Source organism: Pyrgilauda ruficollis, unplaced genomic scaffold (assembly GCF_017590135.1).
Source record: "Pyrgilauda ruficollis isolate IOZ18807 unplaced genomic scaffold, ASM1759013v1 scaffold16, whole genome shotgun sequence".
Taxonomy (NCBI): domain Eukaryota; kingdom Metazoa; phylum Chordata; class Aves; order Passeriformes; family Passeridae; genus Pyrgilauda; species Pyrgilauda ruficollis.
The window spans coordinates 4376262-4447374 of NW_024514764.1; the positions used below are offsets into that span (position 1 = coordinate 4376262).

At 45.1% G+C, this 71113-nt stretch overlaps 1 protein-coding gene and 1 long non-coding RNA gene across 8 annotated transcripts; one reads left to right on the forward strand and one right to left on the reverse strand.

Annotated features, from left to right (window-relative positions):
- Positions 1-16365: 16365 nt before the first annotated feature.
- Positions 16366-52986, forward strand: PDGFA (platelet derived growth factor subunit A). Of its 7 annotated transcripts, XR_005954708.1 has the most exons (8): positions 16366-17277; positions 18203-18299; positions 25747-25851; positions 27895-28082; positions 35009-35135; positions 36765-36847; positions 37844-37957; positions 38067-41295. XR_005954708.1 is itself a non-coding variant. In XM_041462341.1 (7 exons), exons 1-6 carry the CDS (start codon positions 17215-17217, stop codon positions 43087-43089), a joined length of 714 nt encoding a protein of 237 aa, XP_041318275.1. In that variant the 5' UTR covers positions 16366-17214; the 3' UTR covers positions 43090-43129; positions 51728-52986. The 7 variants fall into 7 exon arrangements, 5 of the variants coding, with proteins under 5 accessions (XP_041318275.1, XP_041318277.1, XP_041318276.1 ...); XR_005954709.1 differs by lacking the exon at positions 36765-36847; XM_041462341.1 differs by lacking the exons at positions 36765-36847; positions 37844-37957; positions 38067-41295 and adding exons at positions 42956-43129; positions 51728-52986.
- A 9343-nt stretch (positions 52987-62329) lies between these two features.
- LOC121350925 lies at positions 62330-65165 on the reverse strand. Its single transcript, XR_005954734.1, has 2 exons — positions 65077-65165; positions 62330-62676 (listed from the first exon to the last, which is right to left on the reverse strand). It is a non-coding gene; the product is annotated as an uncharacterized LOC121350925 (long non-coding RNA).
- Positions 65166-71113: the final 5948 nt, after the last annotated feature.

Below are 71113 nucleotides of genomic sequence, written 5' to 3' on the forward strand. Positions count from 1 at the left end.
TTTGTATAATTAGGGCAGCTTCATGCTCCTGTAGAGAGATGATCTGTTTAATATAAGAGGTTTCCAAAGTCTTAGCAAATGAGTATCTCAAAACTGGCTTCTGATGTGGTTTATGTTCTTTTTGATAGATTTAGGTTATGGGAATGTTGGTTACAGAGGCAGTGAGTGATTCATGCTGAAACCATCCGTGTGCTGTCTGATCCATGCTGTCCACCCGAAGGTAAAGGGAGGCTGCAGCCTGTGCTGTGTTAATGCCTGCAGTTTGAGCTGTTCAGTGTAAGTTATAATTGCAGAAAAATTACTGCAGCAAAGAAGAAAGATTTGTGTTTTGCAGAGAGAGGTAATGCTTCCCAGAGCAACATTTCCATAGTGAGCTGGGGTCTGACAGCGATGCCTCAGGACCTCAAAGTGCTGTGCTCCGTGTAAGGAGTTGTACTGGCACCTTAGGAAAAGCAGGTCTCCCTGGAGACTCTCTGGCTGCTGCTTGTCAAGCACAAAGCAACACAGACCCGAGCTGATTGCTCTGTGCTACTGCCCACCTTGGAGTGGTCTTGGAAAACATAATTTCCCCCCTGGCTTTGGGTTTGTCCCAGCAGTACTTGCAGGGTAAAGCCCTTGAGCAGATGGAGGAAAGAAGCAGGGGGAGAAATACCACTCTCCTTTACATTTATTTCCTACAGTCGAGCATTTGTAAATCCTATCTCCATCTGAAGAACATCAAGCAAGTAAAGGGGCAGAGTGTGGGCTCTCAAAAACCTCAAAGGGCAGCTGCTCTACAGCCCAAATGTGCTCCCTGGAGCCCATGTCCCATCATTGACCCCCTTTGCCTAGCTGGGGCTGGGCCTTGCTGCTGCCCAGGCTGCCAAGTGAAAAACCACTTCCAGAAGAATCTCAGTGCCACAACAGGAGACCAGGCACTGAGCGTGGAAATTCGGATGGACAAAGTCAGGGGCTGCCCTGTTGGTCAGTAATGAAGTGGTCAATGCCATGCAGCTGCCCTGCAGCACATCTCTGTGCTGCCTCCTGGCATAAAGGCATGAACAGTGAGCAGCAGAGATACTCCTCATCAAAATTCATGGATTCCTGTTGCACTTGCGTAACTTCTCCAGGACTTGTGTGAGAGCAGGGCGAGGCCATAAGCCAAGAGCTTTGCAGCATCACATACCTTTGTTGCCACGTAATAAGCAGAAGACTTGAGGATACTAATTTTGTTTGCAGGCTTTCCCCCTCTATTGCTCATGTTTCAGCTGTACATAAATCCAGAAGAAAAGTTTGCATCATTGTTATATCTGATTTGTAGGTGAATTATGGGGGTTCCTTGCCCACTTACTCTCTGTAATGTTAGGATAAATTCAGAGTCCCTGGAACAATGACTTGTGGAGGCATCAGGAAAGCCCTAGGAGGCTGTGAGCACCAGAGCAGCAGCTCCAGCTCACTGAGCCCTTTGGGGCATGCTGGACACCCACCAGGGCTGTGCTGGACAGCCTGGAGTGGCTCCATAAGGGGCTGTGTGTCCCTCCCAGCCCCACCTCTGTTTTCATAGAATCGTGGGCACACAAGGATCGCCGAGCCCAGCTCCTGACTCCACACAAAGCAGCACAAAACTTCCATCCTGTGCCCAGGAGCATCCTCCAAACACTTGAACTGTGTCAGGCTTGGTGCTGTGACCACTTCCCAGGTGTGCCTGCCCCAGTGTTCAACCTGTGGGTGAAGAACCTTTTCCTCATGTCCACCCCAAACCTCCCTGACACAGCTTTGCACCGCTTTGCACTCGAGGTTAGTTCACACACCCCAACCCACTGCAGATCCTTCCCCCTGTGCCTGGGAGGGAGAACAGCTGCAGCAGGAGGAGGGACAGGCATCTGTCCCGATTCAGCATCCCTGTTTTATGGCAGGCTGGTGGCCTTGGCCGAAGGCCGGCCCTCAGGATAACCGGGCCCGGACGAGGCCTCCCCGGCCTGGCGGATCCCGGCCAAGGAGCAGCGCCGGCAGCTCCTGCCCGAGATAAGGCAGTGTGCTTTCAGGATTTATTGCCTTTATCCCCATGTACTGCCAGCCTGAATGTTTCAATTATCTTCTTCTGCGGTGGCATTTCCCTAACAAGCGGCGTTATTTTGTTGCTGCTGTTTCGGCCTGGACAGATGGGGCCTTGTTTTCCAAACATGACACACAAGCATTGAAAAGCAAGCGGGCCATGGCAAAGCATATTTGGTCTGCCTTGGTGGTTTGAAAGGTTATTATCTGACCCCGGGCTCATCACCTCAGCCCCATAAATCTAGCAAAGGGGCCATTCTTAGCCCTTAGAAATGCATCCCGTTTCCTCTGCAGTAGACTCATAATTTCATTGCTGACCCTACCCAGTAATTCTGCTAATTCATTCACTCAGAGTTTCTAAGAAGTTAATCCACTCCCTAGCTTGACTCTCTTGAGGCAAATTCAGCCTTGGGGAACTTTACCCATAGCTGGGATTAACATCAGCACCAACTTTAGCCCATGGATCCTCCTTTTTGGTTGAGGCAGCATCTCAAATTGCATATTGGCATCAGATCATTGTTTCTGAGATCTCACACAGCTCTAAGTTCTCCTCTCTGATGCTGCATGTGCTGATAACAAGCTGTGTTAGCTAATCCCCCATCAGGATTCATAATGTCAGGAGAAAAACCTGGTAGAAAAAATGTTCATCACAGTTTGTTCTGCAGCACAAAAGGTCATTCTGGCTGAATAGTTTGTCAGAAAATTTCCATTTGGCGTGAAAGTTTTTCAGGGAAAATTGTGAGTTTCTCCTCTGTGACAATTAGAATATTTCAGTTTTCAATAGCTACCAGCTGTCCCCTGCACCAAAGTGTAAGGTGAGATGCAAACACAAAAGACCACTTTCTCCAAAAATACTCATGAAAAGTGTTTCCAGCAGATCTTCTTGTGACCCTGAGCTATCTATTACCTGCTGAAACCCCTCCAGACAGTCTCTAGACCAGCACAGCACTCCCATGTCTCCAGCTCCCACAGGCAGTACACAGATTTCCACAGGGCACAGCCAGAGTGGTGTTAACTGGGGGAGGATTATCTGTATCTGGATTCCACACAGAGATGTACAAAATTAGATTGTTAAAGGGAAGAAAAACAGAAATATAAACTGACGAGAGCTTGCCTTATGTTGCTGCCAAATATGATCCTTTTGCATTAGGAGATTAACTTGAAAAAGTTCTGGCCTCTGCTTTTTAATCCGTTTTACATCCCACCCATCACTAGAGGCGAGGCTGTTGGCAGACCTGGAGGTGTGTCTGAAGTGATGGGACCAGTGAATGTCCTCAGAAGGGGATGTGTGTCATGTGGGGTCCTGGAAAAACTCCATCACCTTTCCACTGAGCAGGGTGTGATGGAGACAGGGTGCTGGGAATAGAGGGGATGGATCTGAGCTCTGATTTCAGCCCAGGCAGCAGGTGGGGAAGGAAAAATAGTTGGTACAAGTCAGGAGGCTGCTGCACCACTGTGCCCAGAAAGGAATGTTAGATGTGCTTCAGCCTGAGCAAAGCCACAGACTGCCCAACAGCCAGGATGTGTGGGAGCATCCCAGTGGAGCCCCAGGAGAGACCTGTCTGTCCACTGTGCACCACACCCCCTGAACACAGCTTTGAAACAGCCTCTGGCAGCCAATGCGCTTCATTTTACTAACAGAAAAACATTCACAACCTCAGTTCCCAGGAGGGCATGATTAAAGGAATGCCTTTTGGCCAAAGGGTGGAAATGGATCAAATCTGCACATTTGCCAGGTCTGCTGGGTGCTGGGCAGGTGAGGGGAGGGAACCTCTGCAGAAAAGGGTTCACCTGGAGCTGCTGCTAAACTCATTTTTTAACACAGCATTTTCGATTATTTCCTATCCACTTGATACACCACCAAAATAGATCCAGTTCTCCCCTGTTTTAGCCTCTGCTAAAACCCTCAGACCACATCTTCTCCTATAACAAAAAGTATGTGGAATTGGCTAAAAGAGAAACATTCCTGTTCTCACAAAACTTAAAAAAAAAAAAAAATCCACTCCTTTCCTAAAGAAAAAAATAGCACTTATAAGACTTTATAAAACTGCTTCTGTCCAGAAGGCTCCTGCGTCAGCTCAGCTTTGTCCCTTTAACCATTGCTGCGCCAAGCCTCACTGTGAATTATTAATCATCCCAAAATAGCTGCTGAGAAAAGAGGCAAAAAGGGAAGGCTTGATAACAGCACTGCGTATGGCAAAATTTATTTTGATCTTACTGAAAGTCTTTAAGGAAATCTTTAAGAGGCTGGGGCAGGATGAGGCAACGATGAAGCTGGAGGGATGCTGGCAGGCAGGAGCCCAGGGCCTGGCGGGGGAATGTGGGATGCTTTTGCAGACTTGGGGAGTAACCCTGAACGGGAGAAGGGGAGAGAGAGGGGAAACCGAGCGGCGAGCTGAACTTGCAAATGTTTCTGGCATGAAATCATGAGGGCAAATGCAGAGCTACCCGCCCACCAGCACATGTGTGGAGCTGCCACTATACGGGGACAGTCCTATATATGTATGTTTATATGGAAGGGAGAGAATGGAGAGGGGCTGTCATGGGCTCCTCACCAAGGGGAGAAGGCTCCTGGGTCTGCTGCACAATCCCAGGGCTGTGCAATGGCAGAGGCTAAAGGGCATCAAGGCTCTTGGGATGAAAGCTGGGTAAAAGCACTATTTTACAGCAATGCAGTGACCCAGGAAGGTGTCCTGGATGGGGACTGTGTGTGGGTGCTTTGTGCCCAGCCTGGGGTGTCCCTGTCCCTGCTGTGGGTGTTTGTGCCCAGCCTGGGGTGACCCTGTCCCTGCAGTGGGTGTTTGTGCCCAGCCTGGGGTGTCCCTGTCCCTGCTGTGGGTGTTTGTGCCCAGCCTGGGGTATCCCTGTCCCTGCAATGTGAGTGTTTGTGCCCAGCCTGGAGTGTCCCTGTCCCTGCTGTGGGTGTTTGTGCCCAGCCTGGGGTGACCCTGTCCCTGCAGTGCAGGCGGGAGCAGAGCTGAACAGACTCCGTGCCTCAGTTGCGGGGGAGTGTTGGGAAAACCGCACCCAAGCGGAGCTGCCGGAGAGAGAAGGACATTTTGTTGTGAAGGGGTTTTTCTTCTCAGATTTTTTTTTCCAAGCTGCATTTCTTTGAGAGGCTTTGTGGACAGTGTGGGCAGAGCCATGTGGAAGGAATTTAAAGGGAGAAGCCAGTTCAGGGTCACGGCCCGATATGCGAATATAAACCAAACAGTTGTGGATGGTACGAAGCAGCTCCCCAGGGCTGACACAGGGCTGTGGATGTGTGGGATGGCACCAGCTCTCAGGGGGGCAGAGAGCAGCACTGGCAGGCCATGGACATCCCACAGCCAGGAGCATTGGAGGGTGCCTGGGTAGCCAAAACAAGGACCACAGAATGAGAATGACCTGCACAGGGTGTCAAGGCAGGGCAGGAACCCACATAACAAGGAGTCCCTTTGGAACACAGGTCTGAGGACAAGCATCTGGGGAGCTGGAGAAAGTGGAGACCTTCTCACTCTATACAACTTCTTGAAAGCAGGTTGTAGCCGGGAGGGTCAGTCTTTTCTCCAGCAAGCAATAGGACAAGAGGAAATGGCCTCAAGCTCTGCCAGGGGAGGTTTAGATTGGATATTAGGATACATTTCTTCACCAAAAGGGTTGTTAAGCATTAGAACAGGCTGCCCAGGGCAGCGGTGGAGTCACTGTCCCTGGGGGGATTTAAAAGACTGTAGGTGTGGCCCCTGGGGACACCATTTAACTGAGACCTCTGCAGTGCTGGGTTAGTAGTTAGACTTGATGATCTTAGAGGTATTGTCCAACCTTAATGACTATGATTCTAACAAGCCTGACTGAGCTGATTTTGTCTTGGCCCTTAAGCTGTGGAGGGAGTTCCTGGGCAGCTTTCCAGTGGGGACAAGGGGAATCTTGGGAGAGAGCAGCTGAGTGAACATGGGCTGAGGACAGACAACATCCACACCAAGAAGCCTTGCAAGGAAAAGCAGTTGTTTGCTCTGTTGCCTTCACATATAGTTGAAGACTACCACTAAGGGGTCTGATGCCCTATCAGACTATTATGGCTTTAGTAAAGGAAACCTGGGAGGCTGGATTGCTCTTCTGCTCTGTGTGTAATGACCTTTGTGCCATTTCAGTCACCTCTTCTGTGGCACCTGCTTCTTTCCAATTCCTGCACAGCAAGGTTAGAAAATAACCATCAGCAGGAAGGAAGGCTGTGCTGCAAGAGACTGTAGCTTAGTTTAGTCAGGCTTTTGGCTCCTGTGTGCATGGCCAGATTTTGTTCTCACACTGTTTTAATCTTAGGGATGCTCCAGACACAAATTCTTACTTTCTTCTCATTCTTTTATTGACACTTTGATAACGTTCTTTCACCTCTGAGGAGCCTTTCACCAGGTACACATGGGATCAGACCACTGGGACTGCAGAGTTACAGTTTTCATGAGACTTAGGCACGAGCCATTTTAAAACTGGCTTGAAAGGTAATTTGGAAGAGAAGGAAAGGTCTTCCCTGTGGAAGGCGGCCAGGTGGGCAATGCTGCAATATGAATTTCCCTTGCTGCAGAAGGTGCACAAGCACTGCTAGGGACTGCATCATCCATATGCAGCAGGTGACATTTCCTCTGTTTTGAGGGACCCTCACATACCTCCTCAGGCCTTCTAGCTAAAGCAGGGGGTGTTTATAAGGGAAGTTTTTCTGGCATGACCATACATACACTAGAAACTGGACTGAGCCCACAAAGTTCACTGTGGATCAGAGCTGCATTTTGGAGCAGTGATGTCGAGGTTACAGACTCCATTGCTAGTTCCCAAGCTCTTGAGCCATCTGGCTCCTTATCAGTATTTTATTTTTTTCAACTGCTTCAAATGCAGAGGCCCTGCTCTGGTGTGATGGCATTTTGAATTAAATCGACAGCCAATTTGGATTACGAAACCATGAAACAAAGAAATAAAAGTCCCTCCCAGCAAAAGGTGTCTGATGACACTTATGGAGTAGGTGGCTCAGAGCCTTCAGGGGAAATTCCAGATGGAAAGGAAAGTAGCAGTGATACAGCAACCTTTACAAAGGGCGGGATTGGGGCATGTGGTGAACCACCAGAGGAGCTGTGGTTATGAGATCAGATGGATGGCCTGGGGAAAGTCAGAGGAGATGTGTGGAAAACCAGTGGGCAGCTCAAAGTGTGATACAGAGATAAGCATGAGATGGGAAGGGTGTGGTAAGACAAGCTCCAAAGGACTAAATGCTTGCTTAAGGTCAGGAAAAGAAGCAGGTCCAGCCTAATGATGTCGAGAGAATACTCCATGCCCTGGGTTAGTCATGTTCCTAAGTGCTGGGTTAGGGAATCTGGGCTGTGTTTGACCCTCCTGCTCCATCCCTGAGGAAGCCAGGATTGAGCAAGACCACACATCACTCTGCACACCTCCGGAGGGAAGTGATTAAGCCATGAATAAGAGATCCACCAGCTGCTGTGCTTTGTGTGTGTGCACACACCATAGAACTACTGCGAAAAGCTAAACCTAGGGCCAAGAGAGCCTGGGACCAAAGGTGAGACCTCCATGAAGGACCATGACAACAACTGCACTACTAAAAGCATGAGCAATGGAAACAGACACCACGCTGGCATAGATGTTTGAATTTGGCATCTTAATTTTAAACAAAGGAGGATAGAAGAGTATTTTTCAAATCCTTCTCATTAAGTAATGCCCCAAACTCCCATTTCAGTGGAAGTTAAACATACACACACATCTTTGGTGCCCTTGAAAATTTCAATCTAACTTTAGTGTCAGCTCTACAAAGGCGGGTGGGGGTTTTTGTAGAAGTCTATGATAGCTGGCTTCAGCCCTGCCATATTTCTGAGCAGCTTTTATGCCTGGCCACAATGCATTTTAAAATCATTGATAATTACAACAGAAGACTAATCCCCGAAGACTCCTACCACTGGCTTCTGTAAAAACAGGCTTTTGCACTACGGGCATGTATTTTCCCCAATGGCTTTGGACTTGGACTTGCTGTCTGCACTGAGAGTAGAAGTTGAGCAGGCCTGAGCTGGCCTTTTCCACTCCCACAGCAGCCACTACAAGCACCCAGAATTGAAATGGTGGCATCCCCACCCAGCACCCCCATGGCACTGCCCCAGACTCCAGACATGCACTGGCTGGAGGAGTATCTGACCACTCTGGGGCTGTTGGAGTGTGTTGGAGTAGTTGGGGTTGGCTGGCTGCAGCTTTTATTCTCTCTGGCATCTGCAGAAACTGAAATCAGACAAGAAAGACACAGCAAAAGATGGAGAAAATAAAGACATGGAGGGAATCTGGAAATCACAAACTGGGGAAAGGATGGGAAGGAAGAAGGGAAAAACACAGTGAGAAGAAGAAAGAAAGAAAAAGTCACAGCAAAAGAAGCACAGCAGTAACCCCTGTGATAGAAACAGAAGCAGTTTGAGGTTTGTATGCATTGTGGCTGGGCTCTTGCCCATGGTATTTAACTTCACAAACTAACCCAGCCATTATGCACCGAGGGATCGTTAATGCAGCAGATGCAGCCAGACATACGTAGGAGTGTGTTAATATAAGGCCTGATGTAAAAAACACCTGCTAGTTTGGCAGGGTGTCTCAGGAAAGATACTTGTGGCTCGTGTGAGGGTGCAGTATTTACAAAAGTATCCGCTGCTTTCCCATCACATCATGTGCAATTCCCGTTGCCTTACTGGGAGCTTTGCACAGTGACACTGTTAGACACTTCAGGCTGAAGCTGGGTGGAGCTGGTCTCATTTACACTAGAAGGGAAGCTGATGTCTTAAATGTTCTTCTTTTTTTTTCTTTTTTTTTTTTTTTTTCATCCAAAATATTTAGGACATGGAGAGGAATTCTCTCTCTACAATACCTAGGCTCCAGGGCTGCCTTGTTTACAAAGGCTTAAGCTTTTATAACCCTGAAGGAATTGCACTGATGCCATGCAAGGGGAAGAAGCACTTTTGGAAGATTATAACAATGTGGCTGCGTTATCCCAAGCCCTGATGCTGCTGAAGTGGATGTGTGCCATTACTGAAGTGTTAGAAGGGCTGGCACACAGTCCCAGGATGAGATTCTCTTACAAACCAAAGATGGGGCTGGTACCAGGCAATTAGGCAGCAGCACAGGGCCTGGCTGCTTCCAGAAGCATCCCAGGGATGGAGGGCTCTGGCTCACATGCAGAGAGCAGACAGCTGCAGTGGTTTAAGATGTTCCCCCACAGCTGTCTGTCCCAGCTCTCGGTGGGAGGCTGCCCGCGAGCAGGGCTGATGGAATGAGGGATGCCTGTGCCTCAGCTGTCCCAGCTCAGGGCCCAGGGGATGCACGGAGAACACAGATGGAGAACTGGAGTGGCTGCAGCATGGGGACCTCCAACACAAACTGGGGAGGCATCTCTGGCACACATGCAAAGTGTGATGAAGGCAATACCATAATTGTCCCACAAAAACTAGTTATAGCTCATTTGTTAGGACCTCAGCAAACAGGTTTATTCTCTGCTTCCTCATTGTTCTATGAGATTCTTTCCCAGGGTTTGCTCACTTTTGCATCTCTTCTTGCCCAGCTGTCCTTACTGGAGCTCTGTCATCTCCCACTTCCCATTTCTCCACAAGGTGCACACACAGGGAAGCCTCTGGCACAGGTAGCCATGCCGTGGGAGCTGGTGCTGGATAGCCAGAACCACAGCCAGCCCCAGCAGTGAGCCCAGACACAAAGCAAGGATACTGCTCTTTTATGTTCTGTCTCTTGCCCTTCTTCTTGGCATTTTAAACCTTTTCTGCTCACCTTTCTCTTTCCAGATTTTCTTCCAGCCCCAAATATCTGCAGCAACAGAACCCACTGCCTCGCGTTTCATTCTCAGTCTTGCAGTCGCCACTTTATTTTCCCTTTTCCCAGTTTCATGAAAGAACGCAGTCGCATGAATAACAGGATTATTTATCATCCTCTCCCTCCCCTTCCAGGATGGCTTGCTGTTTATGGAAAGCACTGGAGTGCAGGAGAGATCGTGCTACAGTTAAACAGACAATGCTTAAAGGGCCATTGCCTGCTGTCTGCTTTAGCGCTGCACTCCTCACTGACTTCCAAGAAAGAGGGAGTTCTGCATCCCAGCTGATGGGAATGGCATCACAAACCACTGCTGAAAGGTAAACAAATGCTATGTACAATAGGATGGAGAAGATGGTTGGACTTGATGATCTTAGAGGTTTTTTCCAAGCTGAATGATTCTACAATTTCATGGTTCTGCACTTCACCTTCGGCAAGAACCAGGAAATTCAGCTCTAGTGTAAATGTGGGTGTGTGGTCCCTTTCTAGCCCAGCAGTGTATCAGGAACATGCTCCCAGGGACCATGTGATGGTGGCTAGCAGGTGACAGACCATGTTAAGACATCTCCATGTGACACAGCCAAATGATGTGACCAGAGGTGCTTTTCAGAGGCCTTCTGGACCTGAAGTTTAGCAGGGGAATGATAAAACTTGTCCTGAGGTGGTGAGAAAAGGGCTTTGGAAATGGTTGCTACCAGCTTCTCACCTGAAGTTTGGCCACAGCCCCATGGTAGGTTCTCTACATCCTCCCTGCATTTCTGATTACTGATGTGCCTCATGGCTATGGAAGATCTTTATCAGCTCTCAGGAAGAAATCACCTCAGTACAAAGTGTTGAGAATAAACAGCTGGAAAGCACTGAATTCCCTGGGAATTTCTCCGAGGATCAGATGCCACCACATGGGTTGCCTGTTCTGGTCTGACCACAACCATCAGTGGGTCTGTGGATACCAGTGTGTCTTGAAAGGATGGAAGTGCTCAGGGAGGGTGAGTTTGGAGACTCAGCATGGGTTCCATGAAGTCTTTCTTTAGAGATGCTGCTCTGGGCTGGGGACTTCAGGTGTGATCCTTGAACGATGTGCAGCCACTGAGACATGTGAGGACAAGGCTGCTGTACGTATAAGAAAATTAAAAGAAAAATGCAAAAAAACTCTACACTGGAGTTTCTGTTAAAAAAAAAAATAGCAAACCAATCACCAATCCTTTACTTGCTCTTCTCCTTCCCTTATACTAACTAGGTTTCTGTGACAAAAAGGGTCAGAAATTCAATTAGGAAGCTTCACAGCCATTACAAACATTTGCAGTTCAAAGTTAGCAATTCCACTAGAGCAGCCTCCATATCTCCTGTGTCCTTTAGGTACTGCTGGATCCTGCAGTCTCTGGTGTGCTGAGTTGAAAATGTGTGCATCATTCTCGTGAGTTTTTATTGTAAGGGAGGGAATCTCACAGGACAAATGTGTAATGTAAGAGCAACAAGGTTGCATGGATACAAGAACACAAACGGGGCGGCTCACACTTTGAGAATACAAATTCTTCAGGAAGAACAACTATCTCACTGTGTTTGGATGGAGCTTAATAAAACTGACTGCTCCAAGCTAGGCCTCTACAGGCCTCCAAGCTACAAACAATGGAGAATAATATCACAATTTTATGGTACTTAGCGTGGCTGAGTTACATCCTGGATGGTCTCCACAGAATCACTGCAACTGGTGTTGATTTGAGTCAGAGGAGAAGAGCTTTACACCCCCATTGCTGAGGAGACATGAGCACACCACGCACAGGACCCCAGGGGCTGAGCCCTGTGTGCAGTGCTCTCATTTACAGCATGTATCAGCATACCTTAAGCTGGGCTGGTACTTTTACAGTCATTCAGCTGGATGAACTACATATTCCTGACAAAACACAGCCCATTTTTAATAGCTTTATCCACCAGGCAGAGGATATCCCGCACTCTCAGCAGCTCCCTTGTCCCACAGGGGTGGGGAGCAGGGATCAGCTTCATATACCCACTAAAATAGCGGCCAGTGCTGGTATGCAAGTGCCCTAGTTTAATGCCTAAACATGGTATCTTGCTACCCAGGCTGGCAGGGCTGCCAGTTCGTGCTCCAGCCCTGAAGGTGAACTGTGTGTCACTCAGCAGTGGCTGTGGCAGCAGGGAAGGTCAAACAGTTCCTCGCTTTCAGCCGTGCTGCTGAAGCTCCTGGGCAAGCAGCAGCTGGGCACTGGGGGAGAGAGGTGCTCATTAGCAAGAGCGTTACTGTGTCTCTTGGCTATCAAACCAAGTAATGACTCTAGAGACAATTGGGTCCAACCCCCACTGAAGTCAAAAGGGCAATTTTGGGTGGAGGATCAGCTCAACAGGGACCCTGCCTCATTCATAACAGAGCAAGACATCTCCAGAAATATTGTAGCTTTAAATGTCAACCTACATAAGGGGATGCTGGCCAGGGCCACCCTCTGTGTTTGGGGCAGAGGCATCATAAAATCTTTCCACACCACTTCTGATCACTCTTCTTAGCTGAAACCTTGTAGCAGATTTGCATCTCATGACTATTTAACAAAATTATCAACTGTGAAAGCCTCTGGAAAGATGCACCAACAAAAGTTACAAAGACAACAGAGCTCAGCCAGAAGGACGAAGCCAGTACAATGATCCAAAAGGAAGAACTGGAAAAGAAAGAAATAATGTTTTTAGGTGCACTTGCTGGAATAATAACAGCCTTGCTTGTTCTCCTTGCAGCTTTCCTTGCAGCTGTCCTTGCTTTCTTTTTGGGCTGAGATTCAGGAAAGGGAATGGTGTGTCTGCCATCAGTGCCTACTGCATTTGTAATCCTTGCCTGCACTGCACCTGCACCTGTGCCAACCTCATGTCTTTCCACAGGCAGGCAGCAACTGAGCTGCAGAGCAGGAAAATACCAGCCCCCCACCATGGCCACATGCCCCTCGGAAGCTACAGGCCAAAAAAATGTTCAAAACCGGAGAGGAACCACCCAAAGTTGGTGATCTTCCTATCAAGTTTTCTGGATTTTATGTTCTGCACTTTTATCCTTTGTTATACACTGCGGGGCACTGACAGAATGGTGCAGGTCCAAATTGCTGAGAGTATTTCCTATGGCCCCTTTCCAGAGCCTGGACAGATGTGGTGGCAGGATGTATCCTGCAGAACACACTGAGCAGCTCTGGCCAGCCCCACACACACTGCAATAAAAGCAGGCCACTCTTCCAACAAAATCCCTTACCCAAACCCATTGTTTTGTTAATTTTAACTGGATTATCTACGAGGAAAAAGCCCCACTAAAATCAAATCTGAAAAAACTCAGGTTTCCCAAGACTCCCTCAGCAGGAATGTCATTGCAATGAAATTATTCCTCTTGCAACCTCAAGACTTGTCAGGAAGGTCAAAAAAGCGTTGTTCCAGCCTGAGCTCTGAAATAGATGTACCTGAGGTGGTACCTGGGCTTCAGGTACCACCTCAGAGCCAGCCCAGTGCCCCCTCCGAGCACCACAGCGCCCACCTTGCTGGCCATCCCTGGCTGCACCTCTCCCAGTGACCTTTCTCCAGCCCCAGCACACATCTGTGGAGCATCAGTTGGTCCTGTTACATTGCCTGGCCTGTGTTTCTAAGAGCTGAGCCAGCAGAGATTTAAACGAGCTCTGTAGTGGGTGCTGGAAGCCTGGTTTGGGGCACTCCAGCTTCAGGTGACTCCACAGCAGAAAGCAGCACTGGTGACATTGAAGTGGTCTCATTTCATGTCAATGAGCTTCTGCATCCCTTCCCCCATGACAAGTGCTGTGCAAACCCTGGGAATCCTCCCTCTCAACACTCTGTCATGGCATAATTCTATTATAATTCCTGACATTTGAGAGACTTCTAACAGTGTGTGCTTTACATTAGACAAGCAATATCTTGCTCGCTGCTCTCAGATAAATAAAAAAGTGTAAAACCTAATTTTCTGACACTCTGTTCTTGGTACTGATTTCCTTTTAAACCTGTAACTACCATGCTGTCACTCCTTCCTCACGGGTGGCTTGTGGGTATTACATAAAAGGTGATATTTCATGTTTGGTTCACACATGTGCAATAGATGTGCAGGAAGTTGCCATGCTGAAGCAAACATGCACTGGTGTTTTGTTTTTCACACAGCTGTATGTAGGGACTTAGAGGCAACAAATGCAATTTTAGATCAAACAATAGACAAGGACAAAATGTGTTTTGTAAGCAGACAGACAACCTAAGTAAAAAGTTGTTTTCAGAATCTGTGTGAATTTTATTTATGTTTCCTGGTCTTTGCTCTCCTCTGGGATCTTACATATTTTGCGTTATCAAATATTTGTAATGATCCCTATAAACAGTCTAATGTTAAAAGCTACTCCAAGTGTAACTTGACCCAGAGGAAAGATGCTTATCTGAGCTCCACAATGACAGATTAAAAAAAGATGCTGATGCAGTATGTCTCGTAAAATGAGGAAAATATAAGAAAAATCAAAACTGCATAGATTTTTTTTTTACCATAAGATAAAGCAGGAGTTATCTCTGTTGGCTTTTGCAGTGGAATACCACTAGCAAGAGCTACAAATATACAGCACTTCTGATCCCAAATGCACTAGCCAACCAAGGAAGGAAGGAGAGGAGTAAATGCTCAGCCAGCCGGTACTGTCAGAATCTATTTCACTGTTTAGTAATTATTTTTTTTATTACTATGACAACACAGACCATAAGAATTGCTTCTTTAACCCCAGCAAATGAGACTGTGCAGATGAGACTTTTTTTTAAACTGAAGTAATTGCTTTTTACTTCTGCCATGTAAGAAAGTGATGGCACTACCAGAGTGTCCTGCCCTGCTCTGCCTCCTCCTGCCCTGCATGGATAGCTCTGCTGCAGTGTGGCACTTGGGTAATTTTTTTTTATATCAGGAGGCATTTGAGAATGGCTCCACACTGGCTCAGCATTTTCTGTCTAAAAAAAAAAAAAAAAGCAGCAAGCAGCATTCTCCTTTTTAAAGTGCTTCCAAATCTTTTACATCTCTTTTCCTTTTCTCTCTCTTTCCAACCCCCACCTTTTTTTCCCCCCCCTTGTGGTCCTGGAGACCACCCTGTAAGCCTACATGACATCATGAGAGAGAATTAAACGTACTTGAAAGGCCACTTCTGTTTTGGTGGGAACTTCTATGCAATTGCAAAGTGCCCATTAAAGCACAGGTTGTTTCCTAGAAGCATGTCCAAGCCAGTAGCGTGCAAACCCCTTCAGGGCTTCTAGAAAGCATTCGCTTTTGAAATGCTGAAGGAAATTCAGAGATGAAAGGATAAGTCTCCCTGGCTGTGCATTTACAGTCTATTGTCTTCCATGAAGGATAGTATCACTCCTCAGTTGTGTTATTGCAGTTAATCCACTTAAATGCTATTGGATTTTCAGATGAGCTGAATTCTTTGCATCTGCTATTAAGAACCTTTGTTTAGATGAGAAAGGGCTGTTATTTAAATCACAATGAGTTCAGGGAGATGTCAGGGTGCAGCAGGCACCTTGTGCCAATCCGCGCCGGGAGAACGGGGGCAATTTCTCGCCGGGGCGGCGAGGAGGGAGGATGCGAAGGGAACGCGAGCTGCCCCCGCGGAGCGGCGGGGCCGGGTCGGGGCCGGCTGCGGGGTGCTAAAACAGCTGCGGAGGGCCCGGGCCGGCTGCGGTTGCGGAGGGTCGGTGCGGGATGCGGGCCGGGGCAGTTGCGGGGGTCCAGGGCGGGGGTCCGGGGCAATTGCAGGGGGCCGGAGCAGTTGCGGGGAGCCGGAGCAGTTGCGAAGGCTGGGTCCGGCTGCGGCGGAGCCCCGGGGCGCGGCGTCTCCGCGGCCGCGGCGGGGAGCCCCGCGCCCGCGCATGCCGCAGCCGGGTGCCGCAGGGCGGAGGGCTCCGCTGACCCCCGCCCGCACCGCCCCCGCCGCCTCTCGTGCAGTTTTGGGGGTGCTTTTGTATTCCTTAAGGCTGTGCGTGTATGTTGTCCTTGCAATGAAGGCTGCGCTGCAACAGCAACGTTAAAACCCGCACACCACAACCCTCCGCCGCTCTGCCCCTCCCCTTCTGCAAAAGGCAAGGCCCCCCCGCTAAAACAGAATAACAACGATAAGAAAGCATACACACACGCACACACGATCGCGCCGTGGCCATGGCGATCCGCTCTGCCTTATGTAAAGGCAGAGCACACGGCCGAGCCCGCCAGGTTACACGGCGGCTGCTGCGCAGCAGCGCCCGCCCCTGCGCCCGGTGCCGCAGAGGGCCGGCGGCGGGGGCTGCCCCGCTCCCCCCGACCCCTGCCCGCCGCCGGCTCCTTGTTTTCCCCTCTCAGTGGGCAGAGCCCCTGGCCCTGGAGCAGGCGCCGCAGCTGCCGGCACCCCCACGACTTGTTGTTGGTGGGTCTGGTGCCGGGAGTACCCGGGAGGAGGGGCGGGGGCGGCGCACGGCAGGGCGGGAGCGGTATATGCTGCTCCTCGCCGGGGCCACGCTCCAGACCGGCCACCGCTCCGGAGCGAGCCCCGAGCCTCCCTCTGCCTGGAGTTGCAGTTCGTCTCCGATCCCCTTGGGATTTAAACCTTCTTGCATATATATATATTTTTTCCCCCTCCTTCCTCCTCCTCCTTCTGTCTTTTTCTCCCGTGCAAAGTGGAGCAGGAACTGCACCAAGGCAGCCCGCGAGATCCTGCAATACCGCTCCGATTTGTCCCTGCTATTATTCCTAATTAATTATTATTTTTGACCTCGCCCCAGCCGGGGAGGGAAGCGGGACCATTCTCGGCAAGAGAAACATTTCGCTCCTTATCAATAAAGATTTTTGATTTTTCCCCTCTCCGCGGAGGGGCCGGGTGGAGGGCAGGCACGGCGGGGGGGGCCGGCCCTCGGCGGAGAGCGCAGCCCCGCGGTCCCGGCGCGGCGCGGAGCGGCGGCCGCGGCGGGGGGAGGCGGCCCCAGCGCCGCCCGCGCGAGGGGGGCAGCCGCCCCAGACAGGTGATGGGCGTTTCGGCTGCGCTCCGGATCGACTCCTTGGGTTTCACTTTGGTCTGATCTAAGCAAATATGCAGAAGTACCGGCTGGTCTAGTCCTAAGAGCCAAGAGGAGCGAGCGAGAGCGGCAGAAGGGAGAGCAGCCACGCTCCCGTAGCGAGGGGAACGTACAAACAGCGGCCGCGCCGTCATTAAGCCACCGCCGCCCCGGGCAGCCCCGACCCACCCTGGATGCGGAGGACCCCCGAGCCACCCCGCTGCCTTTCCCCTGAGGGATGGTACTGAATTCCTGCGCGGCAGGAGCCGGCCTGCAGCCCCTCTCCATCAGCGTTGCCTTCCCTCCGTGTCTAAAGTGCACTAGACCGCGATGAGGACCTGGGCTTGCGTTTTGCTGATAGGTTTTGGGTACCTGTCCTTTACCTTCTCCGAGGTAGGTGAGAGCGGCTTCCTGCGCTGCCGGTCCCCGGGGCACGCCGCAGCCGGGGGTCGGGGCGAGCCGCGGCGGAGGGCACCGGGGAGGGAGCGGGCTGCCCACCTGGGCTCCGCGGGCATCCCCGCGCCCCGGCCCCGCCGGGAGCGCTGCCCTGCCCCGGGCCCTGCGCGGCCGAGCCTGGGAGCAAGTTGCCATTTCATGCATGGCAGAAGCGAAGGGGAATGACCGTGCATTCCGCGCCCGGGCTGCTGGCCGCCCTTAAGAATTAATATGTATATAATATATATTATATATATAATAAATATATGATAAAATATCCACGCCCCACGGGTGCCAGCGGGCTGCGGCTGTGCGGAAGCCGAGGGTGCGCGGAGCCGGGCCGCCCCCGCGGCGCCCAGCACTGCACACGGCGGCCGCGGGCACCGCTAGTGCCGCGGGCAGAACTTGCGTGAATCCCCCGCGCCCCAAAACGCAGCTCCCCGGTTTGGGAATGTCCCCCGGAGCAGTCGGGAGCTCTGCCGCCCGCCTGCCCGCAGGGGACGGAGGGGGCGCGGAGCCGCGTCCCGGGGCTGCTACAGGTGGTCCCGGTCGGGGCGAGCGCGGTGCTCGGCGCTGCACAGCGGCTGTAACTTTTCCCGGGACCCGGTCTGCTTGGCACTGGCAGCAGCGACGTGGGCGCTGGTAGGATGGCGGCGCCCCGTGGGACGCGGTTCTCCTCCTCCTCCTCCTCCTCCTGCCAGCGCTCCGGCGCCCCGCGGAGCGCTGTGGGGGGGATGTGTGCGTGGATTTTCCCCCTGCTTCATCCCCACATGTCTCGCAAACACCCCGCACCCTCCCCAGCAAGCCCAGAGGCGCGGCGCGCCGGATGCCCGGCGCTGCGGGCGGGACTGCGCGGTGACCCGCGGTGTGTGTGTCTTTGAAGGAGGCCGAGATCCCGCAGGAGCTCATCGAGCGGCTGGCGCACAGCGAGATCCACAGCATCCGCGACTTGCAGCGCCTCCTGGAGATTGACTCCGTAGGTAAATTAGTCCCGTCCTCCTTCCTTCCGCGCCGTCGGCCGCCGCCGCCCCGGGGGGAGGCCCCGCACGCCCCGCGCTCCCCGCACGCCGCTCCGCGCCTCGCCCGCGACACCCGTGCGGGGACCGGCCCCGAGAGCCGGGCGGCCCTGGGATGCGTGTCACAGGGAGGCGGCGGCCAAGGGGCCGATCGGGGATTAAAACTTCGTGGGGTTCAGGGTGGAGAGGGACCTTGTGACCCCCCGTGTTTTCAGAGCTCTCTCCGTCTCGCAGCGGAGAAGAATTGCCATAAGGTTTGTTGTTGGTCTTGCATTGCTCTGTTATCTTTAAACTACTGTCCTAGAGGTATTTAAAATATTTGAAACAATATTTATGAATGAAGTAATGTCTCTTCAAGTGCTGGGCTTTATTAAAAGGAAAATAAACGGTCCGCACTGATTTTAAACAGAAACCTGCATATGAAGCTTACCCTCAAAAATACACTTTTTTTTTTTTTTTTCAAAAGAAAATAGTGCAGGGGAGAGCCCGTGCCCGCGGGGGACTTGGCGCCCGCCCGGGCGAACTTCGGCAGCCGCTGCCCGGGGTGGGCTCCAGCCGCCCCGCGGGGCTCGGCGCTGCCGGGCACACGCTGCCAGGCGGGGCCGTGCGGAGCTGCCGCCCCGCTGAGCCGTGGCGCAGTCGGTTTTTTTTTTTTTTCAAAAGAAAATAGTGCAGGGTTATTTTCTGCATCATTAGGCATGCAAATGGGTGTAGTGAGAACGTGCAGTTTAACAGATCGTTGCAGCAGTAAATCAGATCTAGGAGCATGGTATTGCTGGGTTCCTTATCATTTGGTTTCACTTGATGCACTTTGTTCCTGGTGATTTCTTCTCTCAGTAGAGAGCAAGAATAAACCCGGCACCTTTGATGTGCCCAGAGGAAGCCTGCATCTTGCTGAAGCACAAACATGGAGAAAAATGAATGAGTTCTTGCTTGCATTGGTACTGGGCCATCTCCTTTTAAACCATATGCTGTGTATTTTTGTAAAGTCTCTGCCAGGTTCAATCACCTTCATTCAGAGTTGCGGGATCCTTCTAGAGTTTAACTCTGTGCTTTTTGTACAGTGCTCTTTTAATGAGTAGGAATGCACTAGGAATGTATTTTACAGTCATAGCTTTAAATTTTCATGTGATTAGAGAGAAAACGTTTTCCCATTACACTGAAAACGGGTGTATTTCTGTCTTGCACAACACTTTACCATAGAGGCTAATTAGTAATTACCAGATTGGCATTGGTTTGGTATTTTTGGAGAGCAGTGCTTCATCGCTGTTGTTTATCACCACAATTAAAGAAACTTTCACAATTGGGAAGAGGTATGCAGTTCATATTTCCTCACTGAAGGCTGTTTTGGACCAGACAAGTGCACTACTGCTAAGATCTTTTTCCCAGTGAACTTGGTGGAGTTGGCTGCTGTTGCAGAAGGGCTGGATCTGAGTTCTAGCATTTTTAAATAGTGCATACTGCTCCTGCCTTTGAGTCAGGGTTCTGTAGCTACCAGAATACATTATTTTTTCAAATACCTCAGCGTAACAAGCACATGCTTCATTTTTAAATACCACTTAGAAGGAGAGCAAAAGTTCACATGGCTCCATTGCAAGTGAACCAGGCAGACAAGTGGGGCAACGGCAGGAGTTGAATAAATGGTAGATGTAGCAGAGAAATTTATTTCAGAAAATAATTATTTACCTCATGGCAAATATTAACTGGAGGATGCAAGACCAAAAATGGAGAAGGTCAGCCACAAGTTTACCCATTTCATTTTGCTGTTTTCTTGCAATTTGTCAGTTTAGAAACCATTAGAGAAACAAGAGACATAAATATTTTACTATCTCTCTGTGAAACAGTAATTCCTTAAGACATGGACTCAAACAATATTAAAAAAGAAAACCAAAATATTCAGCCTTTCACCCGTTTCATGCTTATGTGAGTGCTGCTTTTGCCTGTGTGCTAAGCTGTGCTCTGAGCTACTCATGGTTGGGTTCTCATGGAGTAACCTGTCTTTACTACCCACATTTGCTTTTCCTGGGCACAGTCCTGTAGACTTTACTGTCATGAGTAATTCTTACTAAAGGCTTATCAGAGTGACTAATCGAGTATTGAAATTGCTGTGCTTTCCTCAGTAAACAGGATCAGGCCTGTTTACTATATTTAGTATTAGCTTGAGTTAGCAAATCAAATGTTTTCTTGTTGTCCCTGGTAAGATGATATTTCTGAAATATATTTCCTTAGGGCTGCAATTGCCTTTAGGGAACAGCCAGTTCAGTGAGGGCTTGTACAGTAGGTATATTTCTCTTTTATAGCATGTTCATTTTCAACTGGGGCTCAGAACAAAATCACTCCAGTGACTATTCTCTCCCTCGTTTTAGTGCATGGTATTGCCAGTCCTTCTGCATGTGAGTAGCCCTGTTTAAACTCAGTGGGTGGACTTGAGAATTAAGAATGATCTTGTAGGCTAAGAGTTTGCAGGATCAGGCATGCATGAAGAAAATGTCTGATATTCCTGAGTAACAAGGCGGAATCTGTGGAAAATGAAGGAAGAGCAGTCATTTTCTCTCCTGCAATGCAAAACATATATTTTTAATTGGAAAAGTAAGTTTTGTAAGTCAGAGTGGGCAGGTTTTTCTTCTATTCTGACAGATTTGGTCTCTATATTGTAGCGCAGAGATGACTGATAACCCCCTTCATAAAATTAGAAACCACACCCCCAGACCATCTGGCATATTACTTAAAGAAAAACACTACCCAACATGGAGCTTATCATTGTATTCAAAAAAGAAAATCCAGGCCAGTTTGTCAGAGCCCAATGCTGCATGTCCAACTCAGAGGGTAAAGGCAGCATGAAAATTCTCTGTTCCTGTCAGGAAACAGGGTCTTGTATTAATTTACTGCATTGGGATCCAGAGGCAGTGACAGAATTGCCTTGGCATGAAGCAGAGCAGAGTCTGACCCTGTTTAAAGGAGAAAGCATGCACAGTCCCAGGAAGTAGGCAGCTCTAGTGTGCAGAGTACAGTTTTACTACGAGCAGACTAAATCCCCAAAACGGGGGCATTTCCTCTGCTCTGCTTGTGGAGCTCTCTCTGGCTCAGCAGCGTGGTTTCTCTCCTCGTGCTTCACCTCTCCCATCTGTCCTGTGGGAGGTAGAGTTCATTTCATCACCTATTATGTTTGCCTCCTGCTGGGAACAGATTTTCCCCAAGTCATCTGCCTGCATGGGGAGAGGCAGGGCTGAGTGTGCCTCTTTGCACGGGTTAAGGGCATCCACCAGGGTCACCTTAGGCCATGTGAATTTAACGGCCTGTGATTAAGAACTAGCAGAGCAGCTTTTGTTAAGTGGAGAAACGTTCTAAATTAACTGTATACTTCCATGGAAAAAGTGTTAGGCTGCTGCAGAGCTCAACCTTTTGGAAAATGGGTTGTTGGCTTTGTGGCTTTTGGTATGGTGCTCAATGAAGGATGTTACAGTGCAGTGTTTTGGCTTCTCTTGGACCTCTTGCACATTATGAGAGGCATCTTCCATGTGTGGCCTGTGTTTTTCCTGAGACAGATGAGGGAATATTCCTCCTTCTTTACAGTTGGTTAATCACACCTAGGTAAAGGAAAAAAAAAACTAACCTAAACAAAACAGGTTGCGAGCTGCTACTTATATTTCCTTTAACAGGTCAAAGCTGAAAACTTAATGACATCTGTCTCTGCAGTTGGATGTCAGAAGGGCAAATTTTGCATCAGCCAAAAAGAAGATCATAAAAGCAGACTGATGTTACTGTGGGCTTTCTGGCTCTAGGACTGATTCTAAGACAGAGCATTTGAGCTTATTGTGCCTTACATTGAATTCCTGAAAAATTTAGATTGTAAGAATTTCCTAAACTGCTGCTGTTGGTACTAGAAGTCTTGGATCCGAACTTTCTGGATGTGCATCCAAGTGAAATCTAGAAGGGTTTGCATTAAGACTGGATGTACTGGGGGTTGTACCTCACGTAAAATAGTTTGGTAAGAAGGTGGAAATTCAAAAGTATAACTTGATAAATAGAAAATAGCAGTAAACTTAGGATGCTTTCCACATGCTTCTTGAGTGAGAAGAGTAATCATGTATTGGCAGAATGTCACAGGAACTCTGTGATTTATATTCCATGACCCAGTGGAAAATTGCCAATCTGACAAAAAAGAACAATTTCAGCTACACTAATGGATTGACCAAGGCTAATTGCAAGAGTTTTTATACCCATCATTGATATGTTGTCAGTACATAAAAGATTACAGAGAAATTTCTTGATCGGCTGCCATGAAAACATTTTTTTATTATTAAAACGTTAAAAGAAAGCTACACTAATCTGGCTCTGTGCAGCATTCTCCATTTTCACTTGGTGATGAGCAGTGTTCGAGTTCTAAACTAAGAACCACCCATTTCTGCTCTAAGCCTCATTTTGTGAGGTGTTAAGCACCCATAAACTTACATTTCCTTTGCTAAGAGTTCATCCTCACCCTTCAACTCAGTACATTGAGGGAAAAACTGATACAAATTAAGTATCACCCTTCCTTAATGTAGCATCATGGTTTTAGTGAAATAAAAGGAAGTCTTCTGGCCACACATTCAGAGCCAAGTGTGAGTTTCAAAGCTGACTTGGTGATTTTTCATTCCTGCTTGGGCAAGACTCCTGTTGACTTCAGCATTGCTTGAAGTGCATTGATTTTCCCATTGACTCCACTGGGAAATGGAATTCCTTCCAAATGCCTGTGGGAATCAGGGGGGACACTTAAGTGCCTTTAGCATTGTAGTGTATTCTGGCTCCAGCCATGCCCCATGATTCTGTTTATTAAACCAAACTTGGATGATGTGTTGGTAGAAATAATACAATTTGTGTTAGATAACACATTGAGGTTTGACTGGAGCTTGTTCTGCTGAGCTAGCTGTGTAGATCTCTTTTTGTAACCCTCACAGGGAGACATGAACTTAGGAACTGCTGTACATGCTTAAGATATGTAGTGAGACAGTGAGGTACAGTATAAGCCAGAGGCCTTCTTCACCTTAGAAATCATCTTATAAGCAACACATCTCCTCGAGTTGTCATTTTGCTTTATAAACATGGTGATGGAAAAAGGCTAATTGCAGCTGAATCGAGCAGTTATGTGTAAGCACATGACTTAACACCTGGGTAGCTGATCATACCAGTCCTTTGGTTCTTACCAGCTTCTTTAAAGGAGGCAGCAAGGGATCCTTCATGCTAGGAGGGAGCCGTGCCAGCATTGCTGAGTGTGGGATTAGGAGCCATGGCCCAGCCCTGCCGTGGTGCTGGCAGCCCTGCCAGCTTCCCTTTCCAGCCTGATGCCTGTGCCCACCAAGCAGTTGGGATTAGAGGCATTACTTTTGTGTTTAATCTCCTTTTAAACACTGTTTGCTTGTGCACGGACATGCTTCTTACTCCGAGCCTAGCTTGGATCTCAGGCTGAGCAGAATTCATGCTGCTTTCAAGTATCACTTCATTGCCTCAAATTGAGGGAGAGGTTGTGACAACTTGAAGCTGCCAAAAAGGAGGTCAGTATTAAGGTGTTGGGTGGCTGAGTGCTGGGAAACAGAAGAGGGCTGGAGGCACATCAGAACGGATCCTCATTTTGCATAACACCATTTGGGATCAGGTGGATGGCCTGGTGCCATTGGAATGGGATGTGGGAGACCTGGCTCCACTCCCCAGCTCAGTTGCAAACTTCCTGTGGGATCTCTGGCAAGCCATTTTATTTATACCACTGATGAGTTTTCTGGAGTATGGGGTGCAGTAAAAGCAGAAATAATACCCTTTAGTCATTGCTGTGTTACATTACTGGACTGGGACTGCAAATAAGGCCCAATACCAGCTAATTAGTCAGGTTCCAAAATTTCCCATCGAAATCTAGGGGAAACAAGTACCATAGATAGGAACTAGGAGCCAATTTATTTGGATAAACTGAGACTAATGACTAATTTCATACAAGGATCTGTTCAGCTGATAAGGAGAATAGGCAGGACCAGTGGGTGATCCTGCCACTACCTCTAGGACTTCCGATTTTATTTTCTCTTAGCTACTTACAATAGTATTTTCCAAGAAGTAATGACAAACCCTGGGATGCAAAACTCTTTCTAAGGTGCTGAAGATCCTGCTGTCTTCCTGTCTCACCTGGCTGTACAGGTGATTTCACAAGCTGCATGTTCCTTAGGGCACAATTTCTTGGAGGGAGGAGAAAAGGAGTTGGTTGTTTTGTGGAGCAGAGCCTTATGATGTGTGTTACTAATAAAGTTGGGATTAAAACAAGTTCCAGAGACAGACAGCTGTGTGTACAGAACAAACTGGAAGCAGGGAGTGTGGCAGTGCAGAAGATGGGAGTGTAGGGTGTTGGTAGCTTGCAGAGAGGATAACTGAGTACTGTGTAATGTCCTTTTGCATTTTTTTAGAGCATGTCACAGTTTTCTTAGGAGCCAGCAGTGAAACCTTGAAACTCTGCAGTGATGTTCCAGAGGACACTCCAAGCAACAGAGTGCTAAACCCCTTAGTTTGGGTGTCCTGGGGTCTGTGTGCAGTTCTCTCTTTGGTTCCTTCTTCCTCATCCCCCGTTTGCAGACTGTGCTTGTGGTTTTCAGACCCCACGGCATGGGACACGACCTGAACTGCTTCACTTAACAAACCCAAATAGTTGGAGCAGTTATTTTGTTGTTTTTTATGATAAATGAAATGCCAAGTTTTCCATCTTTGCTTTTTCTCATGGCCCTTTAACCCATGTGGTAGGCTTATTTAGGGAACAAGACAAGCCTGGATGCAGTCCCAGAGTTTGCAGTAGCTTCAGATGCCCCTCCAAAGGTTAGGATACTTCACAGGGGATTTGTTCTGCAACAGAGAGGCTAAAAGGAAACCCATGCTAGTTACTTTTTGCTTTTGATTCTGCCCTAGTACTGCCCTGAAAACCAAGCAACAGAAAATTTACAGAGGCAGCATTGTTGCTGTTGGGTCTAATACCATATTTTCTACTGTTGCCTCATACCAGAACTTCAAAATGTTTGTAAGAAACATTTCACATGCAGGATTATTGTTCCTATTTCTACACCTTTCCAGTAAGAAAAGCCATATTATGCCTTTCACATAAAAATGCAACTGTTTTAATTTAGATATGGTTCTGTGCCACAGTGTGTGCAGTGTTTCTGGGGGCTTTCAGTAAAATGGATATTGGAATTAAATTGTGTATGCTTATACATACATTCCATGTCTGTGTCTTTATTCCCTGCCTTATGCCCTTGCAGTTGCATTAACAGGGGTTACATTAGACTGATTGTAGCAGGATTTGGTCTTGTGTCTATGAACAGCACAGATTTGTACCTGTGGAGCAGCACTGTAGAGACACTGGTGCACATAACATACCTGAGGTTTAACATTTTGTTTCCTGTTCTAGGATATGATGATGTTTCAGAAACAAACTTGAGGTCTTACAGTGTTCATTCTGCTAAACATGTGCAAGAGAACCGTCCTGTGCCCATTCGCAGAAAAAGAAGCATTGGTAAGAAACAAGCTATTTGTACTTTGGGAGTGAAAGCAGAGGGGGTGCCTTTGCTCAGCCAAGCAGGACATTTCACTGGAAAAATGTGACATGCACAGAGGAAAAAAAGGGCCATTTCTAGCTTCTGCCTTTCTTTTTGCACAAAACGAGCCATTGCTTGAGAAGCTGTCTTCTGGAGGATGTCCATAGGAGACAGACATGCACAAATTCTTTACATTCACTTTCTTGTTGCAGCATGTTGGAAAGCTAGACCTCAGTTAGAAAATGCTGTGATATTCAATGTATAATTCATAGTGTGGGGAACAACTACAGCAGTGTGCTTTAAAAAACATCAACAGTTGGTAGAGTTTTCAGTACAGAAGCTCCACAAAAGGAAACAGCTTGACTCTTTATTCACAAGAAAAATACAGTTTATCCCAAAAATTAAAAGCCATTGATGGAAACGCTGGGGCATTGATTTCCGTCAAAGTGTAGGGCACCAGGCATATTTACAGGGGATTTTGTCCTTATTAATGATGATGAGGATGCAAAAAAGCCCAAACATAAATTAAAAAAGGGACATGCAAATAGGATTTATGTGCAGCGCTTGTTCATCTGATTAGGTGTGAGCGTTCCACCATTCCGCTGGCCTGTGGAAAACATCCATGGTGCCATCCCTGGTGGGTAAATCAGCGTGTTTGTCCTTGGAGCTGTGGTGGCAGGCAGAGAGAGCCCAGCTTGCTGTCAGCAGGGATTTGCAGTGTGAGTTGGCAGGCACTTTGGCTGCCTGGGGAGAGCAGCGGTGCCGAAGCAGCCGGCGACGTTGGCACCTCACCCTGCAAGGTGCTGGATGCCTCCCCACCAGAGGCACTGGGAACTGGGTGTGCTCAATAACTTGTGGGAGTTGCCAGCTCTCTTGCAGTATTGCATCTGTTAATTTTCCTGAGTTCATGGCACTGGGGGCTGAGAGTAAGGATTTTCATTCTATTTAGTCTATTGAAATGCATCTTTCAAAACCAAGCCTAGATTTCCATGTTGCAGGCACAGTCTAGGCCTGAGCTTCTTGTGCTGAAGAACTAAGTGAAGAAGTGCAGGCAGTGTTCCAGTTCCCTGACACATCTAACCCAAAGCTATCACAAGCTTCCACTGTAAGGAAAAAAAAAATCCCAGCTGTCTTTGGAGAACTTATCAGCAAACAACTTGTCCCTGAAATAGCTATTTTTTCTGGATTGTTTTGAAATATCAGCTTGACTTCTTAAACAGTCCCTAGGTTGATGATGATACATAGTTTGGATCATGGCAGCATCACACAGTAATACAGAGCTACTCTTTATAATCCTAAACAAGCTCACCTTACCTGAGTTGGTTTAACTGCAGGTTTTTCCATCATGCTGCTCTGGTGGTTTTGCATCATTCAAGAGATAACAAATTAAAAAAACCCCACCATCTACAAAGCTTTGATGACTGCAGAAAAAATGGCAGTTGCCCTTTGGAATGGTGGATGAACCAGACTCCCTGATGTGGAGATGTTAAAGTTCTGGAAGTGGAAACCCAAGTCTTGAAAGTTTCAAGCTGGTGCAGGTTGTTTCCCAGCTGTGCAAATTGGGTATGATACAGAGAATCCTCAGTTTAACTTCTGAGGCAGTGTTTGCCAGTTGTGTGATGGTGTTTGTGTGCAGCGATGACCCCAGTGCTGGAAAGCAACAGCTGCTGTTGCACAGTCACTCTGAGGAGTCACAGTCACTCTGTACTAGGGGGTCATCGAATGTGGAGGAGCTCCTGGCTTGCTGTCACTCCCAGAGCCAGGATTGCCTTATCTCATGGTATGTGCTCCAAGCTGTGTTGGGAGCCAGGCCACTGGAAACCCTCATTTTAGGGCTGGGCTTCGGAAGCGAGTCAAGCTTGTCCCCAGGGTAACACCACAGCTCAGCTGCGAGCGCACAGCGCTCAGCACTGGCTTGCCAGTGACCGGTGGGGACTGGGAGCGCTGGCCCCACGTGTGCCTCACCCACGTGGGTGCTCTGGCAGCTGCTCACCCTGGCTGTGACTCTCCTGTGCCCGCAGAGGAGGCCATCCCGGCGGTGTGCAAGACGCGGACGGTGATCTACGAGATACCTCGGAGCCAGATCGACCCCACCTCGGCCAACTTCCTGATATGGCCGCCCTGCGTGGAGGTGAAGCGCTGCACCGGCTGCTGCAACACCAGCAGCGTCAAGTGCCAGCCCTCCCGGATACACCACAGGAGTGTCAAGGTGAGCAGGGCCCTGCCTGGGTCCCCATCAGCCCGGAAACTCCACTTACCCCTGTGCCCGTGTCGCCCAAATCTCTGCTGTCCTTCCTCGCACAGAATGCCCCTCTCCATTTATGGCTTTTTCAAGTGACGTGGTCGTTGGAAAATCTTGGGTTTGGATTTGGTTTTCACAGGATTCCCTTTAGGTTTTCTCTCTCTCTCTTTCTTTTTTTTATTTTTTTTTTTTTTCTTTACAATGAAAGTAAAGTTGATTGTGCCTTTCCCATGATCTCGCACAGTATAGATCTTAAAGTTAAGAAGATAAAATGACTCAAGGGGCATTGGACTTAAAAAAATAAATAAATCACAGTATGGAATGCTGTTTTCTTAATTAAATATTATGCAGCCTAAATTGGGCTTTTACATTTGACAACATAACACTTTTGATCTGAAAAAATGTGTTTCAAATTATCTTACCCCAGGGATATTAGACTCAACAGCTTCATGCTGTATTTACTCATTAGACAAAATCCCTATTGCAACTTTCCAGTAAATATTACGTGAAATATTTATGTTCATTTGGCTTCACTGTGTTCTAATTTTTATCAGTATTTAAACAAGTACTGTTGATCTACATCTGTGTGTAGGAGATTAGACTTACACTTAACATTCATATTGTGAAGACTCTGAGTTCTTGTTGCCCTGAATTTCTTAAGAGCAGAATTAAAATAAACCCCATCACATTCTTAAACGTAAAATTGCTCAGCACAGTATACTGATTGCTTCACTTGCAATGGATTTCTTTAGAAAAGTGCTGTTCACTTAGTGCTGTATATCCTAAAACAAAAATAAGGCACCTAAGCCATTTCATTGTTTTTCATACACTGTTTTTCATACATGCAGACCTGTCTGGGCAGAATTTCTTTTTCTTTTCTGTTTCTGAACATCTGAGAAAAATGTTTTTGCATCCAAATAAGCTGGAGAAACATTGAGATTCCTTCAGTGCTCCTAAAAATAATTATACTTTACACTTGCTTGCTGCCTTGCCTTTGTGGGATATGCTTTGCAGAAACAATTAAAAATTATGTAAAAATTTGGATCAATAATTACTTGAGGGCTGAGAACAAACTGGAGAAATTGAAAGACTACAATTGTAAACCTTTCTGAATAGGAGCTAAAAAGCAAAATGCCTCAGGGCTGTGATATTTAGTGCTGTTGCCTTTGGATTTGATGCAGCTTGCACTTGATTTTGTGTAGCAGCAAACACGTACAGAGCAGCTGGATGTGCTCAGCAAAGAGCTGACATGTGTGTGATGAACTTGCTGTTGGTACCTGTGTGTGATACTGAACAACACTGTGATATTGTGCTTCTCTCCTACCCCTGAGGGATGGGAGAGATGACAGATGAGACAGAGGGTCTTGGCTGTTCCCCTGCTGCTGGGACAGCGAGTGTTCCCTAAGAGCTGCAAACTCCTGGCAGCAGCTTTGCAGGATGGCACTGCTGGGGCTGCTTCCCCATCACACCACTACATTGAAGGAATTTCAGTCTCTTAGCCCCTTGTAGTGCTTTTAGATTTGCATTCATTTTAGTAGCGCACAAACTAAAAGTAGGCTCAGCTGAGCAGCTGCTTTTCGTGGCTGTGTAAATATATTGCCACCAGCAATATCAATATACGTCAGCTAGCTTTGGAGGACTTTTTTTTTTTTTTCCAAGCTCCAAGACTGCTCCAAACAGTCATTAAATAGCAGGGGAAAAAAAGGACAAGAGGTCAAGCAGGAACAGGATGTTCATTGTAAAGGTTGTAGGCTGACCCCACTGTAACACCAGAACTCTTAGAACAGAATCCATATTTATGCCCTCCAGAGTCAGATCCCCTTGTAGCTTTGATGTAATTGATGGTTTTCTGAGCCTTTTGCCAATCCTAAGTTTAGAGCTGAATGTCTGCTCATGCCATTAAGTAGCTGGCTCAGAGCGAGGGTCCCTGGAAAGGTGGGAGCGGTTTTGGAGAGCCTTCTCAGCTGCTCTGCAGTGCATTGGAAAAGCCAGCTTGTGTTTTCCCCTGATGTCAGACTGCATAAAAGCTCTCTTTTGATGGAACTTTGAAAAGGCTTTCCCCACTTCCTCCTCATTGACAAGGTAGTGAGATCATAGCTGGCCCATTCACACTAGAAAAATGTTCATCCAGAAAGGTCAGCAAGTGGGTTTGCATCATCCAACAGGCAAAAGCAAAGGGTGTTTTCTTTGTCTCACTGAGGGCCACTGTAGTCAAGGTTAAGAGACGGCTGGGGCAGTGTGGGAGGAGCAGTGGAGATGGTTGTGTTGGGGCATTTCATTCCTGGGACGTGATTCAAAGGCTGGAGGGTTCAGGGATGTCCTTTCTCCATCTTCACTGAGCTCTCATCAGTGAAATACCCATTAATGTGGAATTGAAGCTATAGGGAGGCTCCAAGCCAGAGGGGTTGGTGGAACAGCTTCCCTGAAATGGGTCTTGTAAAGTTTCCCTTTCATGGGGTGGGTTTCATTAGTGAAAGGTGGGTTTGCCCTGCATGGTGACAGTGAGCCCATGGGAGCACAGCTCTGGCCCTAAAGAGATATCTGTGTTCAGCCAGCTGCACCTGCACAGCCCTACAGAACTCAGACTGAGATGGAGAGACTGGCTGGGAGCTGATCTTTGATGGGAAGGAAAGGATTCTATTTCTCTCCTCATAGAGCAATGGTGACAAGGATGGGGAAGTTAGGGGTGTTGGTGTCTGTTACAGAGAGATTTTCTCCTCTGTGCAAAAGTATTTCAGTAACATCTGCAGATCTGTTGCTTCTGTCCAGTGAGTTCAAGTACTTACCAAGTACCAGATTGTAATTTATTTGGGGGGTTCTGAACAAGAGTCTTCCCAAAAGGCTTTTGAGCACAGTGTTGCTCTTGGTGGGTTTGATCACAGAAGCAGAAAATCATTAATATTATGGAGCAAATCCTGGCTATACTACTAATTTTGAATAGCCAAGCTGAACAATATGATTGTTTGCAGCAATGTTCATATGCAAATTAAGAAACAAAAGCTAAATGACTCCATCTCCCTCAGCTTTGCCTCAGGTTGGCCTTGAGCAGAAGCCCTGCCAGCTTCAGCCATTTCTGCATATTCAATGTTGATCTGATCTGGGAAATTTTAACCTGGTATATTCTTAGAATACATTAACATGAGGGTGAGGTGCAGAGAAAAGGAGCTGGATGGGAGGGAATGCAGGAGCAGCTCCTCAGCTGTCACTGGAGGGTTGATCAGAGGTTGGAAAAAATGCTGGAGTTCAGGATGAGTTGTTCAGCAGAGCTACCCAGCCTCAGAGCAGGTGGGAAAGGCCTTGCAGAGCACATGGGATGTGTAGGTGAAATGGCTGTATGTCATATCTGCTGGCTTAAGAACCTTTTTCTTCTACCACTGGGATAAGAACACTTGGATTGAGCTGTGACCTAACTGCAATTGCAGGCAGGACCAGGTATCAAAGGTCAGTTTAGGAATGGGAGAAACAAAGGAAACCCTGACAGAGGTGAAGGCGGAAAAGCAGCGAGGTGCCCTTGGAGCATGGGAAGCCCTGTCAGCCTGGCAGGGTCTGGCTGCCCTGCTCAGGGACACAGAGACCCCACACAGCCATTCCTGCCCTCCTGTCCTTTTAGCAGTGATTTGCCAGGTCCTGAAGGCTCCTGATGCCTCCCCAGTCCTTTAGTCCCTCTTGACTCACATCTTCCTCACAGATAGGTTTTCCACCATTGTATCTGCATGCAGTTGTTTTACTATGGAAGCAATAGATGATTCCAAGAAGTATCCTCATTCAGTTGCTTTTTGGGCTTGTTTCCATCCAGTATTTAGGTATCAGCACATTAGTTCTGCTGTTATGAGGAATTTTCTGTGCTGACACTTCTCTTGCAAGCTCCTGCCCGTGATAAAATTTAGCTTCATACTGGAGGTGTTCTGGACATTTCTGCTTACAGTCATGTTTTTTTTTCACCCTGCTATTAATCCCTGATTTCATCTCTCCTGGAGGATCTCAAAAAAAAAGTGTTCCCATGATGTTTCCATTAGGCCACATTTTTATCAGAATTTATTTTCATTTTTACTTAGCCACCACACTGTATTGCAGGATGTAGACCTAGAATCTACACTGATGCAAGTATGGTGTCACTGATTATATACCACTTGAGAAGCTAAACAGTTATTTCACTCTCTTGCTCTCAAAGAGTTTTTATGTAGTGATACTTTCTGGATCTGGAGGGCTTGAGGATTTTTACTTTTGTTACATTAGAGACAGGTAAAAGGAGCTTGTTGATTTGTTGAGGACTGATCCCCTCAAAGTTTTGTGTAATACACTTGAGAGACTGTACAATATGAACACCAGGGAGAAAAATACAAAGAAGGAAATATCATTTGCACACAAGGCCAAATCCCATGCTGTTGGCACAGCTACCCCTATTTATTCCCACTGAAAGTGTGACCTGCAGCCTTCATCGTTGTAGATCAGCATTGTGTGTGGCAGCAGGTGTTAACAGGTGACAGACACAGCAGCTTATGTGGTTTGTGCTGCTTCACTTCCAGTATTTGCAACATCTACAAAATGACATTCCTTTAACTTGTGTAGCGTGAAGTAGGGCAGTGGAACATGTGCTGGATTGTATTTTAACTACAGTATTAAAGCCAGCTTTAAATTGCTGCATAAATTCATTATGATCCTCCACAAAGTATTACTGTTTCTGGTTTTTTAACTGTTGTTTAATACCAAATAGCCACAGGAACTGCATATATCTTTCAGTTTGTAAAACCAAGTGAAACAAGGACAGGCTTTTAAAAGCTTGATTACAGTTTATTTTTGTTGCATGTAATTTTCAATGAGACTGGTTTATTCTAACAGCTGTAATAAGCATGGCAGATCTGAGAGCTGTTTTGTGATTGCTGGGTCTCTTTCTTTGTCTCTGATGATGGAGGTGTCTTAATTACTGTTTGTTTTCATAAATTTTAAAGATTAGTCATCCTTTGACGCCAGATGATTCAGTTGTACCATACATTTTCAAATCATCATGTTCAAAGGCTTGATGGAGTTGGTTTCTGATAGGAAATTTTTAAACTGCTTCAACCCATAGTCTTTCAGATAAAGTGTTCTGGTATGTCATGGCCAGCTCTTAATCTGTTTACATGGAGAGCTGACAGTTTCAGAAGATACCTTTTAATGTGGGTACTTTAGTTATTGCATCTGTCTCTGTAACTTTTGTTTGCTGGATGAAATGAAAATCATCTCCAGATCCTGTTGACACAAGGGGTGGTGACTAAAACATGGATCTGAACTCCTTGCTCTGTGAAAGCTCAGGCAGATCTCCCATTGGCTTTAGAAAGACCAGGATTTTGCTCTAGCTTCTCTCACTGGCATTCAGAGGCCCTTGATAGTTGTGACCCCAGAAACACAGAAGAGTGTTTCTGGGAGCTGGCAATAGAATGGGTTTTTCCAGCCACCACTGTCATTTTGTGACACTGTTCCAGTTTTGAAAGGGCAAGGGAATAATTTTTGCAGTGTGAAGATTGATTTGGAGCATTGAATCCCACCAAACACACAAGGAAATCATGGCTGGGAGTGTCACTGTGGATACTTTATTTGGTGGTGACTGAGCTTTTGGATGGACCAGCCTTCATGGCTTTGTCATGTAACTTCTGTAGAGACAACCAGCCTCTCCTGTCCTTCAGCTCCCTCACCTCATTTATATAGCATCCCTGGGATTTGTAGTCTTCTTGTTTGCTGGGACAGCCACACTGCAGTGCCCTATTGTCAGATGAGTAGCTCTGAGAAGCCATGATTTAATTGCAGTGATTGCCATTGCAAGCAAATGCTCACCACCTATTCTGTGGTGTTCAACACAGTTGAGAGCTAAACACTGGACCCCTTACAAACTCTCTAGCACTCTCCTTGCCCACATTAGGCCAATATTCCCTTGCATGGCCCTGACCATCATGCCCACTACACTTAGCACAAGTCAGTGCCCAGCATCCCACGAGCCATTTCAGCACCCCAGAACATCAGTGCTCTGCCCTCTCTGCCATTCCTCCTCTCCTGGCTGCCAGCCTGTGGGTCAGGATGTCCTCATGTTCAGTATCCCCCCACCCCAACATCCTTCTGTTCTGCCTTGGTTTCCTTCAGATGAGAGATCCATATTTAGCCAGAGCTGCTCCAGCATGATCCTTCCTCCAACCTCAACTTGCTGTCCAGACTTTTTTGTTTGAAGGATGCCAGAAGTGGAGCAGTGCAGTTGTGAACATTTGGAACGACTGGGGAGAAATATTCTGTCTGCCAGCTTTCCACAATAAAGCCAAAGGCTGTACTCCGTTCAGGAGTGGTGGTTCCCTTGGTCCTAAAAACTGTGCTTGAGAGCTCTTGTGAACAAGCCCCAGGTTATTGCAGGGAGTGGGTAGGAATGAAACTGCTTTCCAAGGTGATGTTCAGTTCCTGGTCATATAGGGTTGAGCACTTCACATTCAGAGGGCTCTGGAGACACCAATTTGTAAATAATAAAATGTGTTACAAACCAGTCTAATGCTTTCCCTCTCAGCCTTGAACAACACTTACAGAAGATTGTGCTAAAAGTGGCAGTTTACAAGAAAAACCACTGATTTGAATCTGTATAGAAGTTTATTGTGATACATGTGGAAACTGAGTTGCTTAAAACATCAAACCAAAATGAATGGGAAATTGTTTTATCTCTTGGGGGAAAATTGTTTGGAACTACTGAACTTGAATAAACAAATAGTCTGTGCAATAAATAGTTACACGATGCACAATTAAGATAAAAGATGATTAGTATGCTAACATTTTGTATGGGTTTGGCTACATTAAAAATAGAGGTATATAGTTATCTGTCTTCAGTTCTGAACTGTAACCATGTTGATGTGTCTCAGTACATACCTCATCGTATTTTATAGGTGGCAAAAGTGGAGTATGTTAGAAAAAAGCCAAAATTAAAAGAAGTTCTGGTGAGATTAGAAGAGCATATGGAATGCACCTGTACATCATCAAATACTAATTCAGATTATAGAGAAGAAGAAACTGGTATGTTTTCCTTTTATTTTTGCATTAATGCTGATTTCATATGGACCTCGTTTTTATATTAGTAAAGAACGTAAAACAAACGTTGCTTACAGTGAACTGAGTAGAGAAGCTCCCAGCTACTTCTCTGTGTTGAAGATGCCAAATGAGGGCCAGTTTGTGCTGTATAAGGAGTTTGGATTTCAAATTTAATGTGTATCACTTCCCATTAGGTTGGCCTTTAAATAAATACAAATGCCCAGTAGTGTTCAGGTCTTGCTCCACTAAGTTAAAGGTTGTCATGTTGCAGCTCGTGGATGAACTCTGTTGCCTAATTTCTTTGACTTTGTGGATAACACTGAAATTTACTTGACCTTGGGGAAAATATGAATTAAATTAACGTAAAGCACTTGGGAATAAATTCAGGATTCAGGGCTGAGGAGTTAGTTTGGAAACAACATTGCTCATTCCCGTTGTTTCCTTACCTATGTATACTCAAGAATTTGTCAGTTGTTGCATTGAACCTGAATTTGCCTTGTCAAGACAACCTTTGTGTTACAATGGGGAAAGATTCATGGGGAAAAATTACTTTCAATCTGGCTTTCATAAAATCATTCTGAATTAATGTAAATCATTGGCTCTGATCTACTTACTACAGTGAAATCAATGCAGAGCTCATCACACTTATTCAGGAAACCCACTATGGTAAAAAGGGCATTTCCTTTTGTCCTGATACTGGGTGAAGGCAGCTGTAAAAGTTTGTTTTGCACCTCTGCAGGGAATTTAAGGGTGCAGTAGAACCAGCCCAAAATTAAAGAGTCAGTGAAGAGCAGGTAAACAAGAGGAAAGCTGCCCAAAGGTGATAGATTTTGTAGGTGGCTGGGTGAGGAGGGGTTTTCTGTACTGACTCCATCCAGCAGGGAGACATAAACCTGGTCCAAGCAAATGTAAACTTCAGTTGCTATGTACAGAACAGAGGAGTTAGAATTTCTATAAAAGCAAAGTTAGACCTCTGCTGCAATTTTACTGGACATCAGTTTATAATCAGAGCTGAGTGTTTAGCTGAAACTAGGTGGAGTTATTAGATAAAACCACATATAAAGTGGCTATTTTTAATGTGGGTATGGTTTGATACATTTCCTATGTCTCCTGTTTGGAAAAAAAAGTTCCATTAGATCGATTTCAGTTTTCCAAATTGTCTTTAATTGCTATAGACTAAGCAGCTATGATTTTAAGATCAAAATTTTTGGTTTTGATATGTGTAAAAACTGGGGCAGAATTATCATGGAAAAATATGTATTTCTAGGATTTAATTACTGATAGGAGCAAAACTTGCACCCAGCAAGTGGATGGTGAGCTGAAAATAGCTAAACTCCAGAGCTGAAGGCAAATGTTGAGTACTGCATGGTAACAGTAATTATAGATGGATCCTGGGAATGACGTGGGCAATGCCAACTTCGTTTATTATTTCTTTACTTTTGTGTAATTACTTTGTAAACTCAATGTCAAATCAGAGGTTATAAAGTTATTACTTTAATGCAAACGATAATGAGATTTCTTTGAAATGTAAACGGTTTGAGTATTTATGACTTCAGTGTTACACGAAATGCATTACCTTAGGGCTTTTCACCAGCCCTGCCCTTATGTTAACAGGAAGGCCTAGGGAATCAGGTAAAAAACGGAAACGAAAAAAGTTAAAACCAACATAAAACCTACTGGAACTATTTGATATTCAGGTAGGACCTATATGCTGAACACCCTAATAGCACAAGTACTGGAAAACTTAATCAAATATCATCACTTCAACTTAATCACTGTTCAAAATCTTGACACTTGCTACCTCAAGGCTGCAAAGAGATTAGATTTGATTGGCTTTGATAATTCTACCTGCTGGTATTTTCCCTTTAAGCTCCACATCACCATCAGCATCTTCATTCTTGAGCTACTTCCTTTTCTTGCCTTTTTTTTTTCTTTTTTATTGGAGGGTGCTAATACTTCAGCTTCTGAAATCTCAAGTTCCATTGCCTCTGCTTGTGTTTCATTATTATTGATTTCTGAGGTCAAAGCATCACGTGATAATGCATGAATGAATTGCCAGGTTACAAATCATTGTGTTCCCAGTCCTTGGCTGTGAAACATTGAGTGCACATACAGCAGATATTATTATTTGTGTGGCCATCAAACCCATGTTCTGGCATGAACTGGGGTTGATTGCACATGCACCTGACACAGTCTGATGATCTGCTTACTTGACCAGAAAGATGCTAAGAAATGCCTTTTTTTGTGTGTGTTGCAGAGTCCTGTGTTACTTACACCAGAAAATTAAGATCTTTATTTTTGGTCTGTTCAGTCTCAGTAGGATGATGATAGTCAGTCATCAAAATTCATGAGGTTTTCAGAGTAGTGAAAAACTAACACCCTCTAAGTGCAAAAATGACTGAAATCCTTTGGCCAATATATTAGCAATGCATGATGATGGCGACACACATTCCAAATTAAATATGGAATTTCCATTTCTTAATGACTTGAAAGTGTGTAAACTGCAGCACTTGCAATTGATTCTGGTATTTGGAGTGGGAATGATTTGGATTTTGCAGTGTCTGTGCCTAACGCCTGGATGATGGTGAATTTACTTTCAAGCCCCTGTTTTTGCACATGAACTCCCAGTGGCAGTTTTCATTTATACCAATGTATGATTTCTAAAGAATGCTAAACTTGATATCCTGTTTCAGATTAACAGGTATTTATTGGGAGTAGTATGATAGAAGCAAAGATTTTCTAAAATTCAACTTTAAAAGTGAGCATGTAAACTCAATCAAAACAGCATTTAGAACTTCTTGTCCCAGGTTAGTGACTCTTCATGCAGAACAGTTTTTTTTTTTTAAGTCATCTACTTCAAGGACAGGACCTTTGATTCTAATCATAGAGTTATTGTATCTTTTTTCTCTCCTGCAGATGTAAGGTGAAAATAAGCTAGAAAAAAAACTTCTCTCTGGGACATGGATGTACATGGTTTGTTACATTCCTGAACCTACTATGTATGGTGCTTATTGACTGTATACTTTATTTGTTCTCCTGTGTGAAAAAACTGGCTCAAAAGAACACTTAATGAGAACAAAGAGACAATGTACATTTGTTTAATGTGACATCAAAGCAAGTATTGTAGCACTCTGTGAAACAATAGGAAGCTTCCCTGTCCAAAAAAGAAAAAAAACGAAAGAAAGAAAAACAGAAAAGAAAAAAAGACAGTTGAATGAATGGAGGATACCAAAAGAACTAAAAAACATGACAAAAATCTAAGTGAATAGTGGATTTCTGTCAGAGCAGTCAACGGTGCTTTACGTCAAGAAATGTGCCTGCGTTCTTGATGAAGATGGATGGACACTGGTGGACTTCAGGCACAAAAAAAGCAGGAATGTATGAAATGATCAAATGCCACGCAAACACTATAGAACAATACATCCTTGCTTGGTGGTGTTTTAAAAGTCTATACAAAAAAACCTTCTGGGGAGCCTTAAGTGGATTTTTTTTTTTACACCATAAAGTGATTATTAAGTTTTCTTTTTACTCTTTGCCTAGCTTTTTATTATCTCTTGGACTACATTTGCCAATAACACATATAAAAGACTGGTATAACAATAAGCAGAACACAAAACATTATGGTATTTCTCCTAGTGGGATGCCAACTAATGAGATGTATTAAAATAAAAATGGTATACCTATGCATAATTTTCTAGACGTTTCTTGGTTTATGTTCCCCAACCTCCCCCGTAATTTAAAGCATTACATAAAAGAAAAAAAATAAAAAGAGAAAAAAAAGAGAGATGTGCGTAAACAAATCATAGGATATCCATGCAAAATTCCTTTTTTTTTTTTTCTTTAAGACTTATGCCAGTTGCCTACTAGTGATATTGTGTTAGCAATTGTCATTCTTATCAGTATACAGATACTTTTATTTCACATGTTGGAGCTGTGTGAAATGTACAAATTCTTGTATCTGCATTGTATAATGTCATGGTGGCATGGGAACTACCTTGCTGCAAATATTTGAACAAAACCTAAAATTCTTTATTTTTGGTAAAATGTTATGCTTTATGTGTATTCAACAGAAATATGTGTTTTTGTAAAGGTGAAGTTTGTATTTTTATCTAAAAATTAACAGTTTTATATACCTGAGAAAGCCTGCTATGTTTTCTTGAACCAAAAAAAAAAAAAAAAAAGAAGAAAAAAAGAAAAAAAAAAGCATTTTGTGGTCATATTTTTGTAGTAGAATAGCCCAAATAACATCAAAATCTATTTTAACTATAGCAGGGCAGATAAAATACTCTGGCATCAGCTCCTGTATTTTCAAAGTTCCAAAGGATTATATGTTCAGTTCCCCACAGATTGCAGTGGGAGCCACATGGATAAATCCTTCTGTACTGCTTTGGAAATTTAGGGCTGTGCCAGATATGACATGGCTACTCACTTGGCCAAAATCACTGCCCCACCCCAGTAGTTTGGATTATGTACCCTTTGTTTTATTTGGATTATTACATTGGATATGTAAAATGAACTACTGGATTCTTTTATTTGTGAAACATCTACAAAGAGATGAAAGAGTTTTCTTAGTTAGGAACAACAAAAAAGTTTGTCTTGAAGACAGTGTTTCCACTCAAATAAAAATATCTTCAAATGTGAATGAACTGCAGAACCTTCAAACAACAAAAAGACAGCAAGATTTTTAACCTTTCCATTTCTCTAAATATAGTTCAAACATTCCCCTCCTGTTCCTGTAGCTATGTCCAAATTCAACCAAACAAAGCAATGTTAGCTAACAGGCATTATTGGCTTCAGTTGCTAATGCAGAGATAGAGTTAGTCACCGTTCTATTTTGTGATCATTTTCCCAGTGTATTTGTTGAGCACCAAAACTGGAAGTACATTTAACTAAGATTGTCTGTGCTTGTTTTCCACTAAGTGTACTGTTCACAATGTTATGCACATGAATGTATGTGTCTGCGTTTAAAAAGGTGTATAAAATGTAATTTATATATTTATGTTTCAGTGGGATGCCAATAATGTTGCTCCGTTCCTTTTTTTTTTTTTTTGTCAAAAAGATATCTAATGAAAGAAAAAAACCAAACATATATTCATTAAAATCGTGTAGATGAAAAGCATTATGTGACCCACTCAGACACTGTGCAGGTATGAAAGGATGTCAAAGTCACTTAAGTGGAATAGTTTGCAAAACAATTCTTGGAAAGAGTCCTGTGGTTGGACTTGCATGAGAAGGTTGTGTTTGGGTTTGTGGGCCAGCTCTTTGGGAGTGACTCCCCTGGGTATGCTGGAGCTCTGATTTACATCACGAGAGAGTCTGGCCTTGTAGCAAAGTGTAGAAAACAAAGCAAACCGAGAGGTTTTGTTGGTGCCAGCAAATAAACATGTTATGCCAAATTCAGCACACCAGGAGAGAGTGAAGACTGAATGGGGACTTTTCCAATAGGCGTTTGTTTGAGACTTGCAGTCTTGAGTTAATTTTGTTACGAGGAATGAAACGCACATGAGTCTTTGTTGTCAAGCACAGTGTTCATATAGCATGCGGCAGAAAACACAAAAATCTCAGGGCTATGTTCTCAGCTACTATAAATTGGCAAATGTTTCTGACTTCAGATGGCCCCAAGCTAATTTACATCAGATGAGGATGCAGTCCATGGCTGTTAACTTGTGAGGAGTAGTGTCACGACATGAGCATCACTTCCTGTAGTCCAGCTGAGCTCTCACCCACCAGCCTTGGGACCGTGGCGGGTTGTGGGATTAGTTCTCCTTCAAAGTGGCAGATACAACCAGAAGGAACAGCGACACTAAAGGTTGTGACACGGGAGTCGTTAATTCAAAGTTAAGTTGGACATTTCAAGGGCCATATCCTCAGCTGGTGTAAATCACCATCGCTCTGTTGCCTGCAATGGAGCTGTACCAGCTTACACCACTTGAGGGGCTGGTCCCTCATTCTTGCTCATCCCTCCCACTCCTCGGTCCCACAGGGATCTCAGATTGTCGTGTATGGTTAATGTAATCCTGTGTTCTCTAATACTTAAGCACAATAAGTGAATATGAGAATGAGTGTCAGACTTAACTTTGAATGTCCAAGCTCTGAAATGGTTTGTTTCACCATTGTGGCTGTAAATTAAACAGTTCTCTGTGCATTCGTGAATGCCGTGTCATATCTTCTTCTGCTGTCTGCTGGAGGTGTACTCCCTCTGGACTTCTAGTGTGCTGCATTTGGAGTGTTGCAGGGAAAGGTGTGAGCAATTGGAGCCACAGGATATCTGATGGACAGCTCTATTACTTGTGGGGTGGGGGGTGTGTAGGGGCTTAATGGAGCTGAGGGTGGTGGTTGTCAAAAGTTGCAGTGCATTAACACCTTGTTGGTTTTGTCCTTCCACATTGTTGGCAGCAATTTGGGGATGAAATGTTTTTCTGTTTTACATTCTGCACTCATTTCCTCTATCCAGGGATCCAGAACTTCTTGGTCTGATTATGCCTTTGTCTCAGGTCTTGTCTGATCAGAAAGGACATACAGAGAGGACTGCCCAAACCCAATCTCAGCATTACAATATGGTGCATGGTCACTGATTCTTTAGTCAATTCATTGCATTTAATTCAGTGCTTAGCCTTTCTAGATCTGACCTTGAGATACTTTTGTTGAGTGAAACCAAGGATTGTGTGCCAGTTTGCTTTCCTTTTCTCTCATCCTCTGTCCTGCCTGGGTCTGCTTTGTTAAGCAGTGCACAGTGACTGCAGGCAGTTGCTCCTCTCCCAGGTTCCCTGGTAGCTCCAGCACTTTGGGTTTAGGCTTTTTACTCGAAACAGCATCCTCCTTCCAATGGGCTTCAACATTCCACTTGCCTGTCCTCCTTAGGTCCATGTTGCCTTTCTGTGGGCTGTTTTCCAGCTCTTCTCTGCCTGACTTTCCCATCCCTCTTGCTTCTGTCTCTCAGAAAATATTTTCCCTTCCTAAGATGTGTCTCGTATCTATTTTCTCTCCTCCTGCCTGGTAGAACAGCCTTTGATCTGGTGGTCTCCAAATTAGTTGGTTTATCTAGGCATGTGCCCTGAGATCCTCTCTCCCTGACCCACAGGCCCATAACTGGCCCCCAATATGAAAGGCAAATGCTTTAGAGAAAAAGATTCATCTTTGCATTTGGAAAAATACTACTGAAGACTCTTTGCTGAAGCGCTGTCCAATTCCAGCAGCAGTGTGATGCTGGAATAGTGGCATTGAAGGTGTTCCAGACATCTGACAGTTTAATTAGGATCAGTGGCCCCATTTATGTTTTAATTTGAATGTTTCAGATTTTATTTTGAAGTTTCAAAACTACATCAGATTTGCATGCTCATATTTTGCTGTAAATCGAAGAAAATCGTGTTTGTAGGCCCCTCCTATGGCTTTGAAAATGTTCTGGGTAGTTATCTGACCCTCACTTGGGCTGGTAATCATGGTTGCTGTAAAACAGACACCACGTAGAGGTTCTGAATGAAGTAATTTCCTTGGTGTTTCTAATACACAGTTTGTACTGCTAGCAGATCTCAGAGTCAGGTCAACTCATACAAATCCCATTTAAATTTCCTTTAATTTCAGGTACAAAGCCTATCAGTGTTGCATTCCTCAAAAATCAGCCTATGTTTTGTGTCTATTACTCAATTTAATTACTGTCTGTGTTCCCACATTTTATTAGCAAGGCATTATTCCGTGTCTGAGCTTTTCTGTGCTGCTCTTTGCTGTAGCATCTCTGTGGCACAGCCTTGAGCTGGTTTGTATTCCTATGTCCTCTGAAATAAAGAACTATTGTTATCCCATTTTAGGCGAGACCGAGGCATGGAGAAAAGCCTGTGCAAGGTCATACAGCAAGGCTGTGGCAGAACCAGGGAGAGGACTCAGATCTGAGTGCTCATCCAGTGCCCTAAATCACACGACCATCTTTCCTTTCCAAGAATGAATCCTTGCACCCTTAGAGCTAAATACTGAAAAGATTGAGGGTAAGTCATTTTGCCTAATTACTGTGCATTGGATACATGATCAAAAGCCACTGCCATATTGTCAGAGAATGTAGTGATTGATGAAAATCCATCTTTCTGCCCATGCAATTATGCAGCCTTTTATCCTATCATGAGCCAGTCATTTCCTGCTTCTTTTAGGAGTCAGCCTTTCATGACTTACAGTCAAAATTATGCACGTAGAACAAGACTTAGATTTTATGGGAATTTACAAAAATTCAGTGGACAATTTTCATTCTCCTTCAGTTCAGTGTCATTCCTTCCTTTTATGGTGTGGGTAACTTTTCCATGGGGAACTGTTTTTATCATGGGCTCAATCTGAATTTTTTTTCCCAGGCCCTAACATGGAAAAACACTTTAAGAGATGCCTGTGTTTGCTCATCTTCAAACTGGTGCCTGAGCATGCTCCTAGGTTTGGACAAACATCCCATTGACCTCAGGCAAATGGAGCAGAGTTGATGCTTTATTTTTTAATTAGTGTGTGCCTTCCTGACACAGGATCCCAGTTGTGGGCTGGGGATCTTTGTGCTCTCAGAGTGTTGAAGTATTTTGTAATTAACCCCAAGGATGAAGTAACAAGACTTGTGTATACAACTAGGAAAACAGCTGTGAGTGTGCCACTCCTGCTCCCATGAAGGTTGCCATTTTGAATTACAAATTTGTTATTTTTGGGGAAAATATTTTCTTGGCATGCGTGGATTCAGGACTGTAGTAGCTAATGCCAGTGAGCCCACTTCAGATGATCTATCTGGGTACCTCAGGATACAGTTTGAAAATTCACAGTTGTACTGATAACAGACACATTTGAGATGAGAGAAATTACTGAGAGCAAATTTCATATGAAATTTGGCAACTTTTGGCGTAAAAACAAACAAACAAAAAAAAGAATTAGAAAGGTAGAATAAACAAGACCAAAGGCTCGATCACTCTTTTTTCAGTTGTGACATGACACCTGTACCTTTAGTCATTCTAATTACTTGCTGCATCAGGCTAAAGTATGTGCTGAAGTAGCTCAGAATCACTACAACATGTGAAAAGTTAGGACTGGTTCTTGTTGAACTGCTGCCTATTACCATGGCATATGACTGTGAGGTGGGGCCCACAATCACAGTTGTAAATCAAAGAACAAGTCATAGGTTAGGTTCTGTTTTCCTTAGATATTGTCTCTAAGTTTGTTTTCTGTATGCTGGTCTCGAGTGGCGTTTGGTGAGCTTTCCAACTAGGGGGAAAGTCATGAGTACCTCTTTCCCAGCCTGAAGGCAAGAAAGTGCTAACTCTTAGTCTAGCTCATAATCAATGGATGAAATTCTGGGAGCATCCTGGTGGTAGAGTTTCTGTCACTTGAAGATTTCATGTCACATTTTTCCAGGGTTACTTCTTCCCATAGAGAGGAATCAAATAATTTATATGTTTGACTTACTAGCAGGCCACCAAATCTGACTTGGTTTGAGTTTTGAGCAACTCAAGAATTTCTCTTTGGGCCGATACTTGTGCATGCCAGATGTCTCCCAAATTCTTAGATAAAATACACAAAAAAAGGGACACTTGAGTGCGTCAACAGAAAAGAAGTTCACATGTGAAGGCTGGAGTAGTCCCTGAAACCAGTAAATAAGGAGCCAAGTTTGTGACAAATGTTACACGCTCATCTTCAGATCAGACCTGGTGTTTTGGCCTCTATGTACTGTCTTTGGTCTTGCATAACGAAGGCAACTGGGCTTACTGTCCAGCTTTGAATTCAGAGTAGCTGTTAAATCAGGTGTGCAAAAAGCAGAAGCACACAGAGATGCAGTTGAGCCTACAGGGCTTCAAATCCCCAGGGATTTTGAAAACATCTTCATTCTTGAAAGTAATCACAAATGAGTAGGAGAAAAACATTTTAAACACTTCTGAAAATCCCACCCTGGTTTAATTGGCAGGTTAAAAAAAGGATCCAGAAGAGATACTACTTATAAGGATAATTCAGTTATAAAGTATATGCTCGTGGAGAAGGCCCATGCTTAAATCTTTCAGCAGTTAATTATCATCTTTACAGACCATAATACTAGAATACTTCACTTATCAATGCATCAGGGCTTGGATGAACTTTGAGACGCATGAAAACAAGACACTCCTTAGGCCTGTGGTAGCTCTGTGTTCTGGTAACTGATCAACCAATTACATAATTGGTCAGGTCTCTGCCTTGCATGAGCAGATACAACTCCATTGACTTCTCTGGAGGTGACAGTTACCTGAGAACTGACCCGAAACTCTTGCCACGAAGCAGATAATGGTTTCATATTTTGCTGTTTAGTGTTGTTGTAAAAATAGACTCATTTCCTGGAGCAGTTAGAACAAGAAAATAGGGAAAAGCAATTTCCCACAGAGACTCATCCACGCTGGAATTCACCGAGGACCCCGGATGTGAACATGTGCTGATAGAAAACATAAAACAGCAACTTTGTTTAGGGAAGCCTCTGACCTGTCAAAAATGCAGAGCATTTTTAACCAGACTTTTCCTTGGCAATTAGTGGGTAGAATTACTCATAGAAATTGTTTTGTTTGCTCACAAAGGGAGAAGTAAGACATAAATTCAAGATAGCCCCTCTGACCACAAGACTCTGTTCACAGAGGGCCTATGAGTGAAGTGCTGTGTGGCCTCAGCTCCCTTTGGGGATGAACTCAAACTTTTAGACCTCAGTGAAGTATGAAGGACTCCTCCAGACTTGCTAGATATCCCTAGATGGAATTTTTTCAGCAGTCTGAGGGATTTGGACATCCACTTTTAATTCATTTTTACGTAACTTTCAAGAAACCTTTGTTGGCTTCAGAACATCTCTGTCTTTGTTCTAAAGAGAGACTAATTTTGACCCAACGATGTTACTGTGACTTCTGCCTTCCATCTCTAGCAGCACTCAAACCTTGGGTTTCAGACATTGCAGATGGGGAGCCCCCTTCACTCCAGCCATGCTTCACCTTTCCTTAGCACTTTGGCTTTACATGCATTTTCTGTATAAAGGTGCTGCTGGTTTAACCTGAAGACCAGGGAAGTTTCAAACGGCCAGATTTCACCTCTGGGCCCTGCTCAGCTGATGTTGGAGTCTGTGTGGGCCAGAGGAGGAGGGAGAGAGGGAGGAGAGATGCTCCAGCACTTCCAGTGTGGGTGAGGGCTGAGGGCTCTGCTTACACACTTGGAAGTGAGGACATTTTTTGGCCGAAACTTGCCCACTGTAAAGCACTCTGCTCAGAGGTCTCCTTGGAGCCAGGAAGCTCCTCAGAAACCTGCCCAAGATCTGAATTCCCCTTGACTGCAAGGGGTTTCCACAGCAAAAGTGACAGAAGCAATTTATCCCACACAGAGTGGTTTCTTCAACAGGCCGCATAGGAGTTGGGCAGGTTAATGCTCTGCCTGTGTACTTCAGTGATTGCCCCAAATACTGCTTTTTAATCAAAGTTTAACTGCTCTGGGATATGTTTCTTGTGGAGGTGCTTCAGAAGAGCTTGCCTAACAGCTTGTACCCATTTGTTGTGAAGAGCCTCTGGCCTATTCAGAGTGGTTGGGCTATGCCTGCGTTGCTAACGGGTTTTGGGGCCTTGCAGCTGGGGTTAGTGAGTGCAAATGTTTCCCATTAACTCCCTGCATACTCTAAATTGTGATTCAGCAAGGGAGACAGTGCAAAACTGAACTTGAGACGTGAGAGATGTTTCTTTGAAGTTACCTGTGCTTAAAGTTAGGCATGATCTGAGTTAACTTGCTGAGCTGAGGTCTTGAGGAGCACACTGTGCTAACACAGGGCAGTTTAGTCTTTTCCTCTTAAGCATTGTCCAGAGAGATGGGAGTTTCAGAAGGGTCTAGAACCTTTCATTAAACCATTCCATAGGAATGAAGGAGAGCTTTAACTATTCAGTGGTTTTCTACCAGTAAGTTCAGCTACACTGGAGAGCCCAGAGCTAAGCTTGCCCTCTCTGGGCCGTCCCCTTCCTTAGTTTCTTCAGAATGTTTCTTTTCAATAGCAAGTGGGGAAAAAAAAAATCTTAAAATGGGACCTTAAAAAGGTGGGGAATTAAAGCAGATCATATCATCTTGATTCCTTTATCTCACTTAATTAAGGAGAAGTTTGCCAATAGTGATCTGGTATTTCCTAAAACAAGCATATATGAAGAACACTTTGAGGAACTTCAAAAGAATTTTCAGGCTAGATCAGGAAAAGATAAAAACAGAAGTGGAAACTTCTAATACACTTTATATTTCAGTACTTACAGGAAGTACATTGTTGCATAGGATACTAATGAATTCTGCAGGAGGAGGTTTCCAAAAGGAAAATGAAATGGCACTTTCTCTATCTTAGAGAAAAGGTCTGAGGGCTTTTGCAGTTATGACAGATATGCAGTGGATATGTATGGTCATATCACCTGGAGAGAGTCTATCTCTGGCAAAAGGCTTTTTGGAGTTTCAAGTGTGTACACTATTGAATTTCTGTAGCAACTTCCTGGTCTAGCTGTGAAAAGTGATAAAGGGAATGGTAAAAGTCTATCTTGCTTTCAGTAGCCCTGTTCTACACCCCAGAGGGCAGAAATGCTGCCCTGTGTGTAGCTGGGTGCAGGAAGCTTGGCAGGAACACACTGGAGTGGCTAAGGATGAACCCATAAAGTTGGTGCTGATGTTCCCAACCAGGTAGTGAGGCCAGAAGAGTGAAAATAGCAACATGGATACTCCAATACACCAGTGACACTTGTCTGGAAAAATTATTATTTGACAGAGTCTTAATTAACTCAAGTGAAGAAGTAATTCTAAAATCCCAATTTTGGAATCCCACAGAGTTAATGCTCTCAGAAACGATGTGATACAGGATTGCTTCACATTTGTAAAGCACACAGAAATCACAGGTAACAGTTTTGTACTGTTTGAAGAGTTCTCTGGTGTCAGCAGAGAACTCTGTGTGCCTTGAGAGTGGAGAGTGCCCTAGGCTCAGCTCAAGTGTTCAAGTCTAGGTATGAACATATTTTAGGCAGCAAGGCATTTCCATCAAGACTGAAGCACATGGGCATTTTTTTCTTGTGTACAGGCAAGATATTTAAGTATAGGGTTAGCTGCTCTTTGTATCTTCAGGTCCCCAGATCCTTCTAAGCCTGTGGTCACTGGAAGGCTCTCTGACTGAAAATCCAGAGGCCTTTGTCCTTGTGAAAGTTTCTACCCTTGCCTGGAAGTGAGATTTGGACTCCTAAGTTACAAAGATGCTTTTGCAATTTGTCTTTCTGCTTCTTTATAAATCAACCTGCTGGGTCTGAACTGAATGTTTAATAAACAGCTAAAAGACTCTCTGATGGCTTCTTTCTGAGTGTTTCCCTTAGGGAGCCCTTGGGATCACATGGCATCTGCCCTGACCTTAAGGACTTGCTTTCTGGAGGCTTTTTTACAAAGCTAACAAACCTCACATTTTAACTAGCTGTTAAATAAGCCAGTCAGTGGTAACTATTCAGGACAGGGATTAGGAGAGTATTCTTGCTGGCATACAAGATGGCTCTGTCCATGTGCTGGCCAGGGATGAAGGGCTGGAAAACTGTGTGGTGGAAGAGACTATTAATGTGATTTTCCACAACTTTCCTTGCAGCTGCATTTTTGAGAGGAGAGAGAGAGAGATGGCTAGGCTTGCAGTAACATGTTGTGCCGTCATAAATGCTACAGCCACCATCTGTTTCCAGCCCACGACTTGAAAGAAAACTGAGCAGTAATCTCATAATTCACATGAGTGTTTTACACTTGTGAACCCTTCCCAACCTTTGTCTAATAATGAGGGGAGTGCATGGTGCTAAGTTTTGTATTTTTCCTGTACGTATTAGTGTTTATTTGTATGTCTTCTCCTGTTTTGTTGTTTTGTTGGGTTTAAGAAAAAAAAAAATTACTGGGAGGAAAATCAGACCAGTTCCATGGTCAAAAGAAACATAATAAAGGCAAAATCCCAATTCCATTGATCTTGCTGGCAAAATTCTCCAGGAGGAGGTGCATTTAACATTCCTCAGTGTGTCTGTCTTAGTTACTTGTTGATGAAAAGAGAGACATTAGAAAGTGAAGAGACAGGTTGCTGAACTGCCCTTTCCCTGCAGAAGCAGAGCTGCTACAAGAGCTGGACATGTGCATTTTAAACCGAACCATCAGGCAGGATGGTGATGGTAGGTTGGATTTTAATGAAAACAGATTCTTCTGCTAATCTTTGCTTGGGGCTGGCCCTCGGCAGGATTAAGGATCCCACCTGCTGTGCCAAAGACACGCTCAGGTTTGGGGCTGCTGGTGGGTGGGAAGAACACAAACATCTGAGAGTGGCTCTGCTGAGCAATCCCAGTCTGTCCTGGTGCAGTGCCCTCAGGGAAGCCAGAGTTGAGATCATTTAGTTGATGGAAATACTGCTCCCCTCCAGCCTGCAAAGCACGGCTGAGCATCATTAAGGATTTCTTTCTGGCTGCTCTTCAAAACCAAGGGCTGCTCTGTCTCTGGGCCTCTTCTCACCTTTGGACCCAATTTGCACACCTCCTCCTACCACAGCTGAATGAACTCCTGCTCTCCTCTGGCCTTAGGAACAATGGCTTTCATCATCTCTACCAGACTGCAGAGCAGTTTGAGGATGAAAGGGCTTCTCATTTCATATATCCCACTGCTGCTAGAGCTATAAATCATCGATGGACTGAATTTATAGCCAACTGCTACTGCAAGCAAGTGAAATTTATTTTGTGTTGTCGTATGTATGGTCAAACTGTCCAAGAAGTTGCCAAACAAAGAACTGAGCTGCTGCTGAGCAACCCATTCAATCTATTCTCATTTTATTTAAAAATAATAAATAACTGTCAATCAAAGGAACTTATTTTGACATGTGCTACCTGCTGGGTGATCTGCAGTATCTCCAGGATGTGTCCGTAAGTGGAAGATAGCTGCTAGCTGTTGCCAGGTCCAGCAGATATGACATGAAGTTCCACCAAGAAAATGTTTGTGCGCTCACTAGGGTTGGGGACAGGTTAAGGGCGACCTCCTTTTTTAGCACTAAAAATTAAAAATTAAAAATGTTGCTCTTCTGACAATGTTTGGTCAGGTAGCCCAGGGGTCGCAGTGACTTCTGCTTGAATCAGTGACAAATCTCCATTGACCTGTACAGAGCAGTGGCCCTTCTTCTGTCTCACAGTTTGCTGACAGGTGGATTGTTGGTGGGTCTCTGGGGTCTGTGCCTGTGCCTATTTGGGTGCCTTGTGATGGCGATGAGCTAAAAATGAGAGAGTAGAAATTCTTCAAGCTGCTGGGGTCTGAATCACATATTTCTGTACGACTTACTTACAGAGCCAACAAGCCTGGGAGGTTATTTTTGTGTTTTACCCAGGCTCATTAATTAGCTGGGGGTGTTGGGAGCTGTCATATTGAGCAGCCTTTCCCTGCTCGCTCTTGTTGTCCTGCTGGATTCAATCCCTGCAGCCTCCCACCCCACTGTCTGTAGTTTATGGCCACATCTGGAGTGTCTCCCTGCACACGTGCTGGTAGGAGCCTCCTCCCTGCTGGCACACACGTCATGGCTTTTGGGGTCTGTGGAGTTACAGTCATCCTTCCCAACACTTGTTTTTCCATGAGAGGGAAAGAGAGAAGGAGTACGGGAAGGGCAGTGGCAGGGAAGGCCTCTGACATCAAATTCCCAGGAACAGGATTTGCACATTTTATGACTGTTCAGATGGAAATGCAATGGAGCTGAATTATTCCTCCTTAATCCTGCTTTCTCACTTTCCTCCCAGCAGCCTCTTCCCCTGCAGTGTAGGTAATACAGAAGCTTATAAACAAATCCCACCGCGTGAAAAATAGCAAAGGGGGGGAAAAAAAAGGGACCTGGGTTAGGGCTGTGATGGATAGACAGGTGGAAGGCAGGCACCAGAAGGGAGGATGAATGGTAAAAGCCTTTGATGGAAACACTAAAGAGCTATTGAAAATCCAAGGGGTGGGGGGAGGGAGGAGAAAGAATAGCAGGAGGAGGGAAAGCAAGGGAGTCGTGCCCCCGTCCCCCCGCCCTCTTTCTCAGGATGTTGAAAGTATTTGTCCTTCGTTACAAAATGATTGAACTGCCGCCAGGCCAGGCCACCCTTCCAGCCATTGCACTGGGAAACTGGCACTTCTGAAAGCCTCGTCGCCTCTCAAATTTTATAGCTTTCCCTTTTTGTGGGAGTTTTTGTGTTGTGCTATTTGCAGGATTGTTTTCAGATTTGCTGCCTATCAAAGAAACTATGTTTTGTTTTTGTTGCTCTGACAAACACAGAATCCAGGTAATGAAAAGAAAAATTAAAAAATAAAGGCACATTTTTATCAGAAAACACAGCTGTCTGCCTTTTATTGAGTCAGAATTTCATGCATTTGGTATTCACAGCGTGAATTTGGTTTACTTCTAGTGCTTTTTGAAGGAGAAAATTTCATACTACAAATAGAGTTTCTGCTTTACTAATGTCTCTGTGTGCACAAAAGTGTGCCTGTTCTTCAGAGTCAGAGTAGTGAGGATGACCCTGTTGTATCATAATTAAAATGGATTTTGTATCACGTACATGTAGACAACAGTGGGAAAAAATAATCTTTCCCCTTTTCAGAATGGTTCCTGAAGCTCTGCAATGTCTTTGACCTGCAGGATCTACAGATGGAAAGAGCTGTTGAAGATCTGAGTACGAGACTGTTCCTGCTGCCAGAGGCTGTGTTTGTACCATGTATTTATATGTGTATGTATTTATATAAGCCTGATGCTCGGAAAGGACTGGAGCCATGTGTGTCCTTAATTAGATTTGGAGGTCTGTAGATGCAGCATCCACCCAGATTCTTGTTAATCAGGGGAGGACCCAAGGCTGTGGGGTCTTCCCAGTGCCACTCACATCTCAGACAGGTCAAAGTGATGCCCTGGCCAGGGGGGGACCAGGGCTGGTGCCTGCTCTGTGCGTGGGGTGAGTGCTTGTCCTCCTGTCCCATCGTCTGTGTCACCCTCACTGCAGCCCCAAGGGCACTTCTCAAGTACACAGGGCAGACAGGCAGCTGTCTGTTGCCTCCAGGATTAGATCCTGGGATTAGGTCTCTGATGGGCCATGCCATATAATTAAAATAGTCCTGGAGGAGCAGAAAGGCAATGTGCCACCCATACACAGCTGAATACCAGGGGACTCTGCTTGGTCACAGACCCTCTGCAGCTGAAAGCAAATCTCTCCACTAATATAATTTACAACAGCAATTTCCACCTAAACATCTCCAGTGCCTGGTTATATTAATGAGTTTGCAGTGCCCTGAGAGGTACCACTGCCTTTGCCCCCAATTCCAAAAGAGCAGAAAGGGTAAGTGGTTGGCTCAAGGTTAGGTGGGAGTCACTGGAGATGGTGTTCCACACTCCTGCCTTCAAAGGAATTTGCTGTGGTGACCAAAGCAAACAGCCCCTGCTGTTACCACGCCGGACTGTGGCGTGTCACTCGCACTTTGTATCTGAGATGCTGTGTCTGGGTAGGTATCACTGTCCTTGTGAAACCAACTTTTAGTTCTGGAGCGTGGGTGAACACTTGTCATCATGCCAGGATGACACAAAGTCTAGAAATTATGATGGCAATTCAGGTCATGGGATAAAGGGGGAAAAATGCTGTCTCAGAAGTGTCCCCGTCTGGTGTCACTGCTGGTGATTATTTAAGATGCAGGACATGACTGTGGCAAAGATCAGGTTGTAGCTGATATGAATCATGCCTTGAAATAACACTTTCCTTCTTACATTGTGAAAATTACAGCAGTATGGGAAGTGAGGGAAAATGGGATTTCCCTGGAGGTTAAAGATTTTCCTTTAATCAGCTTTCATAATGTTAATTAAACTTTTGGAACAATGGCTGAGTCCTGGGATCCGCCCGCTCTTGCATAACTATCTCACAATGCTGATTTCACTTTCATGTTTATTTGCCAGCATGATTCCAAGTGAGAGCTGAGCAAGATCTCCACACCAAGGAGCTCCTTGGGGGTTTGGGGGAACTCACCTCCCTCTCTTACCTCTCCTGGGGAGAGAAGGCTCCAGCTCTCCCCTCCCAAGGAGGAGCAGCCTAGAGGGATCAAAGCACTTTGTCTGTCATCATCATCCCATCTGCAAATGGGGCTAATAAAAACTTACTGGTATTTTGAGGCTGGTGCATATAAATATATACCCACCCATATGGAGAAAAGGGTGTGTTTATAGAGATCAGTACATGGATACATCTATTCCGGGTAGGTAAGATGGATTACAGTGCCACTTGTTCCCTGAATTTTTCACTCTTTCTGTAGCATAGTTGCTATGTGCCCATGGGAGCCATGGTCCCTGGTCCTTTCAGTAATGGGCTTAATATAACCTGGTCTCACATCACACACACACAGAGCTCTGGGCAATAGAAAATTTGGGGAATGGTTCACAAGAAGGGCATGACACTGATCACCCCAGCCCCATGGGAATGGGAGCTGTGCTGGGCACATTTCCTGGGCCTCTTGGTGCCAGACTGGGACATCTCTCATGGTGGTCTGAGATGTGTTGGTGAGCCCCAAAGCTGGACTAGTGATGTCTCAGGGTAGCCACCAGCCACACAGGTGCAGGGGGTGCACACACATCCAGAGCCACAGCCTGGCCTCTTTGTTCTTCACATTAGAAAGGACTTGCTTCAAAAATAAGGTATGAAAATGTACAAATGTTGGACACTATCAGGAAAAAAAAAAAAAGGAACCTATTATATTTTAGGTCAAAGAGTTATCTAGCTCAAGATTTTTAAATATGTGCAAAATGCAGTTTGTGCAGAGGGGCCATTAATCAGCCTCTGGAAGAACTGCCTTTTCTGCCCATTTTTAAGCTGCAAAGATGAAAACAAAAAGCGGGGAGTGCAGGGGCAGCTCCATTTTCCCATTGTAGAGAGCAGGAGGGCACCTCTATCTGTGCAGGCTCCTGCTTCCCTGGCAACATGTTCACATCTCTGCAAAAGCTGTTTAAATACGCCGAGCCACGCAAACTACACGGCACTTTCCCTGTTGACACACGCCTTTGTCTGCTCAGAGGAGGTGCTCTGTAAACACCAGTGCTGGACAGTTTTTATGTGACTTATTCCTGATTCATTTGCTCTAAATTAGTAGCCCCAAGGCACATACCTTTCGTAGAGGCAGGGAAGGGATTGCCTCTTCTCCCCACCTTTGGGAACTTTGACCTGCTGGGATCACAAACTGTAGGAAATCTCAGAGGCGAAGTCCCAGGTACTGCCAGCAGTAAAACCCGGGAGTAAACAGATTAGATGTGTTTGAAAGACATTTCAAGGGAGCTTGGGCTATCTGGCTCAGCTTCCCTACACTACCAGCAAGATTATTTCAAGACTGATTTTGATGGCATGAAGGCTTCTTCCTTAATACAAGAATTGGCTGTGTAATTCCTATATATATACATATATATTTATCTTATTTTCCTCTTTGTCAGTGAGGAATTGAAACTTCTTCTCCCCACCCCTTTGATTAGTACAGGAGTGGCAGGAGGGATTTTTCCTCTCTTAGTCATTCTGGGCAACCTTTGAGCCCAGGTTTTCCACCCTGTTCCCATTAGGAAGCTGCAGAGGCCACACGAGTGAGTTCCTGGCCAGCTGGGAGCCGTCAGCTGCCTTCAAAGCCCTGGCCAGCCCTTCTGTGATAAATCCATGGTGAGGTGTGTAATGCACATGGTATCAGCCCTGTATCCCACACAGTTCCTGTCCCAACAGGGATGAAAGCTTTTTTGAGAACTGGAGTACAAAAGGGGAAAACCTGTTTCTTGGACTTTTGAGTCAGTTTATGGAGCAGTCAAGAGTGTTAGGGTTGGGTCTTGCTTGGTTTTAACAGAGGGCTGCTGGTTGTAGGTTTTACCAGCCTCTCACAGGAGTGAGGTGAGAACTGGTCCTTCCCAAATCCTCCCTTGAAGATGGCAAAGTACATTGTTGATTTACACAAAAAAGAAATGCAGAATCCACTCTAGACATTTTGTTCTGAGACAAATGAAGATTTTGTTTTTGTTTTGTGATTCTGGCTTTGGCATCACCTTTCCAGTTCTCTTTTGTTTGGTCTCTCAGTGATTCATCTCTCCATTTCACTTCTCTTTTGTTTGTTCCATAATTGCTGGCTTAACCTGGAGGCATGAGGCTTCCTTGTGGAAACATCACCAGGCTGTCAGTCAGCCACGGAGAGGTGCTACAGCTGGTACAGTCCTTCCTCCCTCTCAGGAGTGAGTGAATCATCCCTTGAATATGCAATATCATCCAGGACAGAAGCCAGGATTCTCAACAGGCACATGAATTTGAGCATCTCTGGAAACATTATTTCCACATTTTGGGCAGACTAAGAGACAGTAAGTAAATAAGCAAGCTGTGGCATTTGCAATCTCTTGTAGTTTTATTTAAAGTGACTGCCTGTGCTCGAAATGCTTGTGTGGGTATTAAAAACACAGAGAGAAAAGTGTGTATCCTTGATCTGATACTGCCCAAGGCAGCTTCAGGGTATGGCCCATTTAATGCCATTGAGCAGTCCATTGAACAGTTAAGAACCCACCAGAAACAGTAACTGCCTGCTTTCCTCATGAACACCCACAAGAACCAACACATCCAAACCCTCTGTGTTGCTGGCCTCTGGATTGCTCCTTTGGAACTGTGTCCATGCTCCTGCAGGGAGTTGTTCCCCACTGCCCTCGCTCAGGAGCAGTGAAAGACACATGGGCTCCTTCCCTCAGCTGGGATCTTGTTCAAAGTGTCTCCCCTCCAAGGAAAAGACCAATTTCCCATGTTTTCCTGGGCTGTAGGGGAGATGCAGCCAGAGAATCAGGGAATATTCACTGCATCAGCAGGTACTCCATGACACAGCATTTCACAGGATCAACTGGTTTTCCTGAGCTCTCATGTGCTGTGCTCATGAATGCAATAAAAGTGCCCTGAACATACAATGAGATTTCACTGCTGAATGTGTGAGAGATGCAGTGGGAAAAGAACATTGCTCTGACTGAGCTGGGAAGCACTGGCCAGGAGAGCTGTGATACAGTTTTCTCTACTCTTATTAATACCAGGAGCCAAGACTTTTTCTGCTTTACTTTTGTGCCAAGGTCATAGCTATGTGTTAACCTTCATCAGTCCTTCTGATGATAACAGTGAAAGCAAAATACCATTAAAATTATCTTCCTATATGTTTAAACCACCCTGGCACTTCTCCAGGCAGTGTTTGTGCCCCTGTTTATGCCGCAGACCCTGGTGACCCTGGAATACTTTTATTTATGACAGCATAAGCATCATTTCCATGGCAACATGCTTTTCAAGCTGCAGATTGGGGATTGCAATTTCCTGGGCAATAGAAGAAGCAATGGTGGATTTTTTTTTTTCTTCCTAATCAGCTAGTAGCAACTTTCATGTGCAAAACAACCAGCCACGACAAATCAGTTAAAAGCTACATTATCATCAAGGCAATTTGAAAGCTCAGCATGGTTAGCCTAAAAATAAAAGAGAGTTAAATCCAGTTGTTTAATGGAAATAGAGATGGTGAGATGATATCCTCACTGCTGCTCTGGTAAATTGCCTTCAATGTGCTCTGCAATGCTGCCTAATGAGGAGCAGAGCACTTCCCTTCACTGCAGTGACACATTATTTACAGGAAGACTAGGACAGTTATAATCCTATATGGCTTCAGACAATGCTTTCCCATATTGGAGGAGATGACAAAGCCTGTTTGAAAACAGTCCAGACTATCAACAAAGGAATGTTACTAACAGGGATGTTGGTTAGCAGCTCGTGTGAAACTGCCCTTGGTGCTCTCTGCCTTCAGAGAGCACTGGGGTGGAGCTGCTCCCCGGGGTGGAACAGCCTCCTGTGCACACAGAGGTGCCAGCACAGCCCTGGGGACACAAACACAGAATTGAGATGGGGAAACATCACTCAGCAGTGCCACGGTGCTGCTTCCCTCCCCAAAGTGATTCTTCAACAGCAGTTTAGGGTCGTCACTCCATCAACAGGATCACCGTGGGGCAGAAAGATGCAATGATGTGCCCAAGGCCGCTGTGGCTGACAGTCAGAGGTGCTCCCTGGCGTCCAGGACACCATCCTGTCTACCAGGGGCTGTGAGCCATCCACCAGAGTAGGGTGTTTGAAGGCTGGATCTGTCCCCTGCTCAGCCAGCTTGGTGCCCAGCACCACTGGGACCATCACTGCTCACTGGAGATCAGCACTTTTCACAGCTGCTCTTCTCACCGTCTCTTGCTGGCAGAAAATTGGCACTAAAAATACTGCCTTAAGGAATTCAGAAAAAGGTGAGGATTTCTTTCTTGGTAGATTGCCCTTGAGAGCAAAGAAATCTCACTTCCTATCCAGGCAGGCTTTGATGCTGACCAGGCCAGGCCCAGGGAACTGCTGTGTGCCAGGATGGGTGTATTTAGCAGCACTGCTTCACACCTCTCTGTATTATCAGTTACTCATATCTTTGAGTTCCAAGTTAGACCTTAATGGTGACACTACAGTTATCAGAGACAAATTTCTAAGTCATAGTACAAATCTTTTCAGAGAAAATAAGTGCTGCTGCTGGTCCCACCCACCAGAATTATTTGAGGTGACAGGTAAATAAATATTAAACTACATTCTGTAATGGTAAAAGTACACTCTACTTGCTAAAAACCACGTTCACACTGATTTGTCCTGGGCCTCCAATAGTTTTGGGGCAAAACTTCCACTGGTTTTGAAAGCAGTGGGACAGCAGAGGTGCCTCCAGGGGATCTCCACATGTTGTGAGGTACAGCTGGCCATTACCTCTCCTGGAGGAAGCTGAGGAGATGCTGCTTTCAAACCCCAGCTTTTCCAAGAAAAAGTAAAGTGTTCTGGGGTATGAGCTATTGGACCAGCCCACTGCAGAGCTCAGTGTCAAAAGCTTCCAGGACATCAGGGTCTGCAAGGATCCCTGGACTAGGCAACATTTAAAGGTTCCTTTTGACCCAAACCGTTCTGTGATTCTGTGACTCAAACCACTGCACACTGACATGCAATGCCAGCCACAGCATCCCAGAACCCTCCTCCCTTTAAAGTCAGTTGTCAGACTTGATTTGGAGTCTAGGCACCTGGGATAGGAACCCAGGCAGCCCCTAAGCACGTTCTGCCCCAGGGAGAGTGCTCACCCTCGTGCTGGCTGGCGATGGGAGAGCAGGAAGGGTTTGCAGCCTGCTCTCATGGTTTAGACTTGAACTTGGAACTGTTTGTTTTTGCTACGCCACCCCTTCCGCCCTAGTTAATAGTCAACTTTGAAACCCAGCTTTATGTCCATGTTTGATTTACATTTCAAATGCAGGGCCAGCAGGGCAGGCTGTCTAAATCACTTGTCAGCACAGGGGAAGGAGGTGACACAGTGGGAGGAAAAAGTGAGACGGGGCTATGGCCCAGTATAAACGTTCAGGCAGCTGGGCAAAGCTGTTCCTGAGAGAGTCCCCAGCAAGCAACAATTGCTCACCTTGCCCAAAGGTTGGGGTCCAACCCAGGCACCACACAGGGACCAGCTTGTCTCCTTTGATTTATGCTCTATTCCTCCAGCTCTACAACCCTGCATCCTGTTTTCCTTCTCCTCTGCAGCTGTACGTGGAGGTGAGGGCTCAAAAAGACCCAGCGAGAAGAGTTTCTTTTGAAACCAAAAATAGCCTGTCATGATTTTCTTTTTTTCTTTTTTTTTTTTTTTTTTTTTCCAGCATGTCGCAATCCTAAATTTATCACTGAATTGGCATACAGGAAGCTTCTCTAATCTCCAGTTGGAGGGCACAGGGCAGAGCGAGTTCACCGGCCACTCTCAAGAACCGTCTGGCTGGAAATATCATTTTCAGCTGCTCTTTGATGAGGTAACATCAAGGAGCAGAGTGACTGCACACACCACCCAGGCCACTGCCAAATGCTTTGCAGGGCCAGTCAATGCCGCATTGAGGAAAGGGGAAACATTTGCAAAATCGGTCAAAAATGAATTAGATGTGTTTTAAAGTAATTCCTGTGCAGACTGTTTACTTGGAATAGCATAAATATGATCAGCCTGTCCTTAGAGACCCTTCCAGGCTTGACCTGATGGATGTGGTGATGCCTAATCCTGCCCCGATGCTGCTGCCCAGAGTTATGCTGTGTGTGCCTCGACAGCTCATCAGCAGAGCCCTGCTGGCTGCCACACACTGCCCTGATGCCTTTGTGCAACAGGACAAACTCTTCCTTTCATCTTTTTAAATTAAACACAAGATCCTTGGGCTGCAGAAGGAGCAGCCAGCCCCTGATGGAGATGGCAGGTGGAGGAGCCAGTGTGGAGACACAGCCCAGCACCATCAGAGGCTGCTGAGAGCATTATGCCTCTCCAGTGAGCCCACATTTTCCCCAGCTTCCCAAGATTTTGCTGGAAATAGCTACCTCTGTTTCTTGCAAGCATGTTAAAAACTACCTGCCAGGTTCAGCTGATGTAAATCCTCATAAATTCGCTCACCAGCCTTATTCCCTGAGAACTGCTGCTTAATGCTCTGTTTCTTCATAGCTGCAATTTCTCTCAGTTTATTTTAACATGGTGCCTTGCTCTCAGTTTCACCACACACATCCTCTACATTGCCAAAAAGGCACTGATGAACATGAGCTGTGTTACCAGAAATCACATTCCTGTTCCTGTTCCTTGGCTCATTTCTCCCTCATTTCCCTTTGCTTTCCTATTTTAAGACTGCATGCATGACATACCTGTCAGCTAGATCCACTCAAATATTTATCCAGTAATTTAATCAGTGAATTTTATGGTACATTGCTAACTCCATTGATGGTTTTCTCCTCATTCACGTAGCTTGGGTTGCGGTGTGTTAGGGAGCTGGAAGGCTGAAGGTTCATGGGGGTCTATGAAGTCAGAGAAGTTTATAAACTATGAAAAAATTCTCCTTTTTCTGACACCTGTGAGGAGCCCTGGCTGTGTGCTGTGCTGAGGGGAAGGGGAAAGCTCCAGAGCCTTGCTGGGACTTGGGCATCAACGTGACCCCACATCAGCCTCAGCTGGGCCAACTGCCGGCACATGCCGAGGGAAAAGCAAACAGAAAAGGGGCAGAGTCCACTGGAACCGGGAGTGAGGGATTTTACCTTTAAATTTCAGAGCACACCCCCTTTTTTCACTGCCTCCTAATCTCCACTCATTCAGAAGACAGAAACTAGTGTTTCATAGGGAGCTATTCCCCCAAACAAAGCTCTTAAGCCAATCCCAGCTTCCAGGCTAGAACAGCTTCAGGAGGTACACCAGACCAGGCTGTGCTCTTGGAGCCCACCGTGACCCCAGGCTGGAGCTCCCCAGAGCCAGGCACCATGGCTGAGCACCCCAAAGCCCCCCTGCTCTGTGCCCCAGGGCTGGTTAACCCTGGGCTCCGGTGGTTTGGCCAGTCAGCCCTTTCCTCACCTCCAAAAGGGGCCTCAAAGAAAGGGAGGAGTGAGAGCTAGCGCCCTTTTATAGTGTGAGTAATGGCTCAGCAATACCTTCCCCCGGGGCAAGGTATGCTCCGCACACCGTGATTTCAAAAGAAGTTAAGAAAAAAAAAAAAAAAAGAAAAAAAAGCAAAGAAGGAATGAGGAACTAACTCAACACACCCTGTAGGCAGGTTCTGGCTTCGCAGGGAGAATTAGAGTACAAACTTCCAAACTGTGCTTAACGTGTTATAAACAGCTTTTTCTTTTGCCCCTTCCCCAACCTGAACCCATTTTTGGTTTTTTTTTTAACAGGGTAATGCTCTACCTTGACAGGATGAGAGAGATGTTGTATATGTGTAGCTAGAGATACTTTATCACCCATTTCCATTAATAGCTATTAAGAATAGGGATAGAAATGATAATCTCCCTCTGTTGCATCCTGTGCCCAGTCTCCAGGAATCCTGTTACTTAATGTTTGAAACATCCTTTGGAGGATAGATGGATGTAGTCGCCCCCCACTCATTCCTGGCTCTGGAAGCAGCAGCACACCCCAAGCTCTGCTCACCACAAGCTCTGGATTTGGCTACAGAGCTCCAGGCATTTGCTGAAGGGCTTTGCTGGGCTGGTGTGCTTGATATCTTGCAGGATAGGGAAGGAAGGCTGCGGGAGATTAAGGATTTTATCGTGTTCCCAGGAAAGTTCAGTGCAGAGTTTCATTGATTTGTGTGGAAAAGGAGCTGACCCTCATCGTTTGCACAGCTGGGAAAGAAGTCTGGGAGATCCCAGTGTCCTGTCCTTTCCTCTAACCATCAGGCTACACTTCTTGGAGAAATATGGGACATGGGGGAATTTACACTGTCATCCAACCATGAAGGTTGCTCCAAAAAGAAGTAATATTCTTATATAATAAGAAGCATAAATCTATAATTATTGCATAATAATGTATATTATCAGTGCATCAGAGTAAGTGCCAGTAAGTGCTGGACACAGTGCCTTCCAGCATACTTTGGCAGTTTTATTAAAACAGCAGATAAGTGGAGATTGATACAACCTCGTCAGAAGTGTGGATGCTTTTTCCCCCTGCAATACCTGCACTTAGCTGAAATTCCATATGTGATTACATTTCACTTGGGTAAGTCTCCCACAGCAGTGGCATGAGGCCTATTAGGAAATAACTTCAAACTTACTGAAATTCAAAGCATTTTCAGTACATCAGTGACCTCAAACAGCTCTGGTTAATTGCTGGAGTGACACTGCCTTCACGTCTCAAACAGCATTAGCTGATATTAGCTAGAATATGAAGATCAGAAGATGAAACATTTTAGGCTGGAACATCTCTTGTTAAGACTCTTGCAGATGCAGTCAGACTAGGTAGCTCAGCATGCTCTGGTTTTCTCAAAACACTTTGATAAAATTATAATAATAATTGTAGTATATTAGTTAGTCCTCAGGGATAGCTCCATTTTCCATGCATGTAACCTTTACTGCTTTGGGATGCAAGCTATTTGTCTTGGCAGCCTGAAACAGCCCATAACTTCACCATGATAACCATTTTTAGTTTGGCCTGTAGATGTATTTCTTTTTTCTTTTTCAAATCCATCTGTCCTGAGAAGTCAAATTCCTGATTTTATCTCGAACCACCCACCCTCTTCACTTACAAAGAAGACCTTGGAACAAACCCTCAGCCTCTTCCCTTGATTTTTGGCTTTTTCCCTTGCCTCATTCTCAAAGAGATTCGTGTTTCTGTTTCACTGTGTCTGGGTTAAATACTTCTGTCCCTGGAAATTCTCCGAGGTTCTGTATTTATTACCTCGCAATAACAGCAATAACAGCCAAAACACTTTTGTTGAATTTACAAGTTTTAAGAACAAGAAAAACAATCCAGAAATAATTTTCCTGCCTTAACAAAGCTGTTGATGATGGGTGCATGCATGAGAAAAGAAACCAGCTCTTCCCCCATCCTCTTCTATTTTTCTCAGAGGCAAAAACAGCAAAAACATCTCTGCTAGAAAAATCATTGAGGCTTGTTGGCAGTGGTTTGCCATTCAGCAGGTTCATTCAGGCTGTTTTCATGGGTGATTCTTTTTTCAGATGTCCAGCATCCAAATATAGAAGATGTGGATGTTTTCTGTCTTTGAAAAGAGAAAAATAGTCATTTTGATGAAGACAGTGGGACTGATGCAAAACACAGAGTGAGACCTGGTGCCTGGTGAGAGCCTTGAGCTGCTTTTCATCTCCACATCGTCATGGAGGCAGCTGTGAGGAGTCTGTAACTAATTTATAGCAGAACAGGAGGCTATTCCGTGTTGCCATAGGTTCAAGTTCAGCCCAGAATCTGCATGGGGTAGGAGGGACATAGGTCTGTCTTTGCCCTGTTCTTTCAGCCTTTGCACCACGTGCTCTCATCAGCTGCCCAAGTGCAACTAGACCTGAGCAAACTTAGCCATGGGGGATAGAATTATGCTGAGGAATTGTCTTAGGAGTGCTGTGAAAGTGGCAGCAATTTGAGAGACACTGAGAAAAACGCCTCTGGTAAAACATGTACTTCTCCACCAGTATTTTAGGCGTAGGCACAAAATGATGTTGAGTGTTTCTTGCTTCCCACAAAGTGCAAAGCTGTTCCTTTAGGTTCATCCTAAATCCTCTGCGTGACTAATTCCCTCTCAGAGTTAGCAGGGAAGACACGCTGGCCTGCTACACAGACTTAGCAGGGATTACTTGGTTTATCACCATCAGTTTCCCTACACTCCAGAGCCACTCTTATTCCCAGACAGATGTTCAGAGGTGGGCCCAGCATCTGGGCAGTGCCTCACCAGACCCTCTGGGTCCTCACTGACAAATACCTGCAAAAATGCTTTTAATCTGTTTGGTTTGGCTTGTCACAAGGCCACAGGGAGCAGCCTCACAGGCTGGATTCAGTTACTTGGGCTCCCACATGGCCATCCCTGCTGGGCAGTCAGGGACTTTTTTGGTGTTTGAACCTCTGTATCCTTGAAGGTTTCATGGAATCACCCATTTTGCTGACAATTGAGGTTGTTCAGCAAACTCTGCTGCCTCTTGGGAACCAATGTGTAGATATTCTTAAATAGCATTCAGGGTTTTACCTCTGATTAGGAACAGATTAATATTAAAATAATTAATGTTAATATATTAATATTACTAGATGTTATATTTTATTATCTGAAGATATGCATATTAATGAGTTAATGGCAATTTCTAGCTAATTAACATCAAGCTTCTTTGATTATGCTCTTTGCTCAGTTGACCACTTTACAACTGCTGGCAGTTAGTGTGATAAAAGCCTTGCAGGATCAAAACTTTTTTAATTTTTAAAATTGTAATTACTATTGCTTTCAACATCCCCATCTGAAGAGTATGGGACTCATCTCTCCTGGAAGAACTGGAAGGTGTCTTGTGTCACTTGAAGGTGACTGGGTGAGTACAAACACACCACATTTATTTAAATCTGTCATTTCCTTTCCCCTTGGTTACTCCTAATTCAACACCATAAAGGCTTTGTCTCCTTGATGATGTCAAGAAAAAGTCTTTGTTTCAGCCTGCTCTGCCAACCCGGTGACATAACCCAAGCTGCCAGATATCTCTTTCCTCATACACAGGTGTCATTCCTCTGGATCTTTCCAGTTCTACTGCTAAAGTGTATCCCATTTATTCTGGTTATCTAGAAATCCTCCCTTCCCCTCCAGCCCAGTCCACCTTTCATCCCAACCATCTGGAAGACTGCTGTTAGGCAATGCTATCTTGGTCTAATTTGCAAGAAATAATTGATTTATTACTGTTACATACCTTCCCTGATTTTCCTGGACATGGCAGAAATAACAGACTGTCCTGGTCTTAAAGAACTTCATATAAATTGCATTCACACACAACATTTCTGAGTGATAAGGGGACCTGAGCTCAAAGGAAGCCGCATCATATCTCAACCCTCTGGAGTTTTGAGAGGTTTATTTTAATAATATCCTGACTTTAGCATATACAATCCATGGTATTTGCCAAGCTTAAAACAACAGCCACAGGAGGATCCTGTCGTACGTTTTGCAACCGGTTCTCACATCAGCAGAGTGCTGATCCTGCATGGAATTCATTCCACATTTTATTCATTATCTGAATGAGTTATCAAGACAGCTCTCTGCCTGGCTGGAGGTACCAACATAGTGCAGACAGATTTTTTCCCACAGAACTCTCTGAAGCAATACTGTCAGCATGGCTATATTTAATGGGCTCTACCCATGCAGTCAATCTCTCAGTGCAGAAGAAATAGTTTACAATCTCTGAAACCCTACACTCCTCTCTGCCACGGAGCAGGAAAAAGTAACATCTACCGTCATTCCTTTTGCATGTCGCTGGGTCCAGGGGGAAGGGAAGGCTAATAAGACAATGAGGACATTGAAAACAATATTTTGAGAGGCAGAGCAAGGCAAAAAAACCCCAAAAAACCCCCAGTAGTCAGCATCTGCAAGAAATCTTTAAGCACAGCTAAAGGCTGACTTTAAATTCACATATGCCATTCTTACCTTTGCTTTAGGCTTAGTTTAGAAATTTAGATCTTCTTTCTAGCATTGCTGTTGCTGAGTGAAGAATTTGGACAACGACTGCTGCATGCAAAGAGGTTTCCCCCAAGTTAAATGCCACTAGGCAGAAAATAACTGACATTTTGGGAAGATAACACAGGGCAGCATTATGTGCTTCAGAGTCCTGTTCTGTAGCCCTGCAGAATGCCTGACAGGGCTGCCACACACATTCAGGTAAAGGTCATTTGTCCAAAAGTGATTTCTGTGAAATAAAATTGCCTGTTTGACAGTTTTAAAAAGAAGTCTGGTTCATGAATATGGCAGAGAAATGTCACTACATGCTGATCAGGGGTAAGTGGCAGGGTAATGGTGTGACCTTCCCTTCACATCTGAAATAAATCTCCTGGGATGTGGAAGAGGGGTTGGTGAGTGATGTCTGTGAAACCTGGGCTGGGGAATGGGAAGGCTCCACACTACACATGGCATGAGAACCATGGAGGGAGAACAGTCATTTTAGTGAGGTTTGGCAGGATTTACCTTCAGAACAATGACTCTACTGAAAAATAGAATGACCAGATGAGACAACACAGCTGGATGGCAGTGACAAGAGGGATGGAGAGCACTTCACCTGGGAATGAGCAGTAGCACAGCTCTGTTGGGCAGCTCACCATGACTGGAAATGCAACTCAGCCATGGCAGGAGGAAGGCCAGGAGCTTATTGCAGTTTTATTGTAAGTGCTACAGAGCTGGGAAGTATAAAGGTTTTGAAATACAATCATGGAAAGGCTACCTTACAGCTCAAAGCTTTAGGATTGATGTTCATCACTTTTTCCTGTGCTGTATGTGGTATGTGTGTAGGTCCCTTTTTAAAGTCATAAACTACACCAATTGTGATTGTCCAGGTCAAAATTTCCCTCTCTACAAGGCATAGGCATAAAGTTGACTGCTCTTATGACACAGTTTAATTCTTAACTCTTCAGTCAGACAGGAAAAGATCCAGAGTCTTCTTGCCCACTATGTCCTCCTCCTCCCCCCTTTATGAAAAAAATACCAAATGTGCAAGTTATAAATAACACAAGTTATCTAACATTTCACCATATAAGGAATGAGCAGAAGTGGAAATGCTGATTTCTTTTTTGCCTTTAGCATTCAAATGAAATGGACAATGTAGCAGACTGAATATTCCCAGTGAAAATGGTTTGTGAGTGGTACTTCTGGTGTTGTGTTCTGCTCTGAGCTTTGCTGGCCCCTTTGCTGATGATTCAACAGCGAGGAATCAGAAGTTTGACATTATAGTCCTAAAGCATAATGGTCTCTGACCAGAAAGGAAGGGGCTCCCTGCCCTTGTGTTCCATCCCGTGTATGGGAGCACACAGGAAAGGACTGTTTGTAAAAGCTTGTGGGACATGTAGGTGCTTGTCAGAGACTGTCATGAGCTCAGTAACTCCATCTTCACTGCTGCCTTTAGCCAGAGAAGGGATATTTTGAGGGCAAGTACAGGCAGTTAGATCTGTTGTCATATAGATTAATCTTGGGGTAAGGTTTGAAGCTAATCTGCAGCTGACATTGGAGTCTGAAGGAACTAGTGGTTTAAACCATTTTTTCCCCTTATTAAATTATAGGTGTCCTTCCAGACCCCTTTTTCCCCATAAGCAGGAGCTGATTTGGTTCTGGGAAGCAGATCCCTTCCCTCTGTGCTTCTCCTCTGGAGCTTGAACTGGCCTCCAGTTAATTCATGTGGAATTGAAAAAGGGATGAAGATATGAAGCTGTTCTGAGCCTCTCTCTCTCATACAGGGAGATATCAACTACTGAAAAGCAGTTTTGTATCCCCTGGTAACACCAGGCTCAAGGAACATTTCACAAATAAGGAATGTAGCTACCTGGTTATTAACAGCCCAGTGCTTACTTAGAGTTATCTCCTACTCTATTTGCTCAAAACCAGGTATGAAAACATTCACGCTAAAAAACAAAAATAATGGGAAAATGCACTGATTTGGGAAACAAAGTGAGTTAAAGCAATGAACCACAGTACGTGTTTTTTTATACAGCAGCATAAGGAAACTGTGGGAAGCTAATTTGCAAGCCTGTTTACTGAATACCTGGAACAACTCCCATTTCCCATTTAAATTAGCTACAGGAAGCCAAGTGTCTAATTTGCTTCTCCAGTACCTGCTTATTCCACTCATTTATGTCCTTAGCCTCATGCATTTAGTAGACCATCTCTCCTGGCATTTCAGATGTTTATTGCTGCATCTACACTCTGTGGAAGCCTTTCCAGGGAGAAATAAATGCAGCCTGCTAGCAGCCGGGGCTGGCTCTGTACCTGCCTTGCACTTCACAGGCACAAACAGCTATGTGGAGTCAGGAGAACAGCAGGTCAGGGTTATAACATCCAAAATCCCTGGGCCAAAAACAGTATGCAGCTCTTGCAAAGGCAGGGACTGAGGAGCAGCTTCCTATTTGTGGTCAGTGCTAAACCTGTTCCATTTCCAGAGAGCTCTGGCTGCCCAGTGTTAAAGCTGAAGATACCCAGGCAGGGTAATAATGGGATTTAAAGTATGCTCTTCCCCTCACAACAGCACCTCAAAGCTGCTTTCAACCCCAACTGCTCAGGGCTAACTCAGGCTGTGAAGAAATTCTCTTTTTGCCATCAAAGTTTTTGTCTCTTTGGGAAAGGAGGGGATGTGGCTTTGGGCTGTGAGAATTGCTCATGGAAAATGGTGCTGGGTTTAGTCCCTGTGCTCTGGTCTCCAGAGCCTGCGAGCTCAAAGGCTCAGCTGTGCCTCTCTAACCAATTATGGGCTGTGTTAGCACTACAGCTTGCTTTTCCAGGGGCAGGTTTCTCAGTGGAAAAATGTGAGAAGTGTCAATAAATAGTGACAGTTTTAAGAGCACAGGGCCAAGGTTTTGTCTTGCCTATGGACACAGTTATATAATGGTTCTTCACCATCTGTGGGCTCCTCTTAACCAAAAGCTGACCTGGAATATGCAGGTAATGCAGACAGTGGAGAGGAAATGCCTCTGGTTTAGCAGTTGAGAACTGGTTTACTTTCAAGAAGATTGAACTAGATGATCTTTCAGGTCCCTTCCAACCCAAACCATGTAATGATTCTGTTGATTTGCAATGGCATGAAGTACATGGAGCAGCATTTTTAATGCCTTCTTCTACTGCTGATCAGTTCTGTCACCAGCCAGCCTGTCCCTCTGATTAGAGTGTGACTTTTCAATAGAACAGCAAATGCCAGTTCACTCTCATATATTTTATGCGTTTGTTTGTTTGCTACTGACAAAAGAAGAAAATTCCTTTATTCTTTTCCCTCCTCTCTCTCCAGAGAGGTCAGGATTTATCCCTGAATGATTACATGATCTGTTTCATGCTAATTAAATAGAAAGCAAGTAAGAACTATCGTTTATGGAGTCCTTAAGCCCAGAGGTCTTATTTTACATTTCAGAAGGAAATTGAAAACATTATTCCTTGGAGAACTGAGATATAAAAACACTGGGAAATATTCATGTAAGCGAAGCACACAGAAATATCCTTCATTTATGTTCCCATTTGTTCAAACAAAACGGTACTTTTTTAAGCAAATGATGAAAATTGAACACTTTCTTCACAGTAGGAATATCACTGGTATCAGCCTTATGCCCAGAATGACCATCTACCCCCTGGCCCTAGAAAACATCCTTTACAATACAGTGCAGTCAGACTTTGTCCCAGTAGGTGAGTCTTGCTAAAGCTGTTGCAATTTGCACAGTGCTCTTCTTTAAAATAATAATTTAAAGTAGAGGTGGAAAAAAGAACTGTCATTCTACCAGTATCAATGTTTGATTCACTGTTTTGACTCCTTTAAGCACATATCATTATGTCTTTCTCAGATGCCATACATAGTGAGTGAAATACATAACCTGTACTTAAGAACACCATATTTTTAAATCAATGCTGAACAGTAAGAAGTTCAATGGAGTTCTAACAAAAAACCAAACCCCAAAACAAAACCCCCAACATCTAGCAACCTAGAACCTGCAGCTGCTTCTTTTGCTTCCTCAGTGGTTTAGGTTTAATTTTACAGGCTTTATTACATTACATGATCTCACCCTTTTCCTCCTCCAGGTGGATGAAAACATGGTCATTGAAATGATATTCCTGTGAGGCTGCAGAACTCAGTTTGGTGGAGGAAGAATGGGACATAGGTGGTAAATGTTTCTAGGGCTGAATCACCTAAATTAAATTACATATTATCTCTGTCTGGAGAGAACCATTTCAAAGCAAGGCTTATAGTGAGGCAGGTACTCAGCTCCTACAGAACCTGTCTGGAGAGAACCATTTCAAAGCAAGGCTTATAGTGAGGCAGGTACTCAGCAGAAGGAAACCTGGGGATCAATCAAAGTAGTGCTGAAGAAAATGAATTACAGAGATATTTTGTTTTTGATTGGCTTTGGACAAAGTTATGGGTAAAATCTCCCTCTTACCCAAGGCCTTAATGGACATAAATAAACAAATGATTCTGGGGAAGGTGGGTGGGGAAGGCAGCAGCCACCCAGGAAAGCCTCACAAAATGTCCAAAGCCATTTATCTTGGTGAGGGTCATTAAGGAAGGCTGGGAAGTTCCTTTCTCCATGGAGGCTCTCAGTGAGCTTTGGGGTGTCAGTGACCCATATCAGCCACCACAGAGCAAACTGAGGGTGTTTTCAGCACTGAAACACAGGCAAATCTAAGCCATTACTGCAATATCCCACGGAGTCTGGAAAACTTGACTGTGTGAATGTCCTTCTTGCAAATGTGGGAAATGCTCAGCCATACTATCCTCCATGGCACCTTCTTGAAGGATTGGGAATGTACCTATCAAAATCCCTTCAATTTCATGGTTTTTCACTGGCTACTGATACCAATGAAGTGCTTCAGGAATCCTTCCATGCCCAAAGCAGCTGTTTTGCACCTGGTTTTATGGGAAACTGTGAAATGAGATTTTCTCAAGATTTTTGGGGGGTTGAGTGTGGGACATAAAGAATTTAAAACAACTATATGAAGCTTTATTACTTAGTGAAAAATCATACATTCTGGAAGAATTCATTACTGGAAATCTTATGAACTATTAGGACCTCACATTTCATGTTTTGACCTTTTACTGGTTTCTGATAAATATTTTTAATCAGGAAGGCTGACAGTGGTGACTAGTCTTGAAAAAATCTTTCACACCAAGAGAGAGCCACAAAAGATTTTCTTTTTATTCATAAATAATTCTCACAGAATAAGCATGATACATGATAAGTTATAGAAAATACTGTGCTAAGACTGCTGGAAATTCTTCCATCGAGATGGAAACTGTACTGTGAGTTGAACATTTTTATTAGTATTTGCTTTAGTTACATTTCCATTTTCAAGTAGAAAACTGATATTTTTTTGGCTGAAAGTTCTTCCCTCCTCCGGCTCCCAGTGCAAAAATGTCCAACCATTTTCTACTAAACAGGTTTTTGGCTTTCAGGTTTCCAAGAAACAAGGCAAATATATCCACCGTATCCCTTGCCTGAGCCACTTGATTTTACTACAGCACTGGGGAGGTTCACAGCTCAGCAGAACAACAGTGTGCAGTGTGTGCCAGCAGATATGCAGGAAAATCATGTCTCTGTCCCCCCAGCCTGCCGTGTGCAGGGAGGAGAGGGAGAGGAAAGGGAAAGAGGAAAGATGTGCCTAAGCAGAGATTTAGCTGGGTTTTATGAGCCCAGTCATTCTTTCCGGCAGAAGAGTTCCAGCGAGACAAAGTGCCTTGGGGTGAAGTTTGGAAGGGGATGTTATGGGTGAGGTAGGAGGGAAGAATGGTGGAAAAATAACAGTGGAAAGGAGAGAAGGAAATGTGTGAGGGGGGGAAAAGTTGATATAGAGAGGGAAAAGATCAGAAAAGGGGGGAAAATAACTCACAAGAGAGGAGAGTGATGGTTGGTTGGTGGGGGGCTTGAACAGTGAGGGAGGAACAGGACAGAGGGGACCCCACACATCCAGGGTCACTGCAAGTGAGGAGAGGAAAGCCTGGAGTTTCAGA

Bases quoted from the DNA above. Each gene is read 5' to 3' on its own strand.
- PDGFA (XM_041462341.1), top strand. From the start codon at position 17,215: ATGAGGACCTGGGCTTGCGTTTTGCTGATAGGTTTTGGGTACCTGTCC. The intron at 18,300-25,746 runs GTAAATTAGTCC...TTCCTGTTCTAG, and splicing joins CCTGGAGATTGACTCCGTAG to GATATGATGATGTTTCAGAA. The intron at 28,083-35,008 runs GTGAGCAGGGCC...CGTATTTTATAG, and splicing joins TACACCACAGGAGTGTCAAG to GTGGCAAAAGTGGAGTATGT.